The sequence below is a fragment of the Muntiacus reevesi genome, chromosome 10 (genome assembly GCF_963930625.1).
Source record: "Muntiacus reevesi chromosome 10, mMunRee1.1, whole genome shotgun sequence".
In the NCBI taxonomy this organism is placed as follows: Eukaryota; Metazoa; Chordata; class Mammalia; order Artiodactyla; family Cervidae; genus Muntiacus; species Muntiacus reevesi.
The window spans coordinates 6,970,189-7,042,277 of NC_089258.1; the positions used below are offsets into that span (position 1 = coordinate 6,970,189).

The following is a 72,089-nucleotide window of genomic DNA, read 5'->3' on the forward strand; positions in this document are numbered from 1 at the left end:
GAGTAAACATATTCATATCTCAAGTCCCATGGAAGACTGACATTCCAACTCTCCCTCCATAGGTCCAAAAAAAGTTAGTTTTCCCTTCCACACTAAAACTATTTCTTCAGTTGACCACCAAAGTATTTGGTTTCTATTTAGAGATCATATCATATTTTTTAATGTTTATTTAAACACTAAAATCACATAGATGCTTCAAGAAGCAAGTGGGAACCAAGATCTGCTAGGAAAGATTAGATTACATCTCCCAGCATACGTTTTTGGGGTAAATGGACATCAGCGCATAAAGAGGCATAAATGTGGCAATCACCGGCAGCACTCCCCTCCCCACTGTGATTTTACTACAACAGGTTATGGGAGAAGGTAGGAAAAGTATTTGAGGTCAAGGTAAGGGGTACTAGTGGCACCAGTGGTAAAGAATCCACTGCCAGTGCAGGAGACACAAGGGACACGGGCTCGATCCCTGGATCAGGGAGATCCCCTGGAGTAGGAAATGGCAATCAAGTCCAGTATTCTTGCCTGGAAAATTTCAGGGACAGAGGAGCCTGGCCATGGGGTGGCAAAGAGTTGGACATGACTGAGCATATGCATGCACGCATAAGGACTACTAATAGTGGTCCACACATTGGACTAGCCAGGGCACAGGAGTTACTAACTACAGTACTATTTGCTCAAGAGCTAGGGGGAAACCTTGGAGTCACATAATAAGGTTATGAAGAGATGAAAGTGAAGTAACATATTTTGTGCCTCTGTTAGTATGACATATCATAAGTACACAATCACACTTGTATTTTTTAAGTTAAAAGGATTTTATTAATGATAAAATAGAAGCTCTCAGAGGGAGTCCTGCTTATTTTTGGGGACCTACTCTCTTACCCTAAGACTTCTGAGCTCCAAAGTCCATATCTCCCATATGCTGAAAAGCTGTTTGGTGTCTTCAATTTAGGGATCCTAATTATTGAGCTCTCCATTGAGTTCTGCCCTCCACTTGGACTTAAAGAAGCAAATTAATCAATGGACTATGCAATAATAACAGAAACATTACTTGCTGGCTGTGAAGATGTATTTATCTACAAAACCATGATCCAGACACCATTTTGTGAAAAGTTCCCTATTTAAGAAAATGAGAGGCTTAGCCATTACCTTTATTACGTTCTAGGGAAAGGCAGGTGTTATTAAATTGGAAATATGCTCTTGATTGATTTCTAAGTGGCTCTGTTAAATGGAGCTGTGATTCTGAACACTAATCAATGGTTGTAGAGTCAACAGAGCTATGATGCAAGGACGTGAGCCACCAGGAAGAGACCAGCCTTCAAGGGATGAAAACTGCTTCTCACTGCCTCTCCGGGGAGGAGAATTTAGACATGTAATTATTGACAAGTTCATATCTTAAGGTGACTGTGCTGTTTCCACAGTGAGTGCTCAGATGGAATTAATGATGCTTCACTGGAAGGCATCCCGACTGTCACTTCACCAGCCTTCCACCCTGGCCCATCTGAACAGATGTGAACAGATGTGTTTACATCTTCATCTAAATTAGATCCCATTGTAGGAAACGCAACTTGAAAGCAGTGACAAGAACCAAAAGCAGTTATATATTTTTTATTGATGGGAAATATTAGTACACATAACCAAATATAAAAATGTATATCCAGTGACTAATCTCTTGTGAGAACATTTCCATGGATGGACTTCCCACATTCTTACTTTCTTTCAAACAGAGATGCCAGCATCTTTGCCAGGAATCTTTTCCTGGGGGATTATAGTTGCTGAATCTGTTTCCATATCATCATTTCACAAGAACAAGTGTCTAAAGAAAGACTCAGAAGAATAATGACAAACCCACCAGGAGTGTTGGATGGCCTGTGTCAGGATAACGTCATATTTTCAAATAATCATTATATAAATGAACTTAAAGCATGATGGAGGTGAAGGTGTTAAGGAGAAACACACTTCTCTCATTACTTCCTCTTAAATTTTTCATTTATTTATTCTGTTGACTGAAGATTGCTGACTTATGGCATGATTGCATTCAATCATGTCATGATTTCTTCATTCACACACAAAACTGTGAACTGTGGTATTCTACTCCACCCACCTTCTTATCGCCTACCTTCCATTTAAGCACATATAATAAACTTTTGTTTAATTAGAACTTAGTTGCTTGTGGCTCAGCTGGTAAAGAATCCACCTGCAATGTGGGAGACCTGGGTTTGATCCCTGGGTTGGGAAGATCCCCTGGAGAAGGGAAAGGCTACCCACTCCTGTATGCTGGCCTGGAGAATTCCATGGACTATATAGTCCATGGAGTCACAAAGAACTGGACACGACTGAGCAACTTTCGCTTTCACTTGTTTTACAATATTGTGATTCTGCTGTAGAGCAAAGTGAATCACCTATGCTTTTATCCCCTCTTTGTCACCACAGAGCATTGAGTAGAGTTCCCTACACTATACAGGAGGTCCTCATTACGTATCTATTTCCTACATAGCGGTGTATATATGTCAATCCCAATCTCCCAATTCCTCCTACTCTCCTTACCCTCTTGATGTCCATATATTTGTTCTCTACATCTGTGTTTCTATTTCTGTTCATCTGTATCATTTTTCTAATTAAATATTCTAATTAAATTCCGATTTACGAAAGTTCACTCTAACACTGCCCACTTGAAGCACAGACGTAACAGGGGAAGAAACCTTCATGTTCAGATATAAGTCAATTCAGCTCACTCACAGGCCACCTCCACCTCGTGTGTGCATGCCTACGTGCTCGGTCACTTAAGTCGTGTCCGATTCTTTACAACCCCATGGACTGTAGCCTGCCAAGCTCCTCTATTCCTGCCTCAGTAGGATGACAGTAGGATGCTACGCACCACGCAGTGTGGTAACTCCTACAAGTAGAATGTCTCAAGTCTAAGTTATTTGTGCACTAGACTAGGACTGATGACAGGAATGAAAGCCACATTCTGTGTGTCTTCTGACACCCGACCAAGGGAAAACCCAGGTCTCCTCTGTGGGCTGTGCTGGAGGTAAGTGCAGACTCAGATGTGCACAGTGTCCTGGTCCTTCCCCAGCTGTGAAGAAGGAGGAGACTAAAGAAGAACCAACCTTGCCTGAAAGCATTTTCTCTCTTTTTTCTTTCTCTGTTTCTCTCAAGTCAACCATTCCTGCCTCCCACTTCTTCCTTATCTCCTCCATCTTCATCTACCTCTTCTTTTACTTTCCTTTGTCTCTTCTCATCAGCTTTCCTCTCCTGCCGGGGCTCAGACCTCAGTTTTACCACCTGCTCCCTCTACTGACATATTCGAGACTGAACAAGGCTGCATTGATTATTCTCACAAAACACCGTGTTTTGGCGCGTCTATAGACTTTTACACAGATGTGATCAAAACCACTACATGTCCTGAAAAGGCTAAAATATGATCATACTGGGACACTTACCAAGTAAACATGAATTCAATCAATCCAAAATCTAAGGTTTAGTAAGAAATAAAATATGAAGCGGGGGGGAAAAGTTCATTTAAACCTGAACTATTAACTGCCGAGGAATAGAGACAAAGTCTTATGTAGAATATTAGTGAGATTTGGGGAGAGGAAAGGACAGAAGAGTTTTCTGTGGATTTAAAGACTTTAGTAAGCATCAAGACTGTTGGTTTGAGACCAATATAAACCAACTGCCTTTCAGCCTGACCTTTGGCAGTGCTCATGTCATTGGCATGCTGGTGGGAGAATTTGTTGTGCAAAGACTGCCCTCACATCACCACAATTAAAAACTTTTGTGCTTTAAAGGACATTGTCTGGAAAGTGAAAAAACAACCCACAGAATGGGAGAAACTACTTGGTAAGTCATAGATTCAAAAAGGGACTTGGGTCTAGAATAAATAAAGATGCCTTATAATTCAACAACAAAAAGACAAAGAAGTCAATTTTTTTAATGACCAAAGGACCATAATAGACATTTCTCCAAAGAGCAACATAAAAATGGCCAGTAAGTGCATAAAAAGAAGCTTAACAACACTAGCCATCAGGTAAATGCAAACCAGAACCCACAGTGAGGTGTTCATTTACACCCACTGGTATGAAAGAGGAAGTGTTAGTCGCTCAGTCTTGTCCGACTCTTTGCGACCCCATGGATTGTAGCCCACTAGGCTCCTTTGCCCATGGCATTCTCCAGGGGCAAGAATACTGGAGTGGGTTGCTGTTCCCTTCTCCAGGGGATCTTTCCAACCCAGGGAATAAACCCAGGTCTCCTGCATTGCAGACGGATTCTTCATCATCTGAGCCACCAGGAGTGCCTCCCCCACCACCCCCGCCAATCTTGAATGTGTGTTAGTCACTCAGTCATAGCAATAGTCAAAAAGGCAGAAAATAACAAGTGCTGGCTAGAATGTGGGGAAACTGGAGTCCTCACGCACTGCTGGAAGGCATGTAAAATGATGAACCCACTTTAAAAAGCATCCTAATAGTTCCTCAAGAGATAAAACATAGAATTAAAAAAAAAAAAAAACAGCAATTCTCCTCCTAAGTATAGAAGTAAAACCATGTATCCACACAAAAACTTGTACACAAATGTTCACAGCAGACATGATCTTTACAATAGCCAAAAGGTAGAGACTACCCAAAATTTCCTTAGTCAAAGAATGGATTAAACATGCGATATGTGCTGTGCTGAGTTGCTCAGTAGCGTCCAACTCTTTGCGACCCCATGGACTGTATCTCACCAGGATCTTCTGTCTATGGGGATTCTCCAGGCAAGAATGCTGGAGTGGGTTGCCATCCCCCTCTCCAGTTTAAAAATGTGATATATATACATGCAATAAAATACTATTCTGCAATAAAGAGAAATGAACATGCTTCGACATGGATGAACTGTGAAAACATTATGCTAAGGGAAATAGTCCAGTCACAAATTTCACATGGTATACGACTCTGTTTATATGAAATGTACATGAAAGGCAAATTGATAGACAAGAAAATAGCTTTGTGTTTCCCCGGAGCTGGAGGGTGGGGTGGTTGGGAAGTGACTGTTGATGAGCACAGGGAATCTTTTTGTGGTGATAAAAATGTTCTGAACTTGTGGTGGGAGTCATACAATTCTGTGAATTTATATACTTTAAATAGGCGATGTAGTCAGGGGTCCCCAACCTCTGGGATCTAATGCCTGATGGATGACCTGAAGCGGAGCTGATGTCATCATAAAAGAAATAAAGTGCACAATAAATGTAATGTACTTGAGTCATCCCCAAACCATCCCCCACTCCAGACTGTGGAAAAACTGCCTTCCACGAAACCAGTTCCTGGTGCCAAAAAGGTTGGGGACTGCTGACGTCGCGTATGTGGATTATGTCTAAGTAAATTTTAAAAAAACATAAAAGACTTCCTGGGCGTTACAGAACTAGCTCCACAATCAACCACATCATCTCCAAATGCTGCTAGCACATTTTCTGTTGTTATGACCAACCACAAAACCCCCACAGAATTGTCTCAATTCCCTCTGGTGAGGGGAAACATAATGTCCCCACCTACTGAGAACCACTGGAAAAGAGTGATGCCAGAGGACACAACTGAGCGGCCACACTGGAGACTGACTTCCCAGGCGGCACTGGTGGCGAAGAATCTGCCCGCCAATGCAGGCGACACAAGAGACGCTGATCCGATCCCTGGATCTGGAGAGGAATGGCAACCCACTCCAGTATTCTTGCCTGGAGAATCCCATGGACAGAAAGAAGAGCCTGGCAGGCTCCAGTCCATGGAATAGCATAGAGTCGGACATGACTGAGCCCTGGAGATTGGCAATACTCTTGACAATAGGTAGTGGGCTTCCCTGATGGGTCAACAGTTAAGAATCCACCTGCCAATGCCGGAGATGTAGGGGATGCTGCTTTGATCCCTGGGTCGGGAAGATCCCCTGGAGAAGGAAATGGCAACCCACTCCAGTATTCTTGCCTTGGAAATGCCATGGACGGAGGAGCCTGGTGGGCTATAGTCTATGGGGCTGCAAAGAGTCGGATATGACTTAGCAACTAAATACAGCAACAAACACATCAATGCTTATGTAATAATAATAACAAGAAAAAAAAGTTGTTAAATAAGGAATGTTAAAACATGTAATAACCTAAATGAGAAAAAAATTTGAAAAAGAATACACACATATATACATATAACTGAATCACTTTGTTGTACACTTGAAACTAACACAAATTGTTAATCAGCTATGCTCCAATATAAAATAAAAAATTTTTAAGAAAAGAAAAAGGGACTTCCATGGTGGTCAAGTGGTTAAGACTTCACATTTCCACTGCTGGGGGCTCAGGGTCAATCCCTGGTTGGTGAGCTAAGATTTCACATGTTGCACAGCACCTCACCAAAGAAATTAATTAATTTAAAAAATATTTTTTAAAGAAAGAAAAGTTAAGACAATAAATTATTTGATGAAATAATGAAAGTCAGAAGCTACCAAATGTAAATGTATTCATTTATTGGCCTCTTAGAATGACAGTCAATGTCTTTGTTAGTCTTTGAAATTATAAAATTTTTTCATCACACACAAAAGACAAAAACTCTATATTGTAAAGAGATAGCTCCCCTCCATCGAAAATCGAATGCTGCAGTGATCAGAGAGGAAATAGAGTCAGAGCTCTCTGTACAAGGAGGCCAATGGCTACTTCTCCATCCCAGGTGACAAAAGCCCTGTGCAATTCATGATGTGTGCATTACATGTGAGGACAGAAAGATATTCACCACTCATTGGCTGTGATATGGGGAGGGCAGAGAGAGAATCTTAAAAAACATTCAAACAAGACACATGTACAAGAGCTGGCAGAGAAGGAGATTTTGAATGTGAAGCCAAAGCTAGGGTGACTAGGGAAGATAGAAGGTAACAAGAGATTGGTGTTAGTGGTTGAAGCCTAGATGGTAAGATAGATTGTTTTCCTTTGCTTCCTAGCTCCATCTCCTGTTTGCTGTGTAATCTTGGACAAGTTACTTAACCTCTCTGTGCCTCATTTTTCCCATCTGCAAAATAAGGATTATACCTAGTATTTACCTCAAAGGCTTGATGTGAAACTTAAATGAATTAGTCCCCTGAAGTACTTAGAAGAGTTCTGGGCACACAAGACACCTGCAACAAACTATTATTCCACCCAGGCAATCTGAGGCTGGCTGATCTAGTGTGCTGCAACACTTTGTTCACGTAGATACCCATATCAGGGACTGAGGAAATGACCTCTTGTCCTTCATAGGAAAATACACCAGGACAAGGGTCATTGGTGGAAGGTGTGAGAGTGATAGCTTGTGAGTGATTATTATGGGGTTGCAAAGAGTCAGACACGACTGAGCGACTGAACTGAACTCAACTGAGGACCATTCCTAGTTGTAGTTGGGACACAGTCACATGGATGCCAAGCCAAAAGGGATGTCAGTGATGTGAGCCCAAGTCACTCATTTGCAGCTGAGGACAGTATACTTAGAGAGGTTCTATGAATTGGCCAAAAACACAGAGCTATTAAGGCAGAAATGGGGGTAGAACGTTCCTATTACTTTAGTACTCTATCATCACGATCTAGCCTAGATCTGGATAATTCAGCCTTCAACACAGAGGCCTTGTGGTACAAAGAGGGGGCGGGGGCAGGATGTGCAATCTAAGGGAATACAGGATCATTCTATAGCCTGGTCAATTCACCTTCGGGATCCCCATTCATCAGCTCAAGATCTCCAGGAATGGCCCATCCATCTGTCGCTGGGTACCTGAAGGATGCCAGAGGACTCCATAGCCTACCCAAGGATTTTAGGGACACAAGTGCCTCTCTAGATGATGGGGTAAGCCCAGTGAGCCCCATCACCCATGTTTTTAGGAAACCCCAGCAACTCCAAGAAGTGCACTAATGCAAGAAAGGGAAACTACTCAGCAAAGAAGAGATGTTAACTCAAAGCAGCACTGCCCAGGGGCTTCCTGAGTGGTTCAGTGATTAAGAATCCTCCTGCCAACGCAGGGGACGTGTATGATCCCTGGAGGATCCCAAATGCCTCAGGGCCACTAAGCCCACACGCCACAACTTCTGAGTCCTTGCTCTAGGACCCGGAAGCTGCAGCTTCTGAGCTCAGGCACTGCAACCACTGAAGCCCGCATACCTAGAGCCCATGCTCCACAACAAGAGGAGCCATTGCAATGAGAAGCCTCCGCTCACAGCAAGTAGGAAATGCCCACGCACAGCCATGAAGACCCAGCGCAGCCAAAGGAAAAAAGGCAATACTGCCCTCGGGAGCTCTCAAGAGCTCCACAGTCAAGACCCCTCTATTTGCTGTTTCCCAGAGAAATGGTTCCATCTGTTGTCTTGGCTACCACTGCAAAGCCGAGAAAGCATGGTTGCTTTTTTTCCAACCCCCTGAAGGTACATTATACTTTCCTTTGGGGACTATCGAGTGACAGGACAATCTGAAAATACTTCTCTGTAAACTTCACCCCATAAGTGAGAGTCTACAGAAAGGCATGTTAGTCAGCGCCTGGGGATGTTGTGCTTTGGAAGTTTCTGAAGCGTTCTCTGGATTTAGAGTGGATTTCATTTGACAGATCATCAAGCCAAGATAGAGGGTCAAGTTTAAATGGAGAACTTGCCATCTGACTTTTTAAACGCACTGTCATAGCAACAGAAGTTTTCCTTCTGTTAAAATAATTAGATACAGGAATTAAATGTTTCAATCCAATTTTACGTATCGAATTTAGCCCTAATTCCAGCTCTTCATCAGAAAGAACCATCTTTAGGCTGTAAATACATCTTATTTCAGGTACTTTTGTTCAGGCACCCACGAGGGAATTGTCAATAACTCTAATTATCAAAAGAGCAAGTGATTGAGCACCAGCTAAATTCCCATATAATCATTGCTGATTCTGATTTGTCTGCGGCCAACAGATGCTTCTGAATTTAAGACCCATGTCTCTTAAACAGAGGTCCTAAAAGGTCACGATACATTGGGTTAGCCAAAAAGGTCCCTCATGTTTTCCCTCAACAACTTACGGAAAAACGGGAATGAACTTTTTGGAGAATCAAATATTTTGGTGCCTCCAAATTGGCATTTATTGGCACCCTTATTTATTACACATACAAGGGACATTATAAATGAAGAAATATTTTATTACTGGTTAGAGCTTTGGATCTGAACTGGATCCACACAATTTATGTAGCCTAGAGACCAATGTTTCTCTAGCTTTTTGGTCTCCAGAACTTTGTATTTTTAAAAATGACTCATGACACCAAAAAGCTTAGGTTTGTGTGAGCTCCATTCATGGATATTTATCAAACCAGAAACTGAAACCGAGAAAATTCAGAAGTACTTAATTCATTTAAAAAAGAATTACAATAAACCTGTGTAGTTTTATTAAATAGTGTAGTTTTATTAAATACGGCTATAGTTTCTAAAACAAGGACAACTAGTGGCATTGTTTCACATTCTTAGAAATCTCTTTAATATCTCTCTAGAAACAGCTGAATTCCCATATTTACTTCTGCATTCAATCTGCTGCAATATGTTGTTTTAGTTAAATCATATGAAAAAAAACTCACCTCTCACCTCAGACAGATGTTTAATTGGAAACAAAAGAAATATTTTAATGATCTTTACAGATAATTATTAATATTACTGATACTACATAAAAACTCAACATGTTGTAGTTTTTTAAAGCAAAGTAGGATCTTGAAAGTTTGTTAATAAACTTTCTGTTCATTGATACAATTTAAAATCCATGTATCTCTCTTACATTTCTCACGGACCTTTTACTCATGTATGATTTTGTAATATCATGAAGTGGTCACTATTGTATGCACATTTTCCAAGCAGTGACATATTAATATTATAGTGTCAAAAAAATCACTGCTTATCTCATGAGAAATACCTTTAAGGTTGAAAATTGTCCAGCTAACAAGTTGAAGGCAACATTTCCAAAATTCTAATTTCCTAATGTCTAACATTTTTTGAGCATTTGAAAAAATATTATTGGCCTGTCATTGACCCAAAACCCACTCAATCATTTTCCTTGAAGTGATGAGGCTGACTCATTTCCAAGAAAATGCCTGTAAATACCCAACTCTGGGTAATCAGAGTTTGTCTATCAGTCAGTCTTTCAAGTACAAATGATGTCCCATGAAATACAGCAGTCAGTTTATGATTCAAACTTTTCTCAACACAATCATCATACTCAGTATTGAGAAGAAGTGCTTTATATATATTTGCCATTTTACCACACAGAGTATTTAAAAGGTATATATTCAGAAGTAAATTTTTAATAAAATCGGTAATTTTTACTGCTTCATCAAGGACATTCTTAATTAAATCTGGCTTCTTTTTCCTAGAGTGTATGTTTCAAAGACTCCATATCTGTGTCACTGTTTTGATTTGTGCTAAAGCACCAGAATTTTGGGCTTCCCTGTGGCTCAGTGTTAAAGAATTCACCTGCCAATGCAGGAGGTCTGGGTTCAATCCGTGGGTCAGGAAGATTCCTTTCAGAAGGAAATGGCAACCCACTCCAGTATTCTTGCCTGGAAAATTGCATGGACAGAGGAGCCTGGCGGGCTACAGTCCATGGGGTCGCAAAGAGTCGACACAACTGAGAGACTGAGCATTCACACACACCAGAATTTCACCTTCTATTTTTGCACCATCTGTGCAAATGTCAACACACTGGAAAAGATTTTTTAAAAATATCTTGGTATTAAAATACAAATAGTTTTGATTTTACAGACTCCATTGAAATGATTTGGGGGTGGCCAGAATTCTGTGGGCCACATTTTGAAAATCATTGACATATTGAAGGACTTCTAAGGTCTTCTCCATGACTCTCCTCACTTTTGTCCCACTTTGTTTCCCAAGTGGTTTAAGTGGAGAAGGTGAAATACTTCCCCCATGAAGAAAAATGTCCCAGACTATCCTATTACTTAACCATATGAAACAAATTTCAAAAAATAAGAAATAGTGATCCAAATGGGCAAAGAAATTCTAGAAGTCATATGTAAAAAAGAACTTTTAACCTCTTGACTTCTCTTGCGGAAAACACACCCAGGACTATGGCGGCCCCAGACTCTTGACTGGCACAACCAAAAACCCTCCTGGGAATGGAATGAACTAGAGAGAAACCTTGAGCCCCCTCCCAGGAACTATAGCATGCAAATTATATTCACTGTGTTTCTTGTTAATATAAAGACCAAGGTCCAAGGTCAACCAATGTGGTACTACCTTTACCATTCAATGAGTAATCAGAGTTTCAGAAAAACTCTGCATGTAAATGAGTCTGTTTGATCTGAAAGAGACACATGTACCCCAATGTTCATCGCAGCACTGTTTATAATAGCCAGGACAAGGAAGCAACCTAGATGCCCATCAGCAGATGAATGGATAAGGAAGCTGTGGTACATATACACCATGGAATATTACTCAGCCATTAAAAAGAATTCATTTGAATCAGTTCTAATGAGATGGATGAAACTGGAGCCCATTATACGGAGTGAAGTAAGCCAGAAAGATAAAGAACATTACAGTATACTAACGCATATATATGGAATTTAGATAGATGGTAGCGATAACCCTATATGCAAAACAGAAAAAGAGACACAGAAGTACAGAACAGACTTTTGAACTCTGGGGGAGAAGGTGAGGGTGGGATGTTTTGAAAGAACAGCATGTATATTATCTATGGTGAAACATACCACCAGCCCAGGTGGGATGCATGAGTCAATTGCTCAGGCCTGGTGCACTGGGAGGACCCTGAGGAGTCGGGTGGAGAGGGAGGTGGGAGGGGGGATCGGGATGGGGAATACGTGTAACTCTATGGCTGATTCATGTCAATGTATGACAAAACCCACTGAAATGTTGTGAAGTGATTGGCCTCCAACTAATAAAATAATATTTAAAAAAAATAATAATTAAAAAAAAAAAGAGTCTGTTTTCAATGTTTTTCCTTTGTCTAAAGACCAACATCTCAAGGCAGTTTTCCAATGTCTCTTCAATGCTTTCCCCAAAAGTCATTTTAATATTTTATTTTCCAAGTAATTTTAGTTTTAGAATTATATTATGTATTTTTAAAACATACTTAAAAGTTTAGAAAACAATATCAGGAAATTCCAGATATCATTATACTGGGCTCAACAATTATTCAGATTTTGCCATGCTTGGTCCGTCTATTATTTTTTCTTTATTTTCCGTTTGCTGAAGCCTTTTAAGGTGAAGTCCTCACGCTGTGTTATTTCACCATGTGTTCTGCTGTTGTTCCTTCACTATGCCTTCCATCCTTCCCAGCATCAGGGTCTTATCATACATAATTCAAAAGTTATCTCTAACAATATAATTATGAAAGCATGGTGCTATTATTGCACCTAATAAAAATTAACAATCATTCTTTTGTTTCACATAATTTGCTGTTCAATCGCTCAGTCATGTCCAACTCTTTGCGGCCCCCTGGACTGCTGCATAATCAGGCTTCCCTGTCCTTCACCATCTTCCGGAACTTGCTCAAACTCATGTCCATTGAAGGGGATGCCATCCAACCATCTTGTACTCTGTCATTCCCTTCTCCTCCTGCCTTCAATATTTCCCAGCATCAAGGTCTTTTCCATTGAGTCAGTTTTTCCCATCAGGTGGCCAAATTATTGGAGTTTCAGCTTCAGCATCAGTCCTTCCAGTGAATATTCAAGGGTTTGATTTCCTTTAGGATTGATTGATTTGATCTCCTTTTTGTCCAAGGGACTCAAGAGTCTTCTCCAACACCACAGTTCAAAAGCAAAATTCTTTGACACTCAGCCTTCTTTATGGTCCAACTCTCACATCCATACATGGTTATTGGAAAAACCATAGCTTTGACTAGATGGACATTTATTGGCAAAGTAATGTCTCTGCTTTTTAATACACTGTCTAGGTTTGTCGTAGATTTCTTCCAAGGAACAAGTGTCTTTTAATTTCATGACTGCAGTCACTGTCCATGGTGATTTTGGAGTCCAAGAAAATAAAGATTTTCATTGTTTCCATTGTTTCTCCTACTACTTGCCATGAAGTGATGGAACCAGATGCCACAATCTTTGTTTTTTGAATGTTCAGTTTTAAGCCAGCTTTTTCACTTTCAGGGTTTCACATAATGACCTTTCATAAAAAATATTCCAACTACCTCCAAAAAGTTGATTTTACATTTCATTCGGTCAAACCAGAATCCAAATACCACCCACTCATTATCTTTGGTAGTTATGTCTTAAATCTCTGTTAAGTGGGAATTTTCCTCCCTTGCTTTTTTTCTTGCCAGTCATTTACATGTTGCAGAAACCAAGTCACCCAACTATAAAAATATCTTACATTTTGAATTTGCCTCCTTGGGGTCTTAGCCTGTTTCTTTATATTTCCCTGCAAATGAGAGTTAAATCTATAAGCTTGATTAGAATTAGTTTCAACCTTTTTTTTTTTTTTTTTGGCAAGAATACTTCTTCACTGGTACTATGAGCTAGTATCTAGATGCCCCATAGTGATGAATGAATTCAGAAGATTGCAGTCTGATTCTTCCCTTTTCCCCATTATGAATCTCCCCATCAAATTTTCACCTGGGCTAATACTTAGTCTATTGGGGATCATTAAGTCTATTGGGGGTCAACTGTTACAAGATACATATAACAATTCCATCATTTCTTCCACAGTTTTAACTAGAATTCTTCCTTTAAAAAAAAAAAAAAAACTTTTTAGAGTGTCAAGGCATTCTGATAACCTTGAAATACAGATCATGAAGAAAGACAGACTAAATGTCTAATTCTTTCCTTTTAATTTCCAGTTTTTGCTGTAAGTTAGTTTTGCTCGTTACTCCAGTGGTATCCAATGGTATTTTAAAAATTAAGTATCATTTTGAGCTCCAAGGTTTTTATATAGTCAATGTTTTCAACCAATAACATTCAATATCATTTTTAATATTTCAAGATTCCCATCTTTGATCAACGAGAACCTCTTTTTTTTTGGCCCCTGTATTTTTTGAACATGTATTTTTAGTAGTCTTTTATATTTAAACACTCTTACTAGCTAGCATAATGAACCATAAAGTTCATAATGAACTTTCAAACATAATGAAACATTCCAGGCTCAAGAATGTCTTTCCTTCTCTGTATCTGGGTATAACTATTATTCCAGAATCCCTGTTTCTTTTTTTCTTCTATTTTTACATACTTATTCTACTTATTATTTATTTATTTGGTTGGGCCAGGTCTTGGTTGCAGCATGTGGGATCTGGTTCCCCCACCAGGAATTGAACCCAGGCCCCCTGTACTGGGAGCATGGAGTCTTAGCCACTGGGCCACCAGGGAATTCCTGCTTCTTTTTAGCAGAAACAGTACCCTGGAGGTCATTTTATATCCTTGTATGGAAGTCATCTGTTGCATAGTATTCCAATTTTGGATGTGCTAGTCATTTTTTGTCTTAGCTTTATTGAGATATAAGTAACATATAACAATGTATAAGCTTGTACACAAAATGATGATTTGATGCACACATATTTTGTGAAATTTTGTTAATATCCAAATAGGAAATATTAGTATAAATTTTTGAATTTTTTATTTCAAAATTACGTATTTTCTAGATTTGCCCATGCAAAAGCTTAAGAGATTTGACAGTCTGTAATCAATGGACACACTCCATTGATTAAGGTTGAGATCACTAAATACTATTTCTGCAGTGTGTATGTATATAAACATATAGTTTTAAAGAAAAAAAAGCTAGTGAGCACCTTCATCAACTTACATAATTACCATTATATGTGTGTGTGTGTGTAGTGAGAGCATTTAAAAGCTGCTGTTTTAGCAAAGAGTCAACTGTGAGAGGGCTTCCCTGGTGGCTCAGTTATAAAGAATCCACCTGCAATGTAGGAGATGCAGGTTTGATCCCTGGGTTGGGAAGATCCCCTGGAGGAGGGCATGGCAACCCACTCCAGTATTCTTGCCTGGAAAATCCCATTGACAGAGGAGCCTGGCAAGTTATAGTCCATAGAGTGGCACAGAGTCAGATACAACTGAAGCGACTTCACACACACACAGAGTCCATCAATTATACTATACCTTAGACCAAAAATATCCATCTACAGGCTATTTCCATTCTCAAGTTTTGTCACTATTTTGCCCACCAAAGAACAAAAGATAATCTTGTAAAAACTGCACTATTGCAACCAAAAGCTGCAATTGTCAACAGTATAAAATGATCACTCAATTACATTTTATCTTCACAGCATCTTTGTGAAGGGAATATTACAATTACCTCCATATTCAGGACAGGAAATTAAATTTCAGAAATATTAAATAGCTCCTCTAAGATTCCCCTGCTAATAAAGGACAGCCAGGACTTACACCCACTGCTGTTTGGCGCTAAACTCCCTGCTTTTTATCACCAGGCGCTGACATGTGTCATCTGCTTTAGTATTTAAAATCCATGAATGTTTACATTAACTGGTCACATATTAGGCCACAAAGTAATTTAAATAAATTCAAAAGTGAAGCTTGTACAGAAGGTATTAGTAAAATATAATAAAAAAGAAATAATAACTAACATATAAATAAAAATATCATCTCAAAATAACTGGGGCCTCCCTGGTGACTCAGATAGTAAAGAATCCACCTGCAATGCAGGAGATCCAGGTTCGATCCTTGGGTCGAGAAGATTCCCCTGGAGAAGGAAATGGCAACCTGCTCCAGTATGCTGTCCTGGAGAAGCTCATGGAGAGAGGTGCCTCGAGGGGCTCCCTACAGTGTGTGGGGTCGCTGAGTCGGATAAGACTGAAGCAACTTGGCACACAAAATAATTACTGATAGTAATCAAAGAGTACATCAAAACTACAATTACCAATTATTTACAAAATGCAGCAATGAGATGATGACACATCAAAACCAATACAGTCCCACCAAAGACACACTCCTTAGGAAAAGTAAATGTTTTCAACGGTGTCATTACTAAACAAGAAGGAATGAACACAAAAGAACTAAAAACTCAATTCAGGAAGTTATAAAGTGGAATACACAACAAACTTGGGATAAAGCAAGATGAAGTTGACAAATACAAAGATGAAAATTATTAAATTAATGTTAGAATCAATAAATACATAAATAAATCCAAGGGCTGATTCTGTGAAAAAGAGAACAATATGGACAAATTTCTAGCAAGTTCACTCAAGAGAAAAAAGCAAAAAAAAAAAAAATCCACAAATGCATAACTGAGGAAGAAGAAAGGGGATAGGGGATTCATAAAGAAGACTTAAATACTGTGATAAAATGTAATACTTAGTGTTTTTGTATGCTAACATTTACTGAAGGCTTTCTATCACCATTTTCCTTTCTTATCTCACTTAATTCTCTCTGTGGCCCAATGGTATAGCAGATGGGATTGGAGAAACAAGAGATGTGTTGGGGAAACACACCTGCAGAGGCCCATGGGGAGGAAATTTTAGAAGGTTAGGAAAGGCATCAGGTCAGGAGGCAGGGCTGACCCTTGAGGAAGAGAGGGAAGGAAAGAAGTTGGGTTAGAATGAGCCTTAAACTGCTGTTGAATTCTAAGAAATTCTGGGCAAGGTTGATGGGGAAAATGTCAAGGGAAGGAAGGGTACCCACCAGAGGAGATATGTGTATCTCAGGATCTCAGCTATCTCAGTCACTGGCTGGGAGCGACTGATGGGAAGCATGGTTTCAGTGGAACACGAGTGGATTCAGAACATAGCAACTGATCCATCAGCCAATTACCTGTCCATCTTAACTTCCAAGCAGCACACCTGAGAAACACAACTCTTATAGACATTTGATAATACTGAACATCTGTTTTGATTTTGTTAAACTTTCAGTGACCTGGAATGTGGGTATGTCCTTAAATATGGTTAATATAACTATATATTTCTTAATCATATAACCAGTATTACACTTAATGTTGAAAAACTGGGAAAAGTCCTAGTGTAGTCTGGATCAAGGCTAGAATGCCCATCATAATTACTCTTGGTAAGTATTTTTCTGAATGTTCTAGCTAGTGCAATGTACAAGGAAAAAGAATATGATGTATAAATATCAGAGCAGGGAACAAATAATCATTACAGTCATCCCTAGGTACGCATGGGGAGTTGCTTCCAGAACCCACATGGATATAAAATTCATGGATGCTCAAGTCCTTTATATAAAATGGCATAATACCAGTCTTCCATATCTAGGGGTTCTACTTGGTATTTGTTTGAACTTTCAATCCACAGTTGGTTGAATCCACAAATATGGAATCTGGGATACTAAGGGTTCACTGTGTTTGCAAATAATAAGATTGTAAACTGGAAACATCCAACTCCCTAACCAAATTAGCTAAACATGTTTAAGAATTAGTGAAAGTTTATATAGTCAATCACAAAATAAATATACAAAGTTTTTTTTCCCAAAGCATTAGCAATAAGCTAGAAAAATAATAGTTAACATAAAATATAAAATACTAAGCACGACTTTGGGCTTCCCAGGGGACACTAGTAGGATAAAGAACCCTCCTGCCAATACAGGAGACACAAGAGACATGGGTTCGATCATTGGGTCAGGAAGATTCCCTGGAGGAGGGCTTGGCAACCCACTCCAGTATTCTTGCCTGGAGAATCCCACGGACGGAGAAGCCTGGTGGCCTACAGTCTATAGCATTGCAGAGAGTCAGACACGCCTGAAGCAACTTAGCGTGCATACATGCGAGCACCACATTAACTGTATGTTTATAAACCTATTTGAAGAAGACTATAAAACTTTGCCAAGGGACATAAAAGTGACTTGAATAATTGAAGAAAATAAAAGCCATTCTATTCCTAGACAAAAATATTTAATGAATAATGAATTCAGTTCTCAGGCTTCCCTGGTGGCTCAGCGGTAAAGAATCCGCCTGCCAGTGCAAGCGATACAGGCTCTGTCCCTGATGTGGGAAGATCTCGCATGCCTCAGAGCAACTAGGCCCGTGCACCCCACCTATTGACCCTGTGCTTCTAGAGCCTGGGCATGCCAACTACTGAAGCCACGTGACCTAGAGCCTGTGCTCCACAATTAGAAGCCCCTGCGATGAGAACCCAGGGTACCACATCCAGACAGTCGCCTCTGCTCGCCACAACTGGAGAAAAGCCGGTGCAGCAATGCAGACCCAGCAGAGCCAGAAGTAAATAAATTGACAAATTATTAAAAAGAAAAAGAATTCTCTTCTCCCAAATGTAGACTATACATTTTATCAAATTTCAATAAAATCTCCAAAATAATTTTAGGAACTGGAAAATTGCTTCTGAAGTTTCCTGTCCCCCCTCCTTGGGGGAAGAATTTCATGGATTGGCCATAATTTGAACCAAAAGAAAAATTATTTTAGTAGGTTTATTTTATTTTAAAGTATAAAAGTAACACCTATGAAAATAGGACTGGAATAAAGGATAAAAATATAGATTGATGGAACAAAAAAGGAAATCCCAAAACAGCAATATGTAAGAACAAGAATGCGTCATATGTTAAAGACATTTCAGAACATTCAGTATGGAAGGAATGGATTATTCAAAAATAGTATTAAAACAACTGGCTGGAAATTATTTAAAATTAGAACCTTACCTCAATCCATATATCCAAATATATTCCAGATGGAGTAGTTAAATGGAGGGCACAGAATAAAATCCAAAAAAATCAGAAGAAAAAAACAGATAAATGTTAATACAAGTTTGTGGTAGGGAAAAACTTTCTGAACATTTAAGCCAAAGTCAAAGCCCTTGAAGAAAAATATAACTGATTTAACTAAATAAAAATGTAAAATATTCATACATCATAAAAACAATAAAATAAAAATAAACATATCAAATTAGAAAAGGTATTTCCATAGTGATTTGAAACATAAAATAGTCTCACAATATTAAGAGCAAGAGTAACTTAATTAAGAAAAGCTCAGTTCAGTTCAGTCGCTCAGTCATGTCTGACTCGTTACAACCCCATGGATTGCAGTATGCCAGGCTTCCCTGTCTAGCATCAACTCCCAGAGCTTGCTAAAATTCATGGCCATTGAGTCGGTGATGCCATCCAACCATCTCGTTGTCTGTCATTCTCTTCTCCTGCCTTCAACATTTCACAGCATCAGGGTCTTTCCCAATGAGTCAGTGCTTCACCAAAGTATTGGAGCTTCAATATCAGCATCAGTCCTTCCAGTGAATATTCAGGGTTGATTTCCTTTAGGATTGACTGATTTGATCTCCTTGCTATCCAAGAGACTCTCAAGAGTCTTCTCCAACACCACAGTTTAAAAGCATCAATTCTTCAGCACTCAGCTTTCTTTATGGTCCAACTCTCACATCTATACATGACTACTGGAAGAATCATAGCTTTGATTAGATGAACCTTTGTTGGCAAAGTAACCTCTCTGCTTTTTAATATGCTGTCTAGGTTGGTCATAACTTTTCTTCCAAGGAGCAAGTGTCTTAATCTCATGGCTGTAGTCACCATCAGCAGTGGTTTTGAAGCCGAAGAAAATAAAGTCTTTCACTGTTTCCATTGTTTCCCCATCTATTTACTATGAAGTGATGGGACCTGATGGACCTGAACTTCCAGATGTTCAAGCTGGATTTAGAAATGGCAGATGAACCAGAGATCAAATTGCCAATATTCATTGGATCATGGATATGGTCCAAAAGCAAAAGATTTCCAGAAAAACATCTACTTCTGCTTGATTGACTATGCCAAAGCTTTTGACTGTGTGGATCACAACAAACTGTGGAAAATTCTTCAGATGGGAATACCAGAGCACTTTACCTGCCTCCTGAGAAATCTGTATGCAGGTCAAGAAGCAACAGTTAAAACTGGATATGAAACAACAGACTGTTTCCAAATTGGAAAAGGAGTACATCAAGGCTGTATATTGTCACCCTACTTATTTAACTTATATGCAGAGTACATCATGTGAAATGCCGGGCTGGATGAAGCACAAGCTGGAATCAAGATTGCCAGGAGAAATATCAATAACCTCAGATATGCAGATGACACCATCCTTATGGCAGAAAGCAAAGAGGAACTAAAAAGGTTCTTGATGAAGGTCAAAGAGGAGAGAGAAAAAGTTGGCTTAAAACTCAACATTCAGAAAATTAAGATCATGGCATCCAGTCCCATCACTTCATGGCAAATAGATGGGGAAACAATAGAAACAGTGACAGGCTTTATTTGGGGAGGGCTCCAAAACCACTGCTGATGGTGACTGCAGCCATGAAATTAAAAGACACTTACTCCTTGGAAGAAAAGTTATGATCAACCTAGACAGCATATTAAAAAGCAGAGAGATTACTTTGCCGACAAAGGTCCATCTAATCAAAACTATTGTTTTACCAGTAGTCATGTATGGATGTGAGAGTTAGACCCTAAAGAAAGCTGAGCACCAAAGAATTGATGCTTTTGAACTGTGGTGTTGGTGAAGACTCTTGAGAGTCCCTTGGACTGCAAGGAGATTAAACCAGTCCATCCTAAAGGCGATCAGTCCTGGGTGTTCATTGGAAGAAATGATGCTGATGCTGAAACTCCAATACTTTGGCCACCTGATGCAAAGAACCAAGTCATTGGAAAAGGCCCTGATGCTGGGAAAGATTGCAAGTGGGAGGATAAGGGGGTGACAGACGATGAGATGGTTGAATGGCATCACCAACGGAAAGGACATGAGTTTGAGTAGACTCCAGGAGCTGGTGATGGACAGAGAAGCCTGGCATGTTGCAGCCCATGGGGTCGCAAAAAGTCAAACATGACTGAGTGATTGAACTGACTCACTGACTTTTGAGACGCCAAGGACTGGAGCCCCCCCAGACTCCTCTGTCCATGGGATTCTCCAGGCAAGAATACTTGAGTGGGTTGCCATTTCCTTCTCCAGGGGATCTTCCCAACCCAGGGATGGACCCTACATATCCTGCATTGCAGGCAGATTCTTTACCACTGAGCCACCAGGGAAGCCCTCTCCATGTTCAATAAAGTGAAAGAAAAGTGAAAGTGAAGTCACTCAGTCGTGTCTGACTCTATGCGACCCCGTGGACTGTAGCCTACCAGGCTCCTCCGTCCATGGGATTCTCCAGGCAAGAATACTGGAGTGAAACCCTATATGCAAAACAGAAAAAGAGACACAGAAGTACAGAACAGACTTTTGAACTCTGGGGGAGAACGTGAGGGTGGGATGTTTTGAAAGAACAGCATGTATATTATCTATGGTGAAACAGACCACCAGCCCAGGTGGGATGCATGAGTCAAGTGCTCAGGCCTGGTGCACTGGGAGGACCCTGAGGAGTCGGGTGGAGAGGGAGGTGGGAGGGGGGATCGGGATGGGGAATACGTGTAACTATATGGCTGATTCATGTCAATGTATGACAAAACCCACTGAAATGTTGTGAAGTGATTGGCCTCCAACTAATAAAATAATATTAAAAAAAAAAAAAGAATACTGGAGTGGGTTGCCATTTCCTTCTCCAGGGATTGAACCCGGGTCTCCCGCATTGCAGGCAGATGCTTTAACCTCTGAGCCAGCAGGGAAGCCCCCATGTTCAATAGGAAGCTACTAAAAAGTTTAAACTTAGGAGGATGGCATGATATGATTTAAGGTTTTTAAAAGGTTCTTTAGCTAATATAGGACTTCCCTGTAACTCAAGTGGTAAAGAATCTGCCTGTGATTCAGGAGACCAGGGTTCAATCCCTGGGTCGGGAAGATCCTCTGGAGGAGGCAATGGCAATCCACTCCAGTATTCTTGCCTGGAAATTCCATGAACAGAGAAGCCTGGCTCCAGTATTCTTGCCTGAAGAATTCCATGGACAGAGAAGCCTGGCAGGCTATAGTTGGTGGGGTTGCAAAGAGTCGGACATGAGTAAGTGACTAACACACACTCATAGTTAATATATGAAGAATGAATTGGAAGCAGGTCAGAAAAACTGGTATCACTGGGAAGTGATAGCTGGGTTGGCAGTGGAAATAAAGAAAACTGAAGGAACTAAAGATATCCATCTGGGAGATGCAAGCTAGAGAACCTGCTGATGTGGGTGCTGAGGGCATGAGAGGATTCAGAGGGTCACCCACACCTTTCTGACTTGAAACTCTAATTGAGGATATTTCTCTTTACTCACTGAGATGAGGGAGATTGAGGAAAAATGGGACTTTCGGAATAAGGAGGGAATTGAGCATTTGGTTTGTAATAGATTAAGCTTGTGGAGTATGCTTGAGACATTCAGATGAGATAAAAAGCCCATGTGATCTGTGACCCTCTTGGAGTTTCTCTGAAATGTTCTCTGAGTTCAGCCGGGTCCATCCACCCCATCTCTGGCAACTTGAACGATTCTTGGTTCTGTATGAGCTCAGGAAAGTATACTCCTCTCAAACCGGGGAGAGTTCATTTTCATCTAATTAATATTCAGTTCTGAATAGACCTGTCTTATTTGCTCTGGGTACCACCTTGTCTACTGCCTTGCTTTCTGAGAGATGGAGGGGAACATGGGGTATGGCCTTCTTAAAAGTGAAAGGAGATACCAAGTCATATTGTATCAGTCAAACTGGAGAATAGTTACAAAGAGAAACAATCCAAAAAAGGACTCAAGAAAAATAAGGGAGCAATACCAAGTGGGAGGAATCTTTCAGTCATGGTTTTCCCCTCTGAGAGCATCAACTCCTAACTCAAAGCCTCAAATGTATCCCTGTTTTATACACACACTCACACACTGCCGACCTCAAGCTGAGAGGCAGGATGGAACACAGGAGAAAGGCTTGCACTCTCCCAATGCTGTTTAGGGCAATCATTTTCTCTTTCTCTGACAGAAAATCTTTTCTGATTTCTTCCCTTTTCCCCTGTCTCTACTGCTGAGACATTAAAAAAGGAATAAGTAAAGCACAGTTTTCAGAGCTATCCAAAAAGACTTATTTATACTCAGAGGGAGGAAAATAAGGAAGGAAGGAAAGGATAGGTAGAGATGGAAGAAGAGAGGGGAAAAAAGTAGAAAGAAGAAGGAAGGAAGGAATGGGAGGATGTCAGAGAACTAACTTTCCTGGAAAACTGTCTCCCAAAAATGTGCTAGGAGCTTTGCATACGTTATATGATTAATGTTCACTGTAATCTTATATAAAGTAGCTTCTTTATATAAAGAGGCTTCTCTGGTGGCTCAGTGGTAAAGAATCTGTCTGTCGATGCAGGAGACCTGGGTTCGATCCCTGTGTTGGGTAGATCCCCTGGAGAAGGAAATGGCAACCCACTCCAGTATTCTGGTCTGGAAAATCCCATGGACAGAGGAGCCCGGTAGAGTTACAGTCCATCGGCTTGCAAAGAGTCAGACACGACTTAGCGACTAAATAGCAACAAATCCCATTTATGAGATCTCTGCCCCCATGACCTAACCACCTTGGAAGGTCTCACCTCCTAATGCTGTCGCCTGGGCATTAGATTTCAACACATAAATTTTGGTAAGACACAAACATTCAGAGTATAGTTATGTCTCTGCCATTACTCTAGCTCCATCCCGTGTCCTTCAATTCAATCATTTTTTGTTTCCACGGCCAAGAAATGGAAAAAGTAAGACGGTAACAGGAGAAGTGACCTCGATAGACTGCCTACCTATATGACAGACCCTGCTGTTTCATCTCATACGTTATCACATTTGATTTTCAAAGTAACCCATTTGCTGGGGTTTATTACCCCCATTTCAGAGATAGTAAGACAAAGACTCAGAGGTATCCCTCTCCCCAATCTTGCACAACTTGTAAGAACTGAAAAAGGTTATAGAGCCTTGATCTCTTTAAATTCAGAAACAAGAAGAGGCTACACTCTTTGTAGAATAACCCACCTCAATGGATGTTGCCTAGAATGACTCAAAGGAAAGGAGTCAGGGAGCCTTCTACTTGGAGTCCTGATACAGATTTCAAAAAACAGCATCCCCTTTGTGTCCCATGGTTATTGTTCTTTTTATGCTAGTAGGAGTTCAGACAGGCATAACACTTCCAAAAAAGGCAAGAGATGTAAGGTCAGGCACGCAATAAAATGTTAGTAAGAATGGCTCCCTGGGGAAACAAAAGACGTATGAGCAAATGCTCAGTGTTTTTGCATTTTTGTGAGTTTTTTATGGGTTATGTTTTATGATCAATCGCAGAAGATTATTCACAGGGGAAATGGTGTCTCTCGGAAAAATTGCTAGCAACATAATGATCTTGAAATACTGAGAATATGCGATAAGACAAAAAATAAATATTGAGTAGAGGCAAAAGTGCTTCATTCTTTTATCCTTGCATGAGGACGTGGTGATAATATGGTTGGAGAAGGAAATGGCAACCCAATAAGTTACAAATGACTGATCACTAATGGTGTTGCTGTATCTTGCTGTTGGAATCCCACTAAAACTTATGGCTAAAGATTGTTTATAAACACTAATTGTGGGACTTTCCCAGTGGTTTACTGGTTAAGAATCTGCCTTGCAATACATGGGACACGGGTTCAATTCCTGATCTGGGAACTAAGATCCCACATGCCATGGAGCAGCTGAGCCTGAACGCCAACACTAGAGCATCCCAAGTGCCGCAGCAAAGATCCCGTCTGCTGCAACTGAGGCTAGACACAGTCAAATAAATAAATATTTTTTAAAAATTGCAACCAATAGTATCCACACAGAGATAATTCAACTGAAAAATATTTCTTAGGAGCCCATAACAACAATAAACATTTTTTGAACCTCTATTAGACAGTAAGCCTGGGGAGACCCATGTAAACATAATAAATTACTACAACTGAACCCATTTTAATGGAATATTCATTCACATCTTAGGGACAAAATGAGGGAAGAATCCCTAAGGGTTAATGAATATTCCACTAAAATAGGTTCAATTGTCACACGACCTTTTTAACATAAAACTTTGTTATGTTTTGCATTGATTTAATATACTTTGCATTGATTTAATATACTGGTGGATATTGTGAAGCTTCAAGAGCAATTAACATGCAGTCTTGCCCGAAAGTGTTAGACCATCAAGTCTTTCTTCATAGAGTATTTTTTATGGAAAAAAAAAAATTGAGAAATGCTAGTGATGAGGAAAACCAAATATGGAAAAATGCCAAAAGTCCAATACGGTAGAAGGTAAACATATTAAAACAAGTACATTCTGTCACTCTCGACACCCCATTTGTAACCCACGAATCAAGAACATTGAAGAACAGCGACCATTGCAAGGTGCACAATCTGAAAGGATTTTCATGACCTTGCTACACCAGCCATTATCATCAAAGGAAGCAATCTAATAGCTCATAGGCACTGGCTCCTACAAAGCCATAAACATCCCAAGATGCCCCCTGCCATCACCATAGCAACCCTACTCCTAATTACCAATTCTGTGATCTCTGGTGTAGCAACCTGTGTTGGGCGAGTCTTGTGTTTTTGCAGAACTATTGCTTAAACTCCCAGAATGAAATTAGCAAGAACCGAGAGCGCCACCTGGTGGCTACCACTCTTTCCTGCACACTCCTGCCCGCTTGGAGGTGCAATGCCTGATCATCAGAAAGACAAAATTTGCACAATGCATGAACACTCCCAATTTCCAGAAAGAAATGAATTGTGATTATACAGAATTTGCACATTTATAAACTCCCGTTCTTATGTCAGTGAATAAGGAAGGTCCAAACCCAGTGGCACACTCTCAAAACATAATAGCAAAGTAGGAATTAGAAAGTGAAAATAGAATCACGTTCAGTCAAGTTAATTTCTTTAAAATAAGTTTCCCCGTAGACTCTTTCCTGAGATCTACTGTAACTGCATTCGCCATTGTCAATAAATAATATGTAAATAAGTAAATAAATATTCCCTTTAAAATGAATGTTTAACCCAATGCTAACTGTACTTTCTATTCGTTTGTTGTTCACTATAAATTTTTTACTTCTCTTTTTCCCTCAGCATTTTAGGAGAAATCTTTAAGCTCATTTTATACTTGGCTTAAATCATCTGTTTAGGGTGACTGATTTATTAATTAATTTTACTATTCCGTGTCTTAATTCTGGCGTACATTTTTATTTTCCTTCCATAGCTCCCAATATTGTATGCATCTTCACATTTCTTCCTCTTTCTTCTCAGTCTATTTCATATTAATGTGTTTTCTTATCATCTTTTAGCTGTAATTTGGGCCAAACTTCTTGAATTTCATTAATACATAGCTGCTGCTGCTGCTGCTAAGTCACTTCAGTCATGTCCAACTCTGTGCGATCCCATAGACAGCAGCCCACCAGGCTCCCCCCGTCCCTGGGATTCTCCAGGCAAGAACACTGGAGTGGGTTGCCATTTCCTTCTCCAATGCACGAAAGTGAAAAGTGAAAGTGAAGTCAGTCAGTCGTGCCCAACTCTTAATGACCCCATGGACTGCAGCCCACCAGGCCCCTCCGTCCATGGGATTTTCCAGGCAACAGTACTGGAGTGGGGTGCCACTGCCTTCTCCGTAATACATAGCAGGTGCTATTTATTTTTTAATGCATTTTTATTGGAGTTCAGTTTCTTTACAATGTTGTGTTAGTTTATACTGTGCAACTGAATGAGTCATCCATCCACACACACATGTTGGTGTTTAGTCACTAACTAATGTGCTACTCTTTGCGACCCCACGGACTGTGGCCCGTCAGGCTCCTCTGTCCATGGGATTTCCCAGGCAAGAAGACTGGAGTGGGTTGCCATTTCCTTCTCCAAGGGATCTTCCAGACCCAGGGCTCGAACCCACGTCTCCTGCATTGGCAAGCAGATTCTTTTTTTTTTTTTTCATTTTTCAGTGAGTTTTGTCATACATTGATATGAATCAGCCATAGAGTTACACGTATTCCCCATCCCGGCAGGCAGATTCTTTACCACCGAGCTAGCAGGGATGCCTAACCCCTCCCTTTTGAACTTTCTTCTCATTCAAGTCACTACAGTGCTTTAAGTAGAGTTCCCTGTGCTATAGAATATGTTCTCATTAGTTATCTATTTCACACATAGCATTAATCGTGTATATGCATTGATCCTAATCTGCCAATTCCTCCCACATCTCCCCCAGCAGTTGCAATTTAAACTTTTCTGTATCCCCTGCTATTTTTAAAATGGATAACCAACAAGGACTTAGTGTACAGCACGTGGAACTCTGCTCGATGTTATATGGCAGCCTGGATGGGAGGGGAGTTTGGGGGAGAATGGATGCATGTGTATGTACGGCTGAATCCCTTCACCGTTCACCTGAAACAACATTGTTAACCTGCCATACTCCTATACAAAATATAAAGTCTAAAACCTTTTCTCTGTTCCATGATAGTAAATATTTCTAAAAAAAAATGCCAAGTACTCCTATATAACTTGAGTGCTGTGAAAGCTTTATTTTATACTTTCATCCCTTATCACAGTCTCAGATTGGTTTTTCCCTGTTACACATCCTTGAGCAAGGACAGTTCTGTCTGGTGGAGTCGGTCGATTCTGTTTGTGTTCAAGGGGATGACAGACGATGAGATGGCATCACCGATTCAATGGATGTGAGGTTGAGCCAACGCTGCTGATGGTGAAGGACAGGGAAGCCTGGCATGTCCATAAAGTCTCAAAGACTCGAACATGACCGAGCCCCTGAACAGCAACTAATCTATGTAGAGTCCTTATCAGATCATAAACTAAAAAACGCATTGACAACAGTCTACATTACTACTTAGTGATTCAGCAGCATAAGATGATGGATGAGAAAAATCCATGGGGGATCCAGGAGGCAAAGTGATCCCCGTGCAGTTTCCTATGCTTCTTTTGGTGACGCCGCTGCTTAAAGAAGCAGCTTTCTCCAGTAAATCTTTGGTTTGACTGCGCCCCCAAAGTTCCCAGGTGTCTGTTCTTGCCTTTTTTTTCCCCTGGAGCAACTGTCCCCTATGTCAGGGGCGCCCCAAAGACCCCTCTGTATTTCTGCCTAGTGGCACAGGGCAGGCTTTAAGAACCACAAAGCCTTCTTGACAGAGGTGAGGTTGGAGCTGTTCAATGAAAAAAGAGCAGGGCATAGATGAGCTGATGAAGAGAAGGCCCAGAGAAGAACATATAGCACGTGAAGGACAACACACTGGCAGACAAAAGAGCTTTGCTGGAAGGAGTATAAGAAGCTTGAAGTGGGAGATCAATTTGTGAACTCTTGAATTCTGGACTATAGGGCAATACGAGATACCCCATTTTTTTTCTTTTTTGGCTGCCCCACATGGCATTCGGGATCTTAGTTTCCATGACCAGGGACGAACCCTTGCCCCCTGCACTGGGAGCGCGGTCTTAACCACTGGAATTCTATTTCCTATTTCTGCTTCAGGGTCTCGTCATCCAACCACAGAGCCTTATACTCATAATACTTCATTTGGTCTCTACGTACATGACAGTTCCATAAAATAACCACGGAGAAAAAGAAGTAAGAAAACTTAAATGCACATTGCCATGACTGTGCAAATACTTTCATTGAATTTTAGAAGATAAAGAAAAGAAAGCAGATTAATATCCTGTGTGAGATATTCAAGACTTCTGACACAACATGACTGAAATAGCCCAGTCTTTAGACATTCCCATGTTCTTGAAGCTTCCCATATGGACCCTCCTGACCTTGCAAGGAATCATATGGTTTATATATAAAGAGATATGGTGACCTAAAGCTCCTTAGAATTTCTCAGTTACTCCTCCTTCCTCACTGAGTTCAGAGCATTTTAAATGGCTTCAGAAGACTTTTCTCTGCATAGATTCGAGGGCTTCAAGTAAAACTGCTAACAAGGAAAAAAATATATATATATGTATATATGTGTGTGTGTGTGTGCGCGCGCGCGCGCTATATTTGTTTCCCATGAGAAATTCAGCCCACAGTAACTAGTGTGCCTCATTTCAAGTTTCCCAGAAGCCTCTCCTTTGGGAATTCTGTTCACCTCACTGAGGCTGTACCACTTGCCCAGGTTCTCTTAGGCAAGGAAAGACAAAGTCAGAATATTCTCAGTGTTTTAGAAAGAATACAGGTTCTGTTGTCAAGCTGAGAAGAATTCAAATCCTGGTTCTCTCCTTCAAGGACAATCTGGACATTATCCTCAGTCTCTGAGATGCTCATCTCCTTCTGTAAAATGAATGCAACGCCTCTCTGATAGGGTTAGAGTGATGATGAAACTAAATGACATAACGCAAGCTAAGTGCCCACGAGATAAAAGGCACATTGTAGGAGCAATGCATTTTTTTTTTCTCTTGTCCCCTGCACAAAATATAATTTTAAAGATTTAATATTTCACTCGGTTTTATAGGGCTTCCCAGGCGGTGCTAGTGGTAAAGAACCCACCTGTCAATGCAGGAGACAGAAAACAGGGGTTCGCTCCCTGGGTCAGAAGAATCCTCTGGTGGAGGAAACAGCAGCACACTCCAATATTCTTGCCAGGAGAAACCTGGGAGCAGAGGAGCCTGGCGGGCTGCAGTCCATAGGGTTGCAAAGACTCGGACATGACTTAGCATGAGAACAGATATAAATATTCAGTTTTATAAAGAATAAATCTGAAATCAAATAAATACCACATATATTAACACTTCTGGAAACTCCCTCAGAAAAGACATTTAACATCTATTACCATGAGCCTGTAGAGATGCCACGAAAATAGACTGAGGAAGAAAGCGTGAAGATCTCATTACAAATAAATTTAGAGACTGTTTTCTCCTTCCCTGAGGCAGAAATGTTCCACGGTTTTAATTAAACTTTTCAAAATTCATCTCGATTCTTCTTTCCATTCCTTTGAAAGCTTTTCTGTTTCAAGTCTTCAGGCTTTCTTCCCTCCCCTATCTACCATCTGTATCCTCTAGCAAACGTGCAGACATACGCATGCACACGGTCTTGTCTCCTTTTATCTTTCTCTATCTCACTCTTTTACTGTCTCTCTGTCTGTGTGTGTGTCCTTCCCTCACTTCCTCCTTTGCTTCCTCCAACTCCCACCTCCTGCCCCCAAAGTTATTTGAATCCCTTGGAAGAACATTGTAATTATATTATCTTTCCATGGGGAGTTCCTTCGCCATTTGGTTGACAACAAACTGATGTTCTGAATATAGGACTGTATGATCATTGCCATGGCAGTCTGTAAAGAGATTTATTTTCATTGTAGATCACTTCAGGGTTCTTAATTGCCTATAGATTAAGTCCAAATTTGTTTGAAATTCACAGCCCTTTTCAATGACACAATCATGCTAGGGTTATCTTTTGGCCGCCCCATTGTATATGGGGTCCTGGTCACCATGAATAATTCGCTGTTTTAGTTGCTTAGTCATGTCCGACTCTTTGTGGCTCCGTGGACTGTAGCCCGCAAGACTCCTCTGTCCATGGGATTTCCCAGGCAAGAATACTGGAGTGGGTTGCCATTGCCTCCTCCAGGGGATCTTCCTGGCCCAGGGATCGAACCCATGTCTCCTGCTTGACAAGCAGATTCTTTACCGCTGAGCCATCTGGGAAGCCCCTGGATAACTTACTTTTCCTAAAATACTTCCAGAAAACCCTCCCTAGGAGTTGCATGTGCCGTTTCCTTTCCTCATGCTGTGTGATCCCTGAAATGCCCTCTCTCCACACCCCTTTCTACCCTGGTGGTAGCCTCCTTATGCGGAGGATTCAGTTCAAAGCCACGCTTACTCAGCCTGGGCTAAGGAGTTCCTCTTCCGGGCCCCCAGGAAACAGCAATAGAACCTGTCACTTGTTGTTTTGGTTGGTGCCGTATGATTCTTCCTTAATAGAATACAAGCTCTGGGGTCCTTTTATTTACATCTATCACTCCAGGGCTTTCAGTGTATTAACACAAACGCAGAAAGTGGCTAGGACAAAACATTGATATAAATGTTACTAATAAAAACAGAAATTAAATCTAATATGACTAGATCCAATTATAACTGAAAATTTCATTTAAAAATAAAATTTTTTAAATTGGGTTATAGTTGCTTTACAATGTGTTAGTTTCTGCTGCACAATGAAGTAAATCAGCCGTCTGTATACACACACCCCTCCCTCTGGACCTCCGTCCCGCCCACCCCCTCCCGCGCTGGGTCACCCCAGCACCGAGCTGAGCTCCCCGGCTCTGTAGGGGGCTCCCACTAGCTAGCTATTTCACGCACGGCAGTGTGAACATGTCTGTCCTATTCTCTCATTTCATTTCACCCTCTCCTTTCCCTGTTGTCACAAATCTGTTCTCTGTGTCTGCATCTCTTTTTAAAATGGGGTTTATTTCCCTGTTATACATCTGCAGTAAGTTTTGGGGTGAAGGGTCCAGGCTCCTATGACCCCGTCATGTTCCCGCGCAGACCTCAGGTTCCACAAAGGCTCCTCCAGGTCCAGATGGTCACACCCAGATTCAACCCAGCAAGAGGCAGGGAAGGAAAAAGAACACACTCCTTCACATGAAAACATTTCCTGTGCAAATGAACTTATTTACAAAACAGAAATGCACTCAAAGACATAGAAAACAAACTTTTGGTTACAAAAGGGGAGAGGGGAGAGGGATAAATCAGGAGTTTGGGGTTAAAATATACACACTACTATATATAAAATAGATAACCAACAAGGATCTACTGTATAGCACGAGATACTATACTCAATATTTTACAATAACTTATAATAGAAGATAATATAAAAAAAGAATATACATATGTATATATGTGTGTGTGTGTGTGTATATATATATATATATATATATATATATATCTGAATCAGTTTACTGTATATCTGAAACCAACACAACATTGTAAAACAACTATATGTCAATAAATTTTTTTTAAATAAAATAAAAACACTTCCCAGAAGTTGTACATACTGTTTCCATTTCCTGATCAGAAATGAATAAACCAACAACAGGGGAGGTTGGGTTTTTATCTAAAGTTTTACTATGCAAACTAGACACATACTCATGAAACAGATTCCCTGAAACTGAAATTACTTATGATAATTCAAAGTTATGCTCATGACAAGTTAATGTGCAATACATTTAGCATTAATTAGTTACTCTATATTCAAGCATAAATTTTTGTATGTATTTATAGCCGTAACCTAAATTTATCTCCATCATGTGTTAGGATATTTTTGCAGTCACTGCTTCTGAGATTGCCTATTTCTACATTTAGCGGGACTATTCACTCCAGCCTAGGTTGTTGAACACAGAACCCCATTCCTTACTCCCTAATGCTGTCTAATGAAAAACAACTCATAAGCAAGTTATGCAACTTAATTGTAATCAAGAAATCAGTTTGATTATATTATTTAAAGAAATCAAATCTTAAATTCACCATCCCCCAAACTGAATGCTTCCCTTGTAACCTTCCCTGTTCTCCCATATTCTTTTCTCGTCTTAATGGTAGCAACACCATCTGCCCGCCTGCTCAAGCTAGAAACCTGGAAATCTCTTTATTAAGTCACTAATGCCATTGATTCTTCCCATTTCAACCCTTCCTTCTAACGCCTCACCATCACACCCTTAGTTCAGGCTCTCACCCTGTCTGATCTTCTGAACATTCCCCTGCAGGCTCCCTGTTTTGGGTCACAGTTCTTTCCTCTCTGGGCTTCCCAGGTGAGGCTAGTGGTAAAGAATCCGCCTGCCAATGCAGGAGACACAAGAGACATGGATTCGATCCTTTGGTCAGGCAAGATCCCCTGGAGGAGCAAATGGCAACCCACTCCAGTATTCTGACCTGGTGAATCCCACGAGCAGAGGCGCCTGTCAGACTACAGCTCATGGGATCACAAAGAGACGGACATGACTAAGCAGAGCCCAGCACAGCTCTCATGCTTTAAACCCTCCAGAACTCTCACAGGATGCAGTCAGCAGTCCCAAACTCCTACCTCTCCTAGCTCCATGAAGAATCTGGGTCCAGCCAATTCTTGTGCCTCCAACTCCTGGCACATCTTTTATGACTACCAATCCTTGCTATAAGGAATTATTAGTCACTTCCAGAATGCCATGTCGCATTCTTACCTTTGCACAGGCTGTTCTCTCAGTCTAGAAGGCTCTCTGCCTCCTTCTCCTACCCTCTTCTGCAGTCAGGAAATTAAAAGACACTTGCTCCTTGGAAGAAAAGCTATGAAAAACCTGGACAGTGTATTAAAAGCAGAGACATCACTTTGTCAACATAGGTCCATACAGTCAAAGCTATAGTTTTTTCAGTAGTCATGTATGGATGTGAGAGCTAGACCATAAAGAAGGCTGAGCACTGAAGAAATGATGCTTTCAAACCAAGGTGTTGGAGAAGACTCTTGAGAATCCCTTGGACTGCAAGGAGATCAAACCAGTCAATCCTAAAGGAAATCAGCCCTGAATATTCATTAGAAGGGCTGATGCTGAAGCTGAAGCTCCAATACTTTGGCCACCTGATGCAAAGAGCCAACTCATTGGAAAAGACCCTGATGCTGGGAAAGATTGAGGGCAGGAGGACAAGGGGACGACAGAGGATGAGATGGTTGGATGGCATCACCGACTCAATGGACATGAGTTTGAGCAAGCTCTGGAAGTTGGTGATGGACAGGAAAGCCTGGTGTGCTGCAGTCCATGGAGTCACAGATCATCAGATATAACTGAAGGGACTGAACAACAACAAGCCCTCCTCTTCCCATCCTCTGCCTGCCTGACCCACTCCTGCTAATTCTCCAAAAGTCAGCTCAGACATCCCACTCCTGTGTAAACTTCTCTGCTCCGTCGCCTCCTCCTACTCCACTGAACAGTCAGGCTTTCCCATAAAACATCTACTTTCATTATATGACTTATCACAATACTTTGAAAATCTATATAACTCATCTAGATTACAGGACATTCCAGAAATAGAATTTTTATTGTGTTTCTATTTGCATCTTCAGAACATTGCCCTTATCTAAATTACAATAGGATCTCAACAGAATGAAAAGCTAAACACATAAATTAGCATATACTGCCTGTGTAATTTTATACAGTTAAGAATTACTAAATTATATATAATTTGATGTCCTGCTTTTTCCACTTAAATTATATCATTTTTTTCACATGGGCTGCAGAGTCAAGCCTCCTATAACATTAAAAATTTTTACAGACATTCCCTGTATAATTGTCCCATACTTTGAAGATTATTTCCCTATTGCCAGACAGTAACATGAACAGCATTTTAATATTATATTTAATATTCTGATAAGCATTTTGTCCATAAACTTGGTATTTCAGAATATTTCTTTAGAATAGATTTCTAGAAAGTAAGTAAATCAGTGGGTATGGACATTTGGATTCCCTGTGGCTAAGTGGCAAAGAATCTGCCTGCAACACAGGAGACATGGGTTCAATCCCTGGTCTGGGAAGATCCCCTGGAGAAAGAATTGGCAACCCACTCCAGGATTCTTTGCCTGGGAAATCCCATGGACAAAGGAGACGGTGGGCTACAGTCCATGGGGTCCTAAGGAGTTGGACACGACTGAACAACAAACAAGAACAATAGACGTTTTTAGGATTGTGTTATAAATCACCAAATGGTTTGCTAAAATGGCCAAACCCATTTGGATTCACGAAAGTAGAACATCACACTTAAGAGAGATATGGGGCAACTTGAAAGCCTCTATAGAAAGTAAACATATATGCAAGTAATTATTGGATATAAATGTGGAAAGTTTACCAGAGGATAAGGGCAGGCATGTTAGATATTTTTAAACATCTATCATGAAGAAGATTACGATAACGTTATCATGAGGAAGAAGAAGTAAACTTAGTCTCATTGCAGAGGAGAACAGCCATAGAAAAATATCACCAACTACTATTCACTCAGCTTTGGCTGTGTGCCAGGCACAGTACTAAGCATTTTAGCTTTAGTAGTGATTAATCTTAGTTATTTTAGAGATAGATAACTAAAACTTCAAAAGGTTTAGTCACTTATCAAGAGACACAGAGGTAACAATAGATCTAATATTCATAAATCCAGATTGCAATGATTCTAAAGGTCATTTTCAACCCCTACGTCAAGACTTCCCAAACTTTTCCATCAAAATGGGCATAATATTAGAGAAGTGAGCAAGCTGATCCTTGGGGTGTGTGGAATGCAGACAGAGCTTGCCATTTAGAAGCAAGTGAAATCCTAGATACTTTTCTTTTTTCCTCAAAAATCTATGAAAACTGTTGCAACTGCTATGGAAAAGAGTGGGCTTCCCTGGTAGCTCAGTTGGTAAAGAATCCACCTGCAATGCAGGAGACCCTGGTTTGATTTCTTGATCGGGAAGATCCTCTGAAGAAGGGATAGGTTACCCAGTCCAGTGTTCTTGGGCTGCCCTTGTGGCTTAGTCAATAAAGAATCTGCCTGCAGTGCGGGAGAGACCTGGGTAAGATCCCTGGGTTGGGAAGATTCCCCTGGAGGAGGGCATGGCAACCCACTCCAGTACTCTTGCCTAGAGAATCCCCATGGACAGAGGAGCCTGGCGGGCTAAAGTCCACGGAGACGCAAAAGTCAGACACAACTGAGCGACTAAGCACAGCTCAGCATATGGAGTATGATGGTTCTTCCAAAAATTAAAAATAGAATTACCATACGAGCCACAACCCCATTTCTGGATATACATCCCAAACAATTGAAGGAAGAGCCTTGAAGAGATGTGTGTACATTCATATTCATGTCAGCATTATTCTCATTAGCCAAATGGTGGAAGAGACCCAAGTACACACCAATGAATGAATGGATAAACAAAACATCATGCTTGTGCCCAGTCTCTGAGTGATATCTGACACTTTGTGACCCCGTGGACTGTAGCCCACCAGGCTCCTCTGTCCATGGGACTTCCCAGGCAAGAACATTGGAGTGGGTTGCTATTTCCTCCTTCAAGGGATCTTCCCAACCCAGGGATCAAACCCCAGTCTCCTGCATTGGTAGGACGGTTCTTTACCACTGAGCCACCTGGGAAGCCTAAACAAAATATACACGATAGAATATTATTCAGCTTTAAAATGGAAGAAAATCTTGGCACAAGCTACAACATGGAGAAACCTTAAGGACATCATGCTAAGGGAAATAAGTCAGTTACAAAAAACAAATACTGTCTGATTCCATTTATATAAGGTATCTAAAATAGTCAAATGCATAGAAATAGAAAGTGGATTGTGGTTACCAAGGAGGGCTGGAGGGTGGGCAGGAGGGAAATTGTTGTTTAAAAGGTACAGAGTTTTTGTTCTGCAAGATGAAAAGTTCTGCAAGTCTGTTTCACAACAAGGTGAACATAATGAATATTACTGAACTAAACACTTAAAAATGGTTAGGATGGTTCGTCTTACATTTTGTGTTTTCATGACAATAAAAATATTAAGGTGCATTTTTGTTTTGTAGTTGCTTTTCATATTTATCATAACAATGTATCCCATCAACTTTTTTAATAAAGACAGTCTTCTAGGAAGATGTGAAATTTTTGTCTTGTAGCTCTGTATATCCCCAGATATCATGTGCCCAGTTTGAGAAGCCTTTTTCAGCATCACATAATGTGCATGCGTGTTAAGTTGCTTCCGTTTTGTTGTACTCCTTGTGACCCCATGGACTGTAACCAGCCAGGCTTCTCTGTCTGTGGGATTCTCCAGGCAAAAATACTGGAGTGGGTTGCCATGCCCTCCTCCAGGGGATCGTCCTGACCCAGGGATAGAACTCACATCTGCTGTGGCTTCTGTAACAGTTTTGTCCGGATATATGCCCAGGAGTAGGAAGGCAGAATCATATGATAACTCTATCTTTAGCTTTTTAAGGAATCTCCAGAGTGTTCTCTGTAGTGGCTACACCAATTTACATTCCCAACAACAAAGTAGAATGGTTCTTTTTCTCCACACCCTCTCCAACATTTATTATTCGTAGACTTTTTGAGGCCTAAGTGAGGATTGGTTAAGATGGCGGAGTAGAAGGACACGCGCATATCTTTTCCTTCCAGAGCACCAAAATCACAACTAGCTATTGAACAATCACTGACAGAAAGACACTGGAACCCACCAGAAAAAGATACCCCGTGTCCAAGCACAACGGAGAAGCCACAACGAGATGTTAGGAGGGGCGCAATATGGCAACCCAGTCCAGTGTTCTTTCCTGGAGAATCCCCATGGACAGGGGAGTCTGGCAGGCTGCAGTCCCGGGCGTCTCAAAGAGTTGGACATGACTGAGCAACTAAGCACAACCATGATAAAGTCAAATTCTATACCCGCTGGGTGGACAACTCACTAAATGGAGAACAATAATACCAAAGAGGTTCTTGCACTATTGTGAAGGTTCTAGGCCCCACATCAGGCTCCCCAGCCTGGGTATCCAGCAAAGGGACAGGGAGTCCCCAGAGAATCTGACTGCGAAGGCCAGCAGGACTAACAGAACTTCCACAGGCCTGGGGGAAACAGAGGCTCTTGGAGGGCACAAACAAAATCTTGTGCATAGCAGGATCCAGGAGTAAGCAGCAGTGACCCCCCGGGAGACTGAGCCAGACCTACCTGCTAGTGTTGGAGCGTCTCCTGCGAGGCACAGGTTGGCAGGGGCCCTTGGCGGGGACAGAGTCACTGGAAGCAGCAGTGCTGGGAGATGCGTCTTGGCATAAGTCCCCTTGGATGTCTCATAGAGCCTGCAGACTCTGGGACTGGGTCGCCTCAGGACAAAGAACTAACAAGGAGGGGGTGCAGTCCCACCCATCAGCAGACAGTTGGACTAAAGATTTACTGGGCACAGCCCTGCCCACCAGAGCAAGACCCAGTTTCCCCTACAGCCAGTCCCTCCCATCAGGAAGCTTGCAAAAGCCTCTTATCCTCATCCACCAGAGGGCAGACAGAAAAAGCAAGAATACAATCCTGCAACCCCCAGAAGGAATACCACCATCACAGAAAGCTAACCAAAATATTATTTGTAGACTTTTTAATGGGACCATTCTGACTGGTGTGAGATGATATTAAAACCTCATTGTAGCTTTTATTTGCCCAATTTTTCCTCTAGTAATTAGCAATGTTAAGCATTTTGCATGTCCCTGTGTACCCTCTATATGTCTTTCTGTTTCTAATTTCATTGGTTTCTGCTCTTATCTTTATGTTTTCCTTCTGGCTATTTTGGATATATTTGCTCTTGCTTTTCTAAATTCTTAAGGTGAAACCTTAAACTGTTGATTTGAAATCTTCCTTCTTTTCTAATATTAGCATTTAAAATATAAATTTCTCTTTAAGCATTTTTTAGCTGCTTCCTAAAATTTTTGATGTATTGTGATTTTTTTTCATTTAGTTCAAAGTATGCTAACTTCTGGGGCTTCCCTGGTAGTTCAGCTGGTAAAGAATCCACCCACAAAGCGGGAGACCTGGGTTCAATCCCTGGGTTGGGAAGATCCCCTGGAGAGGGGAAAGGCTACCCCCTCCAGTATTCTGGCCTGGAGAATTCCACGGACTGTATAGTCTATGGGGTCGCAAAGAGTCAGACACAACTGAATGACTTTAACTTTTTTTCATGCTAACTTTCTGTATGATTTATGCCTCTACTCAGGGTTATTTAGAGTGTGTAGTTTAATTCCTAAATATTTGGGGGTTTTCCAGAGATCTTCCTGTTACTAGTTTCTGCTTTAATCCCCTAGAGTCAGAAAATTTATTTTGTATGATTCCCATTCTCTTGAACTTTTTGACACTTGCTTTATGACCCAGAATTTAGTCCATTTTGATGAATTCCATGTGTACTTGAAAAAGGATGTATACTCCACTATTGTTGGAGATAATGTTCTAGTTGGTCAAGCTAGCCAACTATTTCTGCTTTCAGTTTTATCAGGCTTTTCCCAATGTATTTTGAAGCTCTGTTATTAGATGCACAAGCATTTATAATTATTTTCTCTTGATAAATTGCCTCCTTTATTTTATATTGTCCTTTTTAATTCCTAGTAATGATCTTTGTTCTGAAATCTTACTTAGTCTGATATGACTGTGGTCACCCCAGCTTTCTTTTGAGTGATGCTTACATGATATATCTTTATTTATCTTTTTTACTTTTAACATATCTTCATATTTATATTGAAAGTGAACACACTGTATCTAGCAAATAGCTTGGACTTTGTTTTTTTATTTGATGTAGCAGTCTATGCTTTGTATCTGGAGTGTTTATATAATTAAGGGTTATAGTGAAAAGAAAAGAAAAAATGAAAGTCACACCGTCGTGTCCAATTCTTTGCGATCCCATGGACTGTAGCCTGTCCAGCTTCTCTTTTCATGGAATTCTCCAGGCAAGAGCACTGAGTGGGTTGCCTTTTCCTTCTCCATGGGATCTTCCTGACCCAGGGATTGAACCAGGTAAAAAACTCAGATTCCTTACCAACTGAGTCACTAGGGAAACCCATTAGGGTTAGGGCAATGTAATGTAATTATCAACATGGTGTTCCTGAATGTTGTTTAGAGAGCAAATCTTATGAGTTCTCATCACTAAGAATAAGTTTTGCATTTCTATATGAGATGATAAATGTTGACTAAACATGTTGTGGTAATCATTTCACAATATATGTAAGTCAAGTCATGATGCTGAACATCTTTAATTTATACAGTCCTGTAGGTTGAATATATCTCAGTAAAACTGTGGGGAGGTGGAGAAAAATTTTCTCTTTATCACTGTTTTTCAACGATTTGGTTGGGGTGTATCTTGGTGTTGTTTCTCTGTTTATTCTTCTTGAGGTCTGTTGAGATTTAAAAAATCTGATATTTATACATTTTGCTGCTAAGTAGCTTCAGCCATATCTGACTCTGCGACCCTACAGACTATAGCCCACAAGGCTCTTCTGTTCATGGGATTCTTCAGGCAAGAATACTGGAGTGGGTTGCCATTTCCTTCCCCAATTTATACATTTTATGAAATCTCAAATTTGCTAGCCATTATTTCTTAAAATAATTTTTTGCTCCTTCATCTCCCTTGTACTCTCCTCTCTTCAAATTTTACATGTGCTGAAACATTTTTTTTCTTATTCCTCAGATCACTGCTACCTTCCTCATTTCTTTAGTACTTTTCACTCTGTAATTAGCTTTAATAATCTCTGTGTTTTTGTCTTCAGGCTTTCTTTTGACTAACCAACCACTAATCTCATTCATTGTATATATGCAGTTTTTTCAAATACTATATTTTTTTAATTCTAGAAGTTCCATTTGGTCTTTTTCTATATATCTTCCATTTCTTTCTTGTTTTCCATTACTTCCTTATACATATGAAGCAGATTTTAGTGGCTATTTTAAAATCTTTGTCTATTAATTCCATCAAAGTTTTCCTTTCTATACTTGACTCCATAGATTTTTCTCCTGATTATCTGCAATATTTTCCTTCTTCTTTGTATGCCTTGTAGATTTTTACTAGATACCAGATATTTTTAATTTTACATTGTTGGGTTCAGTTTGGACTTTGTTCTGGCATGCCTATAATTTACTTGAAAGCAGTGTGATTTTTTTCAAAGCTTGCTTTTAACTTTTGTCAGAGTGGATTCAGATTAACCTCTTGTCTGTGAGAAGGTGCTGAGCAGGAGAAAAGAATTAAGTCCAAGGACAGAGTAAATGGAGAAGAATAGGACTCAAGAGCCAAGGAGAGAGCACCAAGGAATGAGCTAGATCAAGGGCTAAAGACCTAAGACCAGCACAGCAGAGGGACCGCATTCCTGCAAAAGCCACCATGGTGGGTGGGAGGGAGTTTGTGCTTATATGTAAAACTGGGTTTTGGGCTTAGATAATCATAAGCAGGTTTGTCACTTACACTCAGAAGTAGAGTGTCGTATGGACATACTCTTGGTGCAAATCTATCATCCTTGTCTCCACCCACTCAAAGGAAGAGTTGTGTCTGCTGCTCCATGTATTAATCAAAATTCCTGCCACACAATTACAAAATGACATCTCTGATCCCTCCTGTTATCCTATTCTAAATGAATCTAAATTGCAGTGCCACTAGTGGGAAGAAAAAAGATTTATTTACAGAGTTGTATAAGACAGTGGGAAGGGCAGAGTGGCAAGGTGCCCTGGGACCCTGTTCACACAGAGGCTGTCCCCACCCCCTCTGTTTGCAGGGAGAGGAGTAGGGAGACCCCTTTCCCAGCCGTGGTTCCATGCTCTGGATCATGAAATGATCCTTTCTGCTTTCCACTAACAAACTGTATTTCCTCACTTGCTCACTATGTGTGACCACCTAGCATCTCATACCCTTCACGTGAGGCAGACTTCCTCCTTCCTGCTTTCACTCAGTTGTGTCCAACCCTTTGCGATCCCATGCACTATAGCCTGCCAGGCTCCTCTGTCCATGGGATTCTCCAGGCAAGAATACTTAAGTGGGTAGCCATTCCCTTCTCCAGGGGATCTTCCCGATCCAGGGATAGAACCCAGATCTCCTGCATTGCAGGAGGATTCTTTATCATTTGAGCCTCCAGGAAAGCCCTCTTTCTTCTTGGAGACCACATTAGAATGTCAATGCATGCAAAGGAAGATAAATTTTATCAATTCAGTGCACTCAATACAACACGGGACAGCCCAGGAAAGGCGAGGGGAGAGGCAGATAAAACTGAAGAAGAAAAATCAAATGCCAATGAATGGCATGTCTCAACCACCCTTACCCAGCACCTCAGATGCTCTGATGGTCAAACTAAGAAATAAGGGGGCATTCGGACCCTGATGGGGGAAAATCAAATTCAAGAACATTCTATAAATTACACAAAGGACAAATTCAGGAAATAAAGAACTGAGTCTTGGAGGAAATGTTTCATTGTTGGTCATGATGATCAAAAGATAATGATTAACACACGCGCACACACTCACACCTCATCCCCCCGTCACAGGGCCCCCCACTCGCTGCTGGCATCTCCGGCCACGCCCTGCAGCCCTCGTTCCACCCAGGACTCTGCCCTTTGCTGGGAATTCTACTGCCTGTTGTTAACTTCCTTCAAGGCGGTGCCCGGATCTCACTGTGAAGAAAAGCCTAGGATTTGACCTGGGCTGGGTTGCAATGTCCACGAGTCCTTCTCCATCTCTCTTTCCCCACCTCTCTCCTTCGCTCCCCTCTCCCACCCCATCGTTGTTCCCCTGAAACAAATAGGATGGCTTCACTGGTCAATTCTTTACATGTACAAACACCAAAAGCAGAGCAAACGCCCCTGGCCACCCCCCTCCCCCCAAACCCCGGTGCTGGGAGAGCAGCCAGCGATGGGCCAGGCTGTCTCCGGAACTGCGGAGCTGCTGGAGCTGTCTGGCCGTTCTGGAAACTCCTTTGCCTCTGGGCTTTACCTCGAGGCCTCTTCCTTCAGCTCCTTGTTTTTCCGCACCTCCTCCGCGTGCTTGTCCTGGGAGGGAAGGGAGAGAAAAGGTCGGGTCACACCGACTACCCCGGGATAAAGGGAGATGGAGGAGCTGGAGGGCCGAGGCAAACAGTGTGGTCACCTCTGGCCACCACAGGAAGAGACACGCAGGGTCTGCAAAGGCATCTTGAGAAGGGACCAGAGGAGGCAGGTGAGCCTGGCAGGAGATGGGTGAGGGAGCTTCCTGGTGCCTCTGGCCCCAGGATGCTCGTTACTTGGGAACAACTTCCCTGGGGGACCCACCTGGCAGGCACCACCAGCCTCTGCCACCCTCACCTCGCCGTCTAGGGGCTGATTACACTCCTTGACCTAATGTCAGGAGTAGCTCAGGAGAACTCACTGCAGGTGGCCCCTACACACAGGCAACTGGACTGCCCTTGTGTTTCCCGTCCACCTCTTTAGTGAAGGTTGTCTTAAGCCCCTGGATGAAAGACAAGGGCTTGTAAAGCATAAGTCAAATAAAGGATTTTGGAAAATGTCCAGCTCCACAAAGTGTGATAGAGAACCTTCTTTTGTTTCTTGAAAGTGAGTGTTAGTCACTCAGTGGTGTCCAAGTCTTTGTTTCCCTGCCAGGCTCCTCTGTCCATGAATTCTCAGGCAGGAACACTGGAGGGGGTTGCCATTCCCTTCTCCAGAGGACCTTTCCAACCCAGGGACTGAACCCTGGTCTCCTGCACTGCAGGCAGATTCTTTACCATCTGAGCCACCAGGGAAGCTCCCTTTGTTTCTGAGCATCATCAAACCAAACAATGGGCTCCGACTTCAAAAGCCCATCAGCTGTGTGACCTTAACCAGCTCACTTCTCTGATCAGACTCAGGGAGGGCCACAGACATCACTGTGGCTCAGTGGTAAAGAATCCGCCTGTAATGCAGGAGACCTGGTTTCAATCCCTGGGTCGGGAATCCCCTGGAGAAAGAAATGGCTACCAGTATTCTTGCCTGGAAAATTCCACAGACAGAGGAGCTTGGCAGGCTACAGTCTGTGGGGTCACAAAGAATCAGATGTGACTTAGCCACTAAACAACAAATGGAAAAGAGGTTCTTTTACCTCTAGAATTCTGTGATCTTGGGGTTCACCTCTAGGGCTTTTCATGGTCTACCTTCCATCCTTGCTCATGGTGAAGACATCTGGGTCCTCCTTGTGGGCAGGGAGCATGCCTTTTCCTCTTTGTATTAGTACAAAGTTCCTTTGTATTAGTTCCCAGTTCCTCATCTGACACCAGGCCCATAATAGATGCTCAGTAAAGCATGTCTCTGCCAGAGCCTTCTATCCATTCACATCCAGGTATGAATCAGCCTGGGGGAGACCCACTGAGGCAGCCCAAGGTCCCAGGAGGCACCTTAGACTACAGATCTGTCCCTGGAGAGACCCTAGAACTTTCCATGGCCCTGGAGAAACCATGGGGAATGGTACATCTAGGGCAGTGGTTCTCAACCTTGCCACATATCAACATGATCTTCGAAGCTTATTAAACTGAGGCCCTACATGGACACAGGGGAGGGTGGAGTGGAGGGTGGGATGAACTGGGACAGTAGCATTTACATATGTACACTACCATGTGTAAGATAGATAGCTAGTGAGAAGCTGCTGCATCACACAGGGCGCTCAGCTCAGTGCCCTGTGATGACCCAGAGGAGTGAGATGGAGGAAAGACGGGAGGAAGGCTCAAGAGGGACAGGTTGTATATGTTCATACAGCTGATTCATTTTGCTATACAGCAGAAATTAATACAACTTTATAAAGCATTTAGACTCTAATAAAAAAATTTAATATGGAAACAAAAACTGCTGAGGTCCTCAGGCACATCCCTAGAGAGCCAGGATTGGTGGGTCTGGGGTTAGGGTCCAAGTACCTGTAGTTTTCAACTTTACAGCAGGTAAGTCTGGTGCTGACCCTTGGGGACTCACACAAGTACTGATGCAGAGGCATTGTTATAGGTGCCTAGCAGAGGAGACACCACACACTTGTCTCATCCTACCTCCTGTCTTCATCGGTGGGCAAAGGTGAAGAGGGGTCAAGAACCCAGAGGAGTGAGGCCCACCCAAACATCTGCTCTGACATCGTGCTCATTTGAGACTTATCTCACCCCCACAGCTCTTCCTCCAGACCTTGGACTTTCCCAGTCTCTCTAGTTCAGAACCTCTCTCCATTCCCTATATCTACTCTCTGGACGGATCCCTAGGTTCCTGGACTCTCTTTCCTGGGCCTGCAAGTGGCTCCCTGTCTGAAAAAAGGCTGGCTGTAAAAAAAAGGCTTGTGGTCTGGTCTCCCTGAAACAAGCATAGGAAGAGCCACCTAGACTCACAATCAAAGAACATGGTTCTGTTCCCAGCTCCATTGCTTAGTGGCTATGTGACTCTGGGCAAGTCATTGTACCTTCCTCTAACATGGATTCTTACTGGTAAAAAAAAGATAATGCCCATCCTGCTCATCGCATTGTGAGGATAGGGGTATGATGAAATAAAAGTGTTTTGCAGTCTTTCAAATCGCATATCATGGCTTTATCCTCAGTATTTTTCTTAGGTTTAGCCTGAGTGCCCAGGCCACATCCTGTCCCAATCCCTGATTTCTTTTTCCTGCAAAAGTTTATTCCTACCCTTCTCTCAATAACTGAGGAAGCCTGAAATCAGACCCAGAACACTTCCCTCCCATCTGATACTTATGGAGGGCTCGTTGCCCCCCCAAAGGATGGAGAAAGAGAGTGGATGGGGGTTGCCACATGCTGGCCAGCTGCAGGGCCTACACAACATCCAGATCCCCTGTGAAGAAACCAGATCTTTCTAGTAGCTGTGCCAAGGGCCTGAGCCTCTAGGTGGATGGGCAGGAAGGAGCGGAGACCACGCTGCTCACCATGGGATGAGGCCACCGATCGGGTCCCGGGAGTCACCGCGCAGCAGGCGGCGCCTGGAAATAAAACACAGAGCTGGAGCTCTCCCAGGAGCCGCAGGAGAAACTGGGGCAGCCTTGGGACTCGGGAAACGAGGCCAGCATGTTCCCAGCAGTATGGGCTGTGCTGCTGCTGACACGTGGGACCAACCCCAGACTCTCACGTTTCTCATATTCAGGTGACATCATTAGGCTTATTGACAAAAGGCAGAATATTGGAGAGACCGGTGACTCACTCAGCCCACATCAAGAGGTTTGGGGAGAATCGTGTTTCTTGCTCGGTGGGCAGCTCAGCTGGTCATGCCCTTGGCCTCAAGCCAAGAGCTCAAGTCAGCATCTTTCATTAAATCAAATCAGGGCATTTAGGATGAAGCCAGGAATGTACAAAAGCATTCAGCAGGCCTTCTCTGGAAGATAAGAGGTCTAATCTCCCTCAGACAGTAAGAAATTTCAACTGTGTAGCTGGGCAATTCATCCCCCCAAGGAATTCATGGGTTTTGGTTCATTGGTTCATGGTTCTTGGCTCAGTTTATGATTCTTGCCTGCCACCTCCCAAGTACTCCCTTGGAACTCTCTAAGGATCTAACCTAACAGAAACGTGGCCACTCCTGCCTGAGGCTACTTGCTCCCTGCAATGATAGGCATGTCCATTGTACTTGCCGTGGAAGGAAGAGCGAGTCCTAGGAGTCTCCTCTCCAATCCGAGACCTCTTACCTTCTCTTGCAGCCGTTCCAACATGGCGGCAAGGTGGGCCTCCCGATTCTCCTTATTGGATTCCATCTTCTGGGCCAGTTTTTCCTTTGCCATCTTGATGAAGTTGTTGTTTTCCTCGATGGCTTTTTGGATCACCTCCCGCTCATGTTCTCGCTTCTCTGCCAGGTGCTTCAGGAGCTCTGCTTCCTGGTACTATGGGAGCATGAAGGGAAAAGGAGGCCCTTGCAGATGAGCAAGCCAGTTATCATCATAACTTAAGAACTGCACACCCGGAGTGCACACCTCCCTGAGCCTGGGCCCCTGGCCTGTTGGCAGGAAGCAAGGATGCTTCTTGGGTTCTCCCACTGGGCTCTCACCCTCTTTTTCTCATTGCCATCATTCATCCATCTATCCATCCATTCATTCATTCACAAAAAAAGTGATCAGTACTGTAGCAGGCACTATTCTAGCAACTTGGGAAAGAAAAAAAGTCTAGTAGAGACAAATCATGCATAAAGAACTCTAACCCAGGCTAGCTTGTGACATATGCCTTAAGAGGCAGAAATGAAGTGCTATAGGAATTCAAGGGTGATCATCATTTTCAGCTTCAAAGATGAAGGAAAGCTTACACAGAAACAGCATCAGAGTTGGGCCATAAGAATCCATAGAAAGAAAGGAAGGCACACCAAAGGGTGAAAGCATCGAGTTGGCCAAAAAATTCTCCTGGATTTGTTGCAAGCACTAACTAAAAACCCAGACAAGCTTTGTGACCAACCCAATATACCATGCCATGACCTTCTTCCCCCTCCCCCAGTTAAGGATCCCTTTCCTTAATTGTCCAGCCTTTCCTTAAATCCTTAGTCTTGGCTGAGGTCACTCTAAGGTCACCTCTTGGAGGCATAGCATGGCTCCTAAACACCTGGGGCTTTCACATCTTTGCTTCTCTTCATAGTGTCTCATTCCCTTCCTGGTATCTGGAGGTGCGGCCTTCATATCTAGAGGTTGGTGGTGACCCGACTCCAGCTCAGAACCACCACCTGTCTTCTTCAACTTCCTCCCCATCACACCCTGACAGGGAAGAAAAGGACAGCCACTTACCTTCCTCCGCTCCTCAGCTGCTTCCAGTTTCTTCTGGATTTCTTCCAGCGATGGGTCTCGCCGTCTGGGGAGGGAGGCATTGAACTCAGGCACCCCATCGAAGGAGGGTGGCTTCAGGATGACTTCAAAGGACTGTCCAGAGGTGCATTTATTCAGCTTGATGACTTCCATGTCGGAAATGACACACCAGTTCAGGTCCACGGTGTCTGCTGCAGAGAACAGAAAAGGGGCTACTCAACCTTCCTTGAAGACCATAAGGGCCCCCCTGTAGCATGCACACATATGAGGGAGGGCCAGGGTCCCCAAGGCTGACCAAAGGCCAGGGTTCTGGGTCTGTCCTGAACATGGCACCCAAGCTCGCTGGGCTCTGATGGGGCTGGAGTGGGCAGCCACTGGAGGGTCTCTGGCTCTAAGAGCAGGAGCCCCAGGACAGGGGATTTCTAATCATGGCTGTAGCAACGGCCTTTGTTTTGCTTCTGCCACAAGGGTCCCCCCTTAGCCGGGCTCTTGCTCAAACTGGCTTGCCTGGGAAATTCCATGGACAGAGGAGCCTTATGGACTACAGCCGTGGGGTCGCAGAGTTGAACAGAACTGAGCGACCAACACTTTCAGTTTCAAACTGGTGCCCGTGGAGGCAGCCAGCACCCCCGCCCGTCCACTCCTCACCCCACTACAGCTCTGACGCTCGGCCTGCGGACCTCGCCCCCGCCCGCTCCTACCCTGCTCTCTTCTTTCTCTCCAGTCAGCACTGTCTCTCCGCTGGCTCTCGTCTTTTCTCCTACACTGTCTCCCACACCAGCCTAAACAGAAAAAACAATCTCAGCTGACCCGAGCATACCCATCTCTCCTTTCCAGACCAAACCCGTACCTTCCTTTTAAGCCCCAGGAAATTAAGAGGTGACCTGGCTTCCCCAGCCACCAACCCCCTCAATCAGGACATGGCCAGTCAGCGTTCCTTGTCCATACCCTGGGACCTGTCACAGGGCTCGGGCAACACGCCATCCCAGAAACTCCTCGGGTGGCCAAAGCATCGAAGTCCCTTCCCACCTCTGGACTCGCTCAGAGCATTCTCGACCCTTCACTAAAGAGACAATGGGCCAGGGTGTCCGGTGACTGACACATGACTGTCCCTCTTCTAGGCTAGGTGTCCCTGAGGGCAGACTCTCTGTCTCCCTGGCCTCTGCATCTTCCACCACATTTGCTTGTCACAGAAGTGAACAAAAGCCGAGATCAAGGGCACTCTGAGAGGGTCTGACTAAGACCCTCAGATGCTGTCTGGTCCCCCAGGTCGCCGCCCCACTCCCACCATCACGTTGCATGTAGACCCCCCAGAATCAGCTGCAGTGACTTTACTGGCTCTGGGAAAGAAAATGTGACATGGGGCGGAATCTCAGGAAACTAGGGTGAGTATGCTGGGCTCCTGGAGACAAGCTACAGGAATCCTCAGTCTTCAGTCCCCCAAGGGCGGCCCTCATGTACCTTCGTATTTATAGGATGACTTATTCAGGGGGTCGGCCAGGAAGCAGGAGCAGAACAAGGACACCAGTGGGAGCTCCTTCATCTTCTCCTTGTAGGCTGTGGAAACACGGACAGGTGAAGAGGGCAACCCCCTTTCTAGACTCAGAAATCAGATCCCGGGGGTCACCAGGCTCCACAGATGCACCCAAACCACCCAGACCCCTGCATGGTGACATAGCCGTTTCTGCCCTGAGCAGCTCTCTTTAGAATTCCTGTGTGTGATTTGGACCCAGTTCTGCCCACCTATGAGAACCTGAGCCTGCCAGAGCTCCCAGAGCACCCTATCCTCTCTCCAGTGCATCATCTCCCTTTGTGATACTGAACGCAAGAAATGCCTGCAGGTATGGACCCCAACGGCTTCCCAGGTCTCAGTGATAAAGAATGCAGGAGACTTGCAGGAGATGCACGTTTGATCCCTGGGTCAGGGAAAATCCCCTGGAGAAGAAAATGGCAACCGCTTCAGTATTCTTGCCTGGGAAATCCCATGGACAGAGGAGCCTGGCGGGCTCCAGTCCGTGGGGGTCGTAAAGATTCGGACATGACGGAGCGGCTAAACAGCAGCAACATGGACCCCAAACACCAGTGCCCTCACCCCTGCGTGCACCCTGGACCTCACTCTCTATTTCCCCCCATGAGCCCAGGATATTCCATTCCTTTCACTCTAGGATAGAGGCAACACACACTCCATTCTCAAGGCATGCAGCAGTAGTTCTATGAGGGCAAAGAAGGCCACCACCATTCCCGTGATCCTGTCCTTCCCTGGGTGACAAGTTTAGGCTGTGAGCCTTCCCTGATCATCCCAATGCAGTGGTCAAAGCCAAAAGGGCTGATGTCCCTCCATGAGGGCTGGACAAATACCCCCGCCCCCATCTGGTCACTGTGTATCTGGAGAGGGTTTGGAAGCCAGGAGGTCATGTTTAGAGCTGATTTTTTTTTTTCCACACCACTCGGCTTAGAGGATCTTAGTTCCCCAACAAGGGCTCGAACCCGGGCCCTCAGCAGTGGAAGCACGGTGTCCTAACCACTGAACCACCAGGGACCAGGGAAGTCCCTTCTAGGGACCAGGGAAGTCCCTAGAGCTGATATGCTGAGTCCAGTCCAGCCCAACTCCTCCAAGCCCTGGTGTGTGCTCCTGCCAGTCCCTTCCCCACCCCCACTGCCGCAAAAAACACACTCCGATGAGGGAAAGGAAGAAAAGCTCAGCTATGATCCCACCCACCACCTAGAGATAGTCTCTACCCCTCAGTTGCATTTCCTGTCAGCCTTTTATCTTCTCTGTTTGCACATGTAAGTACAAACACGTGTGTCCAGAGAGACCCTGTGCCGTGGTGCCCGTAACATAAGTGGGGTTTTGTACTCACCAGCAAGGGTCATGTTTTCCGGAATACGAGAGCTGAGTCCTAGTGAAAGTCAAAGTAAGTCTGCTGCCAGCTCAGGACACTGTCACAAATCCAAAAAATAAGAGCATTTTAGCTGACAGGTTATTCGCATGAGGAAGGTCTTTATACAATCAGGGAGGAAATCTCAGGATCGTCTGTCCCCCTCCTCCAGGCTGAATTTCCCTTCCCTGAACACCAGGCCACCTCTTCCACATCACCCCAGTCAAGTTTGGTTTCCAAGCACAATAAGAGCTTCATCATTGACTTCCCAACCTCAAGACTCCTCGAGCCTCAGACATGGGTTTCCCCAAACTGAATGTATCGGTAGATGTTCATCTGTCTCCTTGTGCAGCTCAGTGGCCTGGTCCAATGCAAAGGTTGAGGTGAGGGAGCAGCCCTAAGTCAGAATCACCTGGGACATATTCACAAAATAACTCTGTGCCCTGAATTTCTCTTACACTCACCCCAGACCTTCCTGTCCAGACCATCTGACAGTGGACAGAGGATGTCAAAATACCTCTTCAGGGTGGTACATATATATACAATGGAATATCAGCTGTAAAAAGGAATGAAACTGGGTCATTTGTAAAGACACTGATGGACCTAGAGTCTGTCATACAGAGTGAAGTAAGTCAGAAAGAGAAAAGCAAATATCGTGTATTAAAGTGTGTATGTGGAATCTAGAAAGATGTTACAGATGAATCTAATAAAGGGCAGGAATAGAGATGCAGATGGAGGGAAGGGACATGTGATGTAGGGAATGGACATGTGGACATAGGCAGGGAGAGACGGGGTGGGATGAACTGGGAGATTAGAATTGACATATATGTATATATAGACATATGTACATATATTCATTAACCATGTGTAAAACAGATAGATAGTGGGAACGTACTGTATAAAGCAGGGAGCGCAGCCTGGTGCTCTGTGATGACCTAGAGGGGTGGGATGGGGTGGGCGTGGGGGGAGGTCCAAGAGGTAGGGGATATATGTATACATAAAGTTGAATCTCTCTGTTGCACAGCAGAAATCAACACAACATTGTAAAGCAAATATACTCCAGTTTTTAAAAAAGAATATTAAGAGTATAGTTATTCTACGATGTCATAATAAAACTAAATAAATTTTTTTAGAAAACCTAAAGAAAAATCCAACAAAATACCTCTTCAGTTGCCCCCTCACTCTCTTTTGCTCATCTCCAGAACCACTGTCCTAAGCCCAGCTTGACCCCCTTTAAGACAATCCTAGACTGTGAAAAGAGACAAATACTGAATATTAATGTGATCATCACGTGATTCATGCAGAGATGGAAATCAGCATTGGGGATTACTGCAGGACCACAGAGATGGGCTTTAGACTCTGCACGAGGTCTGGGGAGCCAGAAAGGACCCCTGGTGTTAGCAGCACCAGTACTGCATCTTAAATGATGAGTCAAAATTAAGCAGGATGTTCTTCTGAGGGAACAGCACATGCCAGAGTCGGGGTGAGGGAGACTTCCCTGGTGGTCCAGTGGTTAAGACTTCTGCGATCCCAGTGCAGGGAGCCCGGGTTCTATCTCTGGTCAGGGAACTAGGTCCCACATGATGCAACTGAAGATCCTGCATGCCGCAGCTGGAATCCGGCATAGCCAAACAAATGAATACATTTTTTTTTTTTAATAAAAGGGAGAATCGGAGTGAGAAAGCTATGGGGGTCCCAGGCTGATTGATACTGGACCATAAAGTGTGAAGGAGGAGGTGAAACAAGAGAGGCAGGAAGGAAACAGGCTGGAGCGTGTCTGGAGGACAGATAGGAGGCAATAGGGTCTACTGAAACCTTCTCTCTGCTGGCGTGAGGAACAACCAGCAGTGAGCCACCATCATGGACACCACTCGATCCTTGGTTGCTGTGATAGTTCATTCTTGTGTCCGCTTGACTGGGCTAAGAGAGATGGCCAGATGGCTCGCAAACAACATCCTTGGGTGTGTCTGTGAGGGTGTCTCTGGAAGAGATGAGCGTTGAGTCAAGACACTGAGTAAAGAAGATGGCCCTCCCCAGTTTGGGTGGGCATCACCCAGTTCACTGAGGGCCAGAGTAGAACACAACAGGGGAGAAAGGGAGGATTTTCTTTGCTTGAGCTAGGACATCCATCTTCTCCTGCCCTCAGCCATGGGAGCTCCTGGTTCTTTGGCCTTTAGACTTGGACTAGGATTACTCAGGGTTTCCCTTATGGCACAGTGGTAAAGAACCCACCTGCCAATGAGGGAGACATAAGAGAGGTGGGTTTGATCCCTGGGTCGGGAAGATCCCTGGAGGAGGGCACAGCAATCCGCTCCAGTATTCTTGCCTGGAGAGTCCCAAGGACAGAGTAGCCTGGTGGGCTGTAGTCAGTGGAGTTGCAAAGAGTCAGAAATGACTGAAGTGACTAACCACTCACGCATGCAGGATTATAACACCAGCCTTTCCAGGCCTCCAACTTGCAGATAGCTGATAGCAAGACCTTTCGGCCTCCATAAGTGCATGAGTCAGTCCTTCATGATACATCTCTTTCTATATGTGGCCTACTGGTCTGTGTCTCTGGAGAACCCTGACAAACCCAGCCATCCTCAGTGGTCACTGTGCCAGCAGGTGACGTGAGCTCACTGCCTGCCATCCCAGGAGGGAAAGGGACTCTGAAACCGACTTAGAACGCCTTTCTTTGCTTACTGGGGTGTTTTCCTTCTGGGATCAGAATCAGTACTGACTGGAGATGGGCAGGGGAGTGGATGGGAACAAGAGGCTCCACCCAGGCTTTAGGGCTGGACGAGTGTGGGGCCAGACACAGGCTTCGTCTCTCTTGTAGCACTAGTCACGTCACACGTCTAACCTTGTTCTCCCCATCTTAATTCTGCACAGAGTTGTCCAAATGAAATGATAAAAGCATCCAGCAAAAGGGAGTGTTTCATAAATATTAGTTTCCTTTCCTCTGCCTTTTACATCAAGCTCACTACCAGGTATCACACACCTACAGGTAAGGACTGCTGTCCCCGTCTGCACACGAGGAAATGGAGGCTCAGAGCGTTTGTGTAACTTGCTCAGGGTCACTCAGCTAGAAAGTGAAAGTGCAGAGATTTGAAACCAGGTCAACCAGACTTGAAGGGCTCTGTTCCCCTCAGCGCCTCTGTGTTCTTCTTGTGCTTTGGAGCCAGAGGTCCCCGCCAGGGCCCCTCCCGATGCAACACAATGGGCCTCTGTCCTCGGAGTCAAGTTGATCCTGGCAGCACCAGTGAGTCCCCGAGCAGAGATGCAGGCAGAGTGCCCAGAAACAACCACTCTGGTCATGAGCTCCGTTCCACACCATCTCCCACTCATGACCAGGCTGCTTGATGGGGCAACTGGCAGAGGGAGTGAGACCTTGGCAGGAGCACGCACAGCCTCAGACCTCAACCTGGGTAATGGATTAGAAGTGATGATGGTCCGCTGGTTAAGACTCTGAGCTTCCACTGCAGGGGGCAAAGCAGGCAGGTTCCATCTCTGGTTAAGATCCCACATGCCACAGGGCGAGGCCAAAACAAAAAATTCAATAGAAAAATTAATACTTATTTTTAAAAGTGGGGGTTCAAATAGGAAAGAGGAGGCAGAGTAAGTACAACACCCTGAGGAAGAAGGAGACCAGGCTTTTTCTGTGAGTGTGGCTACCTGGAGTCAGGGACCACGTCCCTTGGCTGGAGCTGAAAATGATAATTAAGACCCTATACTCGTGGAGCACGTGACTGATTACAGTCCTGGTTGCCTACATTATCCAAGTTGATCTTTGCAGGAGGCTGGGCTGGGCTGATAAGACAGGCATTGTCAGCTTCTTAGGTGAAGAACTTGGGGCTCAGAGATGTTAAGATTCTTAACTAAGTATACACAGCTAGTTGGTGTAGAGCTAGTCCAAGTCTTCTGACATATAAGCTCATCTCTTATAGCCAGTGGAAGGACTGAATGCTAACTACTGTTTCCTCCGTAGTCGTGGGGACTCAGGGAAAGGCAGTCTAGCCTCAGGATATGATTTAATGAAGACTCCGTACTAGGCGCTCTCTATACATCAATGAAAGATACTATGCAAGGAGTTTTAATTGCAGGAGGAATCAAGTACAGGTCAGATAGGCAGAGAAGGAAGACAGGGCAGGGAAGAGGAGACCTCCGAGAGACGGGCAGAGGGGACTTCCCCAGCAGTCCAGTGGTTAAGATTCTGTGATTTCAATGCAGGGGACAAGGGTTTGTTCTATCCCTGGTAGGGGAACCAAGATTCCACAGGCTATGCAGTGTGAATAAAACAAAAGAAATTTTTTTAAAAGATGAGCAGAGGTATTTGTAGCCATGAGATTTGCAGCTGCGAGTTCTCAGTTTCACAGGGTTGAAATTTGCATCATTAACCATGTGTATTTATAGAGCATCTACTATGTGACAAGTGCTTTCACTTTGATTTTCATCATAGGACTTACTACCCCTGTCTTAAAGAGGTGTGAATTGCAGCTCAGAGAGGCTAAATGGCATTACCAAGGTCACTCAGTGTAGGGCGTGGAGTGGTGTCCTCGAACCTAACCTGTCCACATCCTAACCCTTGCAGTTTGGGGATGTGACTTCTTTGCACATTTAAGTAAGTTGGATCTCAAGATGAGATCATTCTGTCTGTCCAGGTGGTACAAGTGCCCTTATAAGAAAAATGCAGGGGAGAGATGCACAGAGAGAAGACCTTGGATAGGTGGAGACAGGCTGGAGTGATGCTGCCACAAGCCAAGCAAGGCCTTGAGCACTGGAAACTGGAAGAGGCAGGGGGAACCCTCCCCCAAGTCTCTGGGCGGGGTAAGACCCTGTTGATATCTTCATTTCTGAACTTCTGGACACCAGAACTGCACGAGATTGAATTTTTGTTGTGTTCAGTTGCTAAGTTTGTGATCATTTGTTATAGTAGCCCAAGCAATCTAATATACTTGATAAGCAACAGGGCCAGGATTCATTCAAATCCATGATTCATTCGTTCATTGTATCTAAGCTACCAGTATTTTTATATGGTCTGATTTGGTTCTCAGGATAATCTCTGGGACTGCCCTGGTGATCCACTGGTTAAGACTCTGGGTTCCCAATGGAAGGGTCATGGGTTTGATCCCTGATTGGGGAACTAAGATCCCAAATGTCTTGGAGCTCAACCAAAAAAAAATAAAAGATAATCTGTGCATGTGTACCTGAGGTACATGGTACCCTTATAAATCCTCATGCCAATAGTCACGTCACTTCTACAGCACTCGAGACTCAAAAGAACATTCTAAGAAAGGATATGGGGGTGGGGGGAGATTCTACTGGGAGGGCCCAACAATGCAAAGTGGTCCTGAATCCCTGGGTGGTGGTGGCCACAGCAGGGAGACTGACTGCAGCCCTAATTAACCTGTGGCATCAATGTGGGTGGTGGGCCAGTCCCACCCCCTCCCCAGCACTCAGCCTTGCTGCCTGAAGACTCCAGGTTTCTTGTGGGTGACACCCAGATTGGACACTCACAGCTAGAAAGATCTGGTTATGCTAACCCCTGACCTTCAGGCCTTCTGAAGCAGCTCTCAGTCCTCTGTTCTCCCATCTTAAACACCAACCGCCCAGGCCATTCTGGGTGCATCCCATGGACCCAAGGGCCCACAGACCAGCCCTAGTCTAGAGCCCGGGGCCCTGCAAGCTTGCCCCAGTGCTGCGGAGTCTGTCAAACGGCTTGGCAGTGTGGGTCGGGTTGTCGAGTCACAACAGAATACCTGCAATGGAGAGGGGACACCAGGCCTATCCAGGGACTACGAGAGAGGCGCAATAACGGGTGTTATTGCCAAGGTCAGGGAGGACAGAATGCTCGGAATTCAGGGAGGCAGGTGAAGTTTAACAGACCATAGTGGCCAGAGTAGGGGGTAAGGCTAACAGGTCAGACCCATCAGTGGGAGAGTCTATCCAAGACACCAGATATCAGAACATCATCTGGCAAAAACCCTTGCTGAGGCTTAGCTCTGGCCCTACCAGAGTATCCCTGCATATTTTCTATTAAGGCAGAGGCCAATTCCAGGCCTTGGGTTGCCCCTAAGGAAGACCAGGAAACTGACCATATCCAGCAATAGAAGCTCAAAGGGGCCAGCAACAGAGTGGGAACATGTCTCAATCACTCAGCCGATAACCACAGAACCAGAGCCAGAGTTCAGGACCGCAGCCTCCCAGCCAGCCCCGCCTCCCCGCCCCATCCCCTGGGGCGCAGTCCCACACATCTCTGATGGGTGCAGACTGGGTGCTGGAGAGGCAGGACCTCCCTGGGCAGCCCAGCCCCTGTGCTGGCAGGCACTGGTCAACCTCAGCCAGTGGCGAGAGGACTCACGCTTCAGGTGGCAAAGGTGAGAGGTGATGGGGTTACCATGTAATGTGGATTCTGCAGTGCTGCTAGTCTTGCAGTGGCTCTGGAACTTGCCTGTGTGCGGGGTGTGTGGACTGAGTTTACAGGTGAAACAGAGAGGGCCCTCTGGGCTGCATGCAGGATGCACTGGGACCAGTTGCTAGAATAGGAATAGGAAGATCAGAGAACTCCAGACCAGGGAAAAGTACTTTATCTTCTATTCAGTAGGAAGTCACTGGCATCCTTTGAATACAAACAAAGAGGGAAAATGGTGATGCTGAGGATCATTGCAATAATAATAGCTACCACTTCTTGGGCACCTCCTTGGTACCAGAAATATCATAGGCATTATCTCAATTTTATCTTCTGAGGTCCTTTTATAATGAGGAAATTGGAGCTCAACGGAGTCAGGTTAATTACACTAAGTCTTACAGGTAGTAAGGGGCAAAGCTGGAATTTTCCATCTAAAACACATCTCTGTCTTTGGATTATATTGCTAGTGCAAAAAGATTCATCTGGGCAGCACCAGCTTGGGGAAAAGATTAGGAGAAGACTGGAAGCTGAGACGAGGCACAAAGTGATGAGGGCCTGCCTAAATGAGTTAAACCCTGGACTATTTGCATCCATGCAGCACTGTTTTCCCATTTGCAAACTGGTCCCTCCTCTTAATCCAGGTCCAGCATCTAAGAGTCTGTGTATGGAAAAGCAAGCATTTTTGTTGATGGGTTGAACCATTAGCACAGTTGGTAAAACTAATCAGTTAGCGGTGATCCCACTGAGCTGAGGTCCAGGTCATCAGAAGACACAGAATGAGGAAATCTTGGTTGGGGGTGGGGCAGCCGACCGTGAAGGTCTAGAATCAAGGCTGTGGACAGAGGAGGGATCTCTTGGTGGGAGGAAAAAATGAAAGTGAAGAGATCAGAGCCTCCAGTTCCCCCAGAACATGAAAATGTCAGGGAAGGAAGAACTGGCCATCACTAGCTAGGGATTCTCAACCAGCGGCACCCTCACTCCTGGGAAATAAATGTGACTTTTGGAGGACTGTTTGACTGGAGGTGCTAACGGCATCCATGTGATACCAGGTAGCCTAAATGTCCTTCATGGCACACAACGATCCCACACAACCAACGATTGTCCCTTCCATAATGCCAGTGTGTTCCTCCCTAGGGACTGGGTTTCTAGATGTCACACTGAGTTGATGGCAGAGGTGGAACCAAATCTCTGAATTCCAGAGTCAGTGCTTTTCCCTCTCTCCTCCCACACAACAGGAACATCCCACAGGTGGTGGGGGGAAACTTGGGGGGGTCCACCAGAGCCACTGATGGTGATAGGGATGCTGAAGGACTTTTTTACAAGACCAGAAATGGTGACTCGTGCCCTCAGGTTTTCTATAAAGCAATCAATAGCCAAGAGCCAACAGAGAAGAGTGCCCAGCTCTCAGATGCCATATGGCCATTTACTGGGTGCATGCCTGACCTCTGGAGGCATCTTTGACCATCCACATGACCCGAGTGAACAAGCATTTTATTTGTCATTGCAAGCTCTGCCCAGAAAATGCCATCAGGATGTATCAAATCCCCTGTAGACTATTTTCGAGAGGAAAAAAGCTAATGTGCATCCAAATGGTTTGAATAGAGTGGTTCCTGGCAAGAATGTTTAGAGACAGTAAAAGAACTCATAGAATCATGCTGTGGGAGCTCTGAGTTCTGACCCAGGTCCTTTAACCACAAGCAATAGAGGAAACTGGCTCTTTTGATTTGTGCCAATTACCAGTATTTTTTAAAGTCCTGTTGAAATTATAACATTTACCTGAAATACACTGCATGAGCTGCCTAAATGTCATGGAATCATATCATGTCCATACAGTAAACCTGGTTATTTCACATTGATCCAAAGGCTCTGATTGGCAGTCATGTGTCTCATTTGGGTTTTCTTTAAAAGAAGAGATAAATTATTTTTTCATGACTGTGGTTTTCATTCTTTCCACAACATTTGTTGAATATTTAATTCCATGCCAAGACCTCAGCCAGGTCCTAAAATAACCACAGGGGTTTTCAATAAGGAAAAAAATGAATGGGTCCCCTGGGTGGGAATTTAGAGTCTCTGGAAGTTTCTGCTAGCCTTGGGCAAGTCTCTGGCAGTAATAAGGACCGTGTTATAAAGGGAGAAAGAGTAGGTGTTAGGGTATGGGCCAAGAACAGACGGTTGAGACTTGCAGAGGGACACTAGACAAGGCAGAATATAGTCACTCCCCCAGATCCATGGGGGAGTCTGTTCCAGGATACCTGCAGATACCAAAATCCCTGGATGCTCAAGTCCTTGGTGTGGTTCAGTGGGCCCTGCCTGTCCGTGTATGTGCAACCTGTGATTTTAAGTGATTTGGGGAACTGATGAGTGTCTGATCAGCATCTGCTTAGGTCTGCTTCTGAGGCTTCAAGGGGAAGAAATGGTGGGAGCCGTGGCCAAGAATAACCTCCAAACTGTCTCTAGCAGGCTGAGAAATACAGCTTCACTTCCTAGAAACAGTGCTTCTAGGAAATAAGGAGACATCACCTGCTGGCAAGTGCAGAGCTCCAATGGCCTAAGTCTGAGGGGCCCGTCCTCATTGTTGGCAAGCCAGAGGAGGAAAACGAAGTCTGGAAAACAGCCCCAAATAATCCACAGTGATGGTGCTTTGGGGGCTAGTTTTATTTTCCATTCGATAGATACAGGAGAATCCACACACTAGAAGTATGAATCAGGCACATGGAGGAACTGACACAGACACACTCTTGTACTATGTATAAAATAGATAACTAATGAGAGCCTGCTGTGTACTTAGGGAACTCTACCCAGTGCTCTATGGGAACCTGCATAGGAAGGAAATCCAGAAAAGAGGGGATGTGTGGACACACATATAGCTGACTCCGTTTGCTATATAGCAGAAACTAACACAACATTGTAAAGCAACTATAATTCAATTAAAAAAAAAAAAAATTGTTAAGCATAGAAACACACAAGTTCAGAGCATGGGCTTCCGTGAAGGGCTGCTGGATGGAGAACAAGGATCTGGGAGCCAGCTCTGTGTCATATCCTGGGGTCAGAGCCTTTGGAAGCATCAGCACAGAGCAAGCCCCTGTCACCTTACTCCTGATCACGATAGGAATGCTTCATGGAGCTTTACGGCTTGCCAGGCACTTCCATGTGTGGGGGTGTATGTGTATATATATTTATTCCTTTTACTGATAATGTTTTAATTACAAACATACTAATACATTTCAGAAGATCTGTGTGACAGAGAAAAGGAAACAAGTCTCTGTCATTTTGCCACTCTTTGCTATTGGTATTTCCTTCTAGTTTTCTGTTTATGTCTATTATTTTTACATAGTTATCATCGCTTTTATCCTTTCATTCTCCCTAAATTCTATCCAATAGATACTATTAAACCCCCTTTACAGACAGTCAATTCAGGAAGGTGACTTGATTTGCCTAAAGTCATATAAGTCAAAAATCATAAAGATGGGATTTATCAAAGTCTTCTTATATTGGGTTGGCCAAAAGGTTCATTCAGATTTTCCCATAAGATGTTATGGACAGTGCTGAATGAACTTTTTGGTCAGCCCAACATCACAGTTTCATGGTACTTCCTGAGACTCAAGGCCAGGTGTAAATGTAAGGAAGATGAATGATTGACTGGGGCATGTGCTTGAAGGGCAAACAAGAGCTTGCCTGTCCCAACTCTCCCTCCCAACCAGAAGGACCCTAGTCTCAACACTGAGCCCTCTTTTGCATTAGGCATTGCTTCGGGAAGTCACTGTTAAAACGTACACACAAGACCTACCAAGTGCAATCAATTCAACAGTGTTCATTGTCAGCAGAGAACAAGCAATAGATTTGTGAACACTTCCAGAGGTCAAGTTCTGTGGTCATAAATGGGAGGAGGAGCCATGGAGATCTTTCAGCATGTCTGGTTCACATCTGTGTTCAGATAAGAAGACAGAGGACCCAAGAGGGCCAGTGTTGTTCCCAAGACTAAGTCAGAGGGGCAGAGCCTGGTTTCTGGCCCCACATCTAGCTACATGAGAGGGAGACTCTTCTCTTTTGCAATATTACTCCTGTTTCTTTGTTCTTTCATTCTTCTCCGATGCTTTGTAAGTTTTACATCTTGATTTTATCTTGAAGTTTAAGTCATGTATGTCTACAGGCAGACCTTTGGAGACATAGCAGGTTCAGTTCAAGACCACCACGATAAAGCAAATGTTGCAATAAAACAAGTCAGATGAATTTTTTGGTTTCCTGGTAGGTATAAAAGGTATGTTTATCTATACTAGAGTCTACTAAATGTGCAATAGAGTTTTGTCTAAAAGATACTTTATTGTTAAAAAATGATGGTTATCCATCATCTGACAACATAGGGTCGCCACAAACCTTCAGTCTGTAAAAACTGCCATATCTGTGAAGCGCAATAAAATGAGGAATGCATGTAATTTCATTACATGAAGAATAGAACAGTACCTAATGATTTTCTCTAGGAGATAAGAGCTTTAGCACACTTTTACTTCCTTTCCCTACAAACCTGATTTTTGTCATAGTGACTTGGGTTTTCAGTTCTAGAGTATCATTATTGATTTCTTTCTTACATTATTCATTCAACAAATACTTTTGGAGAAATATTTACTATAAGCACAAGGCGAGGTACTAAGGAGAAATACAATGATGAATTATATATATATATATTCCCTGGCCTCCAGATGTTTAACATTTGCATTCAGCTTTATGAGCACGTTGATTATAATTAGCCAATGACTCTAAATTCTAGCATTTTCTTTCTTGGTGGTCATTATCAATACCCCAACTTTTTTGTAGTTGAGTCCTTTAATGTGATAAAACTCCTTGATTATCTAGACTATGCTGGAGTAATTCTTTTCCAGGAGGGATTCATGAAGTCCTTGTCTATCTGGTTTGGTGTCAGGTGTAGGAAACAGACAGACCTACTGTGGGATCAACAGCCCAGTCGGTTTGTGCAGTCAGCAGATAGTCAGTCCACCTGTTCACACACACACAGTCTGAACCACGCTCTCTACCCGGTCTGGATTTCGGGGCCCCAATACCCAAATGACCCACTGGAATGCTGCCCTCTGCCCCACTCCCACTCCGCCGGGTCTTTCAACAGAGAGTCTGCGCTTAGCACCTTTCTCAGGATTCACACTCACTAGTTGGTTCTCTGAGCTCTCAGGTCACCTGTGCCCCGTCATAAATTAGGCCACCACCCCCAGATTCCTGACCCTTCTGATCTGTTCAGTCTGGCGTCTGCCCACCACCCACCGCTAAAAGCAGGACCCTAAAAGGGTGGACACACAACGATCAGTCTGCAATGATAGAAAAAACCAGTGAGCTCAACTGGGGAAGCAGCATCGGTGTGTATGGGGACACAAGCGTGGTGTATTGTGTTGGCCAAAACGTTTATTCGGATTTTTAGCCAGGTGTGATGGAAAAATCCGCACAAACCTTTTGGCCAACCCAATACCTTTATCTGTGTGTCTCCCTGTCTTCCTCATGGGACTGAAAATGTACGAATCCCAAAAATGCTTTTTAAAATGTCAAGGAAGATTTTTTTTTTTTTTTGGTTCTCACTCTTCTGCCAAAGAAAAGGACAAAAAGTAACCTTTTTCCAAGACTACCACATCTCTAAATACAGCAAATTCTAATTTTAAAAGCAAATTAAGTTATACATGATGCATGTTTATTTCCCAAGCCAAAAAGAGGGGGAGGTGAGATGGGGAGGGAGAGAGTTTGGTTCCCTACAGGGCATTATAAAAGTTTGTTCTCTGCAAGCCATTATACATGGCTTGTTTTAGAATTTTCCTCCAAATTTCTCTTCTCCTCCCCACCCTACCCTCCAAAATGTCCACCTACTCAGGATTTCAATATCTCTGGGAATTCTGTATTTCTGTATCTCCGAACAATAGTCTCCAGGTAAGCGGGAAATAATATAAAAATATCAAGGGGATCTGGAAAGAGGAGCTTAGGGATTCAGGAAAAATGAAGCCTTTCTTTGTTTCTGATCTTGATTTTTAAAAAAATATTCAATGATTTAAAACCAAGAACCCCAAAGATCTGACTCTTCCCCTTCTATATGGTTGGTTTCATGTAGGCACTTTCTCTCTACCTCTCTCTTATGCTTCTTCTTTGCCATTGTCTCCCTTTTCTGTTTCAGGACCTCGCTCTCTGGATCTCAGCTTATGTCTTTACTGCTCTATTTTAAATCTTGCCAGTCAGCTCGCGTCTGTCCCACAGGGAAAGTGTGGTTAAAACGACCTAGTTGGACAAGAGAAGACAGCTAACCTCACTTGCCCCTAGAAATGTCTATGATTGAGCCACAGTGAAATCTAAATATGAAGCCAGAAATAAAAGACACTCCCACTACCCATCAGCATAGTATGTCTGTTCCATAGTCTGCTCAGAGGGGACCATATTACACCAGACTTCTCTGTCTTTGATGGGTCATTTAGAACTGTCTCTCCCTAAAGAGATATAGTATTCCACTTAAAACAACACTTGAAGTTTGGGCACTCATTTCGTACCTGGGGCACTAATGAACAAAACAGTTCTTCTTATAGAAAGCTAACAGTCTACAACATGGATGAACCTTGAAGACACTCTGCCAAGCGAAATGAGCCAATCATAAAAAGATAACTACTGTAGGATTCCACTTTGATGGGGGACCTAGCGTACTCAGAGTCACAATAATGAAAGTACAAGGGAAGCTGCCGGGGCGGGGGGGGGGTGGGTGGAAAGAATGGGGAGTTATTGTTTAGTGAGGATAGAGTTTCAGCTTGGGAAAACGAAAAAAGTTCTGGAGATGGTGGCGATGGTTACACAACAATGTGAAAGTATTTCATATCACTGGCTGAACACTTTAAAATGGCTAAAATGGTAAATTTCACGTTATGTGTATTTTACTACAATCAATAATTTTTTAAAATTTTAAATGAACTTCATAGTCTAGTAAGAGTTATCTACAGGTTTACAGTCTTATAGTTAGAAAAAGTGGTAAGAGGTTATTTAGGCCAATTTTTCTCAATCCCTTTTCTTACTGGAATCCACAATAAAGAACCACATTTTATATCATGATCTAATATGCATATGCCATGATACTGACATATATATGTATATGTATATACATATATATACACACACATATGATTATATCTATGTATATGTATATACATACACATATATAATTGAAATATAAACACAAGTATATTTATATTTACTTATGAATGTTGTTAAATATATTTATAAACATAATAATATATTTATATTTAAGATAATTGAGAATATGTAACTAAAAATGGTATAGGAAAGCGTTATTGCATGGGATGCATTTTTACTTTTTTCCTACTCTGTTTTGTCCCATTTTATCTAAAAAAAGAAAATAACAAGTCACAACCCACAAAATTGATTTCAAAATCCACAAACAGGTCTCAATCTGCAGTTTGAAAAACACTGATCCAGACCAATCTCCAAGACAATGCAGAAATATCCTCTATAGCTACCCCACTGGGTGGTCATCCGACTTTGGCTTGGATGCCTCCGGTGATGGGGGACTCACTCTCTACTTTGCTCTGTGGCAGATCCTCCAGCAGTTAAGGATTCTCACCCACTTCAAACCTGTTCCTGGAGCATCCTGGGTGGAGCCAGGGATCCCAGATGGGCTGGGACTTGCTGACAGGTGCTCCAGTCCTATCGATGATAAGTGGGCTTCAGGGAAAATGACAGGTCTTCCCAGAGGCAAGGTGGGGGCATGGGAGAGCTGAGGCAACGCAGGTCTGGCTGGCCCTGGAGGGTGGGGCAGGGTTTCCAGGCGACCCTACCTCCATGCGGTGGTTGAATTGCCGATCAGACCTTTCCCTTCTGCTAGCTCCAGCACTAGGATTATCCCCTAGTCTGAAGGATGATCTCATCCCCCGCTGGCACCCTGACTCCTGCCTGTGGGAGAGGCTTCTGCCCCCTTGAGGGAGCCTCAGCCTCAGGGGAGACTAGATTCCCCCACATCCACCCTCAACCTCCCACCCACCCCACAGGTCACTGCTGGCCACCCCTTCCCCCCCTCCCCCCCCCCACTATTCTAGCCTCTGGGGACCCTTCTCCAGGCATTTGGACAGGTACTATTGGTACATTTCTCTGCTGCCCTAGGGGGTCCTGCCCTTTTCAGGACAATGAGACTCCTCCACAACTGACCATGCCTTCCAAGAGGAATAAAACAAAGGCAGCACTCCACGCAGGGACACAGCTGGCTGCTGGCTATCAAAACCCTGTGTCCCCGGGATGAGGCGGGGACAATGCCTAAACTCCTGGTGAAGGCAGTGGGCTGAGCGCTGAGGTTGGGGGGTGTCGCGCCTTGGCTGGGGCTACAGGCAGAGACCAGGGTGTGGCAGGTGTGGGTTCCTGCAGATTGTAGCCTCACAGCCATCTGTCCCTGCCCAGGTAGGACCAGGTTGACCTCAGGGGTGGGGCGGGGCAAGAAGAGATGGTGAGCTCATTGTATTATTAGAACCAAGAGGAAAAAGCAACCCAGTGCAGACGGAGGAGAAATCAAAGGAGGCTGCCAGTGGGCAAGGGAGCAGAAGAGCTGTCGCTGAGAAAGGAAACATAAACCACAGGTCTGCTTTCAGTTTGTAAGGGCTCTGGGGGCCAGAGATGATCCAGAGAAAGCCAGACTCTGAATAAAACCCTTCTCCCTCAGCAACAAAACATTTTTATGCAGAAAGAACTCATCGTGGATGGCTGATCTGTAAGAAGCTCTGACGATTCCCACCCATCCTCTGTCCCCTGAGGTCCAGAATAGAAGAAACTCCTGGAGCCCACCCTTGCCCTTCTGCCAAGCACCATCCTTTTCGCCTCACCCCTTTGCCCCCAGGATTTGGCAAAGTTGAATTGAGTGAAACCAAAAGGCAACATAATAGATACCAGACTCCTCGCTTCTCCTCTCTGCAGCTGCTGTTTTTCTTTTCTTTTGTATGAAAAGCCTCAAATAATTTGCATCCCATTTCTCCTTACCTGCAGTCCAGTTAGAAGCGAGCTGCCGCCTTCTTCACTCCCTCAATTAGTGGTACCCTGGGCTTCTCTCCACATCAGCACCACTGCTCGGCTCTCACCATGACATCACCTCCGAGCTCTGTGATTGGCCGACAGTGGGTTGCTTGGCAATTGGACAGTCTCCTCTGGCTGAACAGGGATTGCCTGAGTGAGTAACTCTTAGCAGACCAGGGAGTAGAAGATGATGTCAGACAAATAGCTTGCCTTCGGCACTGCCTCTGGAGCTGGGGAACCAGAGGGTGAGGCTGGGGATGAATAAAGAGAGAAGGAGTGGTACGGGAAGGTGGGGGTGAGGGCCCAGCTTGCAAACTGAGCTGCCCAGCAAAGAAAGAGCACCTGGACAGAGGGACTGATGGTTTCCAGAATCTTTAGCTTTTTCTGATCTGGGGGTGGGAGAATATAGAATCTAGAGGAGTAATCAAAAAGAACAGATGAGCCCTAAAAATAGCTCCCTGGAGGGCTTCATGCCTGTTTCCGGCTCTTTCAGAAGGGCTGGTGGGTTTGAACAGTGAGTCAGAAGGCAGAGGGGCTGCCGGCACCCTAGGCCCTGGAGCTGGTGTGGGAGCGACATGGGGGTCCTAGGAGAGCAGAGACACCTTCTTGCCAGCTGGCTGGCATGTGGGCCACACATTTGCTGTGGCCATTTAGCCAGCACCAGTGGGTCCTCCTCACAGCCCACCTCGCATACCTGTGCCTTCCAGAAGGAGGGAGACATGACTGATGCTGAGGGTGATCAGCACCCTGGTGTTTCCCAAACGAGGTGGAGCCCCACAGGGAGGTGACGGACCACCCATGCTGGCTTCAGCAATCAGGGGCAGGGCGCGCGGGAAACAGCCCTCTCAACACCACAGGTGGCTGGAGGTGGCAGAGTGGGGCAGTCAGGGGCACAGAACACTGCTCCCCACCAAAGCCTCCCCAGATGAGCCCTGCACCCCACACCCCATGGCAGGGACAGACCAATCCTCCACCCAGCCTCACCTCACCACCCCCTTTTGGGTGGGGGAGGTGATTTCTGCTATTGTGGTAAAATACACATAACTTAAACTTTACCATTCTGACCATTTTGACACGCACCATTCAGGGGCATTAAGTACATTCACAAGACTGTGCTACCATCACCCCCTATCTTTAGATCTTTTTCACCTTCCGGAGCTAAAACTCTGTCTCCATGAGACACTAACTCCCCCTCATTCCCACAACCTCCCATAACCTCTAATCTATTTTTTGTCTCAATGAATTCACCTTTTCCAGTAAATTCATTACCTCATCTATTACCTCATGTAGGTGGAATCATGCAGTATTTGTACTTCTGTGTCTGGCTTACTTCACTCAGCAGAACATCCTCAAGGGTCATCCAGGTTGTAGACTGGGTCTCAATTCCACCACTTTTGGGAAACCTTTCAGAGGAGGGTTTGTTCAACCACCATCATTTTCACGGGCTCTCACCTGCCACCACCACAGCCCTGCTGACGACAGAAGGTTACCTTGAGGGCGTCCCTGTTGGCTCGATGGTAAAGAATCCACCTCCCAGTGCAGGAGACATAGGTTCGATCCTGGATCCTGGAAGATCCCGCATGCTGTGGAGCTACTCAGCCCGTGTGCCACCTTGACTGAGCGTATGCTCTAGAGCCTGGGAACCACAACTACGGAGCCCATATGCTGCAAGTACTGAAGCCCATGACCATCAAGGTCGTGCTTTGCAATGACAGAAGTCACCGCAAGGAGAAGCCTGCACACCGCAGCCAAAGAGTGGAGCAGCCCAAGCTCTCTGCCACTAGAGAAAAGCCCGTGCAACAATTAAGACCTAGCACAGCCAAAACGAATAAATAAATTTAAAAAAAAATTTCTAAAGTTACCTTAAATTCAGCTCATGCCTTGCAATGATTTCTTCTAACTACAATAGCACCAGTGAGAGTTTATCTGCACGTTGCAGGTCCCGCATGTATAAGACATGGGTGTGTTCATTCTACAGGTGGGCTGGGGGAAAGGTAGGTTCTCAGGGTCTGGCGCTGACCCCCACCAGGCTGCACTCCCCAGCTGGGACCCACTGGTTGGCATCTCATGCCCACTGTTCTTGTGTTGTCCTCCAGGGGGTCCCGTGCAGAAATATATCTCCAGACTCCCTACCTCACATCAGGAGGAGTGAGTGTTCCGTAGGCTGCCCCACTCTGGCCAGCCACAGTGGGAATGGCTGAATGACCAATGCCCACTGACAGCCTTTGGCATTTGCAAAGCTCAATGACCCTGCCCCAGCGTTCTGCTAGAGACAGAAGAGACCCACCTTCTGTTTGAACCACACGCTTACCATGCCTGCCACGTGCCACTAATCCCCACCCTCGGGTCCCACGCTGACCCTTTCTCAGAGGGAGTTGGGGATGCCTAGGGATCCCCATGTGGTTTCCACAATGTGTGGGGACAACAGAGGGAGTGCTGCATAGGGGATCAGGGACCCAAGCCAACCTGGGCTGTGTGGCCAGCTGCCTCTGCAGTCAAGGGAGGCTCCCTTCTCCCTCAGCCTCTTTCCTCTTCCCTCCCAGCCCTGAGAAGTCTGGAACTCCATAAATCTGCCAGCAGCACTGGAAAACGGGGGGCGGTGGGGAGGAAGAAGGAGACAGTGAGTTGCCATGGTGATGGCAGTCAGGGAGCAGTCCTCCACTGCTGGGTAAGAGGGGCGCTCTATGAGTCCCCTTGAGTGACTGATAAGAGGGTGGGGCTGGGACCAGGGGATGGAAGACAGGTTATTAGGTTCTGAGAGCAGAGATCAAGATGGGGACAGGAAAAGGAAGGGCTGCCCATTTCTAGAATTATCTAACTATGGTTTGAGTACTAAGACGTGATGGGATATATAAGTATAATTACAATGATGTGCTGCCATGCATCTCCAGAAACTGAAAATTTGTGCCCATTAAACAAGAATTTCCCTTTTGTTATACCATCACAACCCCTGGTATAACGGAATCCATCAATCTCACATCAACCTTGTGAGAAAGGGACCCATTCAAAAGGGACCCCATTTATAAAGGAAGCAGAGTCAGTTAGGAAAGGTAACTTGCAGACAGCCTAGTTGGTAAGGGGGAAAATGGGACAAGCCTCAAGTTCAAAGGATAAAGGGTGAGGAGAAACAGGGGCAAGGTCAAACCTGGGAGGTTCAGAGGGCTGGGTGGTGACCAGGGAAGAGTTGGAAAAGAGGGCAGTGGGCTACATGCTTCTCACACCTCCAGCACTGCCCTGAGTTTTGCTGAGAAAGATATGCAGGCAGAGGATGTCCCAGGACCTGCTGGGGTTGAGATAAATGACTGTGACCAAGCCACCAAAACGCAAAGGCTGAACATTGGTCCAGGGGACTCGGGCCAACAATGCACAGATCTGTGTCTTCACTCTGCATGATGCCGCACATACTGGGGCAATGGGGCTAGGACCAGGCAGGCACCTATGGCCACTCCTCGCATCTCCACGTGCTGCCTAGCTGTGCCGTGGGCACCTCGTTCATTTTGCCTCTTCGAAGGGTAGAAGCATGACTGTCTAATGTGTGGGCAGGGGCTTTGCATCCTCCTGGGTTTTTGTTTTTTCTTTTTTCTTTTTGGCTGCACAGCACAGCAAGTGGGATCTTAGTTCCCCAGCCAGGGATCAGACTCACAGCCCCTGCACTGGAATCACGGACTGCCAGGGAACTCCTGCATCCTCCTTTTGATTGGAAGTGTGGAAAGAGGCAGCAGCACAGATGATTGATTATCCAGAAGTCAGGGGCCCCAAGGCATCTGCTCAATGACTCACCAATAACACATACTTACAGCGCTAAGGCACAGAGGAGCATGTCCTGTTCCCAAAGGGATCTTGCCTGTCACAGCGGTGTTTCTCCTATAGGGCCAACTCGCAGCTGCCTTCAGGACCCTCCCCAAACCTCCCACCTCTCTCAAAACCTCAGGAAATATGGTCCTAAACTCATCCAGGAATTCAGAATATCTGATCACTGTATTGTATCTGCTTTATTCACACCAATGTGGTTTTTTAAAACTATGTTATGTAAACAGTCATTTATTTTCTGCCTTCTTTTAGGAGGAGACGAAAGTTTGTTGGGGGGGGGGTTCTTTTTGCGCAATGTGTTGAACTGAACATTGACAGATATTTACTTAAAACAAATAATAAAGGTGTGTCCTATGTGATGTGTCTTGACTGTGGAAACAGTTTTTCACTTGAAGAGTAGCTCTCCTGACTTGCACATCAGTGGCTTAGAACTTTTTCAATTGACTAGAACACAAATAGACTGAGCCAATTCGAATCCAGGCACTACCAGAGCTTTGTTTATGCTGACGGTTATTCATAAATAAATTGTAGCAGTGGTTACAATTTAGGACAGGAACACATGATATTTGTAAAATAACATATATCCACAGAGCTAAAGCCTGTGAGTCACATAGGTCACTGCCTGACAAAGTGTGTGCTCAATAAGCATTAGATGTTGCTATGATTGTCACTAAATTCAAAGTACACTACCCATGAGTCTGCAAGTACCAACAGCCCATTTCAAACTTGTTAATGAAACAAGATAATTTATATCAAAACTTGATAGTAAACACGTACACACACCAGTTATAAAATGGACAAAAGATATAAAGAGACCTTTCATCAATGAAGACATACAAACAACAAATATATATGTGAAAAAAATGCTCAATATTATTAGCAATAAAGAAAATGAAACTTAAGGCCACCAGGAGGTATCACTCTATACCTAGAAGAACAGGTAAAATAAAAAATGACAGTATGGGAAATTCCCTGGTGGTCCAATGACTGAGACTTTCTGCTCTCAAAGCAGGGAGCCAGGTTCTACTCCTAGTCAGGGAACTACATCCCACAAGTCACAAATAAGATCTCAAATGCCACAGTTAACGATCCCACATGCTGCAACTAAGACCTGGGGCAATCAAATAAATAAATAAATATCAAAAAAATGACAGTACCAAGTGCTGGCAAGGATGCAGAGAAACTGGAGGTCTCATGCAGAGCTGGTGTGAACATAAAATAATACAATCACTCCAGAAAATAGCCAATTTCTTAAAAAAAAAAACAAAACATACCCTCACTGTAATTATACTTCTGGCATTATTCCCAGAGAAATAAAATACATGTTCACACAGAACCTGTTTACAAATGCTCACAGCAGCCTTTATTTGTAATAACTTCAAACTAGAAACAACCATAACGTCCCTCCCTGGGTCAATGGTTAAACAAACGCTGACTGGTCCATCCTTGAAATAGGTTGTTCCTTCATTTATCCGTTATTTAATTGTTCAGTCATGTCTGACTCTCTTGTGACCCCGTGGACTGTAGCCCACCAGGCTCCTCTGTCCATGGGGTTCTCCAAGCAAGAATACTGGAAGTGGGTTGCTATTTCTTTCTCCAGGGTATCTTCCTGACCCCTGGTTCGGACTGGCATTTCCTCCATTTGCAGGTGAATTCTTTACCACTGAGCCACCTGGGAAGTCCTCCTGCCATGGGAGGACTTGGCATCAATAACGTCAGTGGATGAGGGAGACACACACCAGCTTGGATGGATCTCAAGGGAATGATGCTGAGGAATAGAAGCCAGTCTCAGAAAGTCACACACTGTGATTCCACTTGCGGAATAGTCTCAGAATGACGAAATGGCAGAGATGAAAAACAGACTGGTAGCTGCTGGGAGTTAGGAATGGTGGGAGGAGGTAGCAGGAAGATTGCTATGGGTTGCATAGTTCTAGACCTTGATAGCAGTGAAGTGGTTACACAAGTCCACACAGGTGATAAATAAGCACACATGATACTATGTATCAATTTCTTGCTCTGATTCTGTCCTATAGTTGTGTAAATTGTAACCATGGGGGAAACATTAATGGGTACATGGACCCATGGACTCATCCCCCTGTCTGGTCTTTGCAACTTCCTCTGGATCTATAATTATTCCACAGCTAGACATTTGTTTTTAAGGCAGAGGGAGGGTCAGGGATTTTCATGGCACCTGATCATGGTACAACACCTTCTCCCAAGAAACAAAAACCAGGAAACCAGTCATGGATCAGTCTGTCTCTCTGTCTCTCTCTTCCTGTCTCTCTCCTCTCTTTGCAAACCTGCCTCCTTCTCCACCATCTCTGTTGCTCTGTGCCTATGGCTGCCTCACAGTCATGAGGGACCCTATTGGCTTCCAGCTGTGCCAGTATCCTTTGTAACTGGGCTGCACAGAGAAATCCATTAGCTCTCTTTGAGTCAATTCAAAATGTCTAAGAAAATAAAGTCAACTAGGGACTGTCTGGTCCTGGAGTCTTGCCTCACCCTATGGCAGGGGGTCACAATAGCACGGACATGCCTACCAACGTCAGGACCTTCACTTCTCCCGTGGGGGGCCCTGTTCCCAAACAAAGTCCCCGTCTCCAAGTCAGTCCCCAGCAGGTACAACCTACGGAAGAGATGAAAACAGCCTGCCATCTCCATTCCATCTGATATAGAATGCAGAGGACTCAGACAATACCCACAAAGCCCCCACTCAGAAATGAAGGAGGCACCTCCAAGCAGTAACCCCGTGGCAGTCACTGGATATCTGACAAAGCACGAGGCCATTGCACATTGACTCCAGTAGGAGGAGCTCCTTGGGTCTCCAGCAGAACCATTCCGGATTCCACCCCGGCGAACGTGGCCTTTGTCCTGGATCCTGCAGGGCCACCCCTGAAAGGAGATTGAGAAGAACTTGGCTGTGGGGCATGAGACACCTTCTGAATGGAACTGGCCACCTCTGAGCTTGGCCTTCCTGAGGGACCAAAAAGCCCTGTGGCATGGACTTCTGTCCCTCCAAAGAC

General features: G+C 43.9%; 1 protein-coding gene across 4 annotated transcripts; it reads right to left on the bottom strand.

The window, feature by feature from the left end:
- Positions 1-42,087: 42,087 nt before the first annotated feature.
- Positions 42,088-49,874, bottom strand: STMN4 (stathmin 4). Of its 4 annotated transcripts, XM_065947192.1 has the most exons (6): positions 49,806-49,874; positions 48,406-48,501; positions 47,646-47,726; positions 46,927-47,135; positions 45,850-46,041; positions 42,088-42,233 (listed from the first exon to the last, which is right to left on the bottom strand). In XM_065947192.1, the coding sequence occupies exons 1-6, from the start codon at positions 49,816-49,818 to the stop codon at positions 42,174-42,176; spliced, it is 651 nt and encodes a 216-aa protein (XP_065803264.1). In that variant the 5' UTR covers positions 49,819-49,874; the 3' UTR covers positions 42,088-42,173. The 4 variants fall into 4 exon arrangements, with proteins under 4 accessions (XP_065803264.1, XP_065803266.1, XP_065803265.1 ...); XM_065947194.1 differs by lacking the exon at positions 47,646-47,726 and having other exon boundaries at positions 46,927-47,132; XM_065947193.1 differs by lacking the exon at positions 47,646-47,726.
- Between the last annotated feature and the right edge of the window lie 22,215 nt (positions 49,875-72,089).

Bases quoted from the DNA above. Each gene is read 5' to 3' on its own strand.
- STMN4 (XM_065947192.1), bottom strand. The intron at 47,136-47,645 runs GTAGGAGCGGGC...TGTTCTCTGCAG, and splicing joins GAGAGAAAGAAGAGAGCAGG to CAGACACCGTGGACCTGAAC. The intron at 46,042-46,926 runs GTAAGTGGCTGT...ATGCTCCCATAG, and splicing joins CAGCTGAGGAGCGGAGGAAG to TACCAGGAAGCAGAGCTCCT.